General features: G+C 35.0%; 1 pseudogene; it reads left to right on the top strand.

The window, feature by feature from the left end:
• Positions 1-18,681: 18,681 nt before the first annotated feature.
• LOC108316941 lies at positions 18,682-44,358 on the top strand (annotated as a pseudogene).
• Positions 44,359-72,089: the final 27,731 nt, after the last annotated feature.

Genomic DNA, 72,089 nt, shown 5'->3' with positions numbered 1-72,089 from the left:
GATTGATGGTATGAATCAAAGTATTACTTATAAGAAAGGAAAGAATGGATAGGAAATATACATATTTAGAATAGGGATCTGCAAAATATAGCCCTGGGGATAAATGTCTAGCCTGCAGCTTATTTTTTTTTAATAAAGTTTTATTTGAACACAGCCATGTTCATTCATTTACATATTGTCTGTATCTGCTTTCCAAATGCAACTGTAGGGTTAAATAATTTTGACGGACACCTTATGGCCTGCAAAGCCAAAAATATTTACTACATGGCTTTTTTTTTCTTTTATTTGAGATGGAGTCTCGCTCTGTCACCCAGGCTGTAGTGCGGTGGTGCCATTTTGGTGTACTGCAACCTAAGCCCTCTGGGTTCAAGTGATTTTCCTGCCTCAGTCTCCTGAGTAGCTGGGATTACAGGTGCACACCATCATACTCGGCTAATTTTTGTGTTTTTAGTGGAGACACTTTCACCACATTGGTCAGGTTGGTCAGGTCTCAAATTCCGGACCTCATGATCTGCCTGTACGTGCCCTTTTTTAAAGTAAGTTTGCCAACCTTTTATTTAGAAGAAAGGATTATTTAAAGGGAGTAGACAATTTGTTGCATAGGGACAAATAAGAGAGATATGGGAAACAAAAGCAAAATAGGAATGATTTTAACTTGTTTCTATGCATGTAATGCTTGCAAAGGTCTTGGTAAAAGTCAAGTGTAATTAAAATTTATATGTATAGAGATACATATAAACTTGAACTAAATAGGTAGAGTAGGTAATACATATTCAAGTTATATCAGTAATAGTACAAACTGGCTTTCACTGACTTCCCTGAAAGCTCTGTAGAAGGGATAGAAATAATGGATTTAAAATCAGAATTAGAATATAGGCTGGGGCAAACACCATATTTTTAGCTGCTAGAGAAGTAGATGAGCTGTAAGTACATCAAAGACTCTTGGAGAAGGATTTCCCATTTTATCTGTGAACATTGAAATGAGCTGTAGGATCTATACAGCAAATAGTTTGGAAGTTTTGTCTTCCTCATGTGAAATAATGGTAGGGATAGGAAAGATAGACCAAGAAACAAAAAATTAAGATTTGATATGGTGAAAACACCTAGATTTTAAAAAAGAAACACTATAAAAATATACTAGTGCATTGGGCACTTACTGTAGGTTAGACACTCTGCTCTTCATTTTTTATCTCATTTAATTATCAATATGTAAAGCCAGTGTTATTCTTCATTTGTGGACAAGGATTTTATTACCTGTGCAAAGTCTTCCAATCAGTAAGTGATGGAGCCAGGATTTTAACCCAAGTTTTCAACACCAATGCTCTATTCAAACTCATTCATAATTCTAAATGGGTCCAATTTGGTTACTTTGAAGAATCACAGATGAGGTAGATTTCTGTTCTTTATCTCTTTTGGTCACTACCATAATATCAACCAGTTTTTATGTAAGAATCCAGCCTAGTAGAGAGAATATGTTTACATAAACAGTGAAGAGTCAAACAATGGTTATGATTCTTAATTTGTAAACTATATGGGTTAAAATGTTAACTACTGCTATTAATAATCCACCAGTAAAGTTCATATGTGTGTCTTAAATATACCATATAGAAATCTAGAAATTTAAAAATCAAGGTTACAGAATCTTTGGTGTTTCTGGAAAAACTGTATGCTTTATTTTGACATTAATATGTATTTAAAATATTTTCCAGAACAGAGCATTATCTTTGAAGTTATAGATATTTTGGAAAACTCTATCTATGAAATTAGGAAAAGAGTATTGGAATATTTAGGAGGAAGACAGTAGATTAATTTTAAAGGTCAACAAAATGATAATGAATTTAATATATATATAATTTAAATGAAATACATAATAATATATTCTAAAAAGGAAGGTACATATAGTGACATGTGAAATGAAGTATTTGGTGGTAGGTTACATATATTGGATTATTTAAAGTCTTAGGAGGGTTTTAATTTGTTAAACAGTTTAAAAGTTATTTGCAAACTTGTCAAGTGTATATGTTTCTTTTCATATCCAGAGATATTTTTCATTCAGCAATTGTAAAGGGCTACCTATCTCATATTACTAAAGTGAAAATGTTACACATTTTTTCATAAAAAAATTTGCAGATGTAGGAATCTATATTTCTTCCATTGTTTTTACTTGAGGATAGATCCATACTTAAATTCTTGTATTGAAGTCATTTTCCCCCCATCAAGCTATGTACTCAAAAATCTAATAGGTGTGACATCAACAATTACTTCTTGCTAACAACTCTTGTAATTTAACCCCTTCAGGTGAGCAGGCTGATTGATGAATTGCAGACAGCTATCAAAAGCAACAGAGGTCATCTCTCTAAACTTGGCCCCCAGTTACAGGCTGAGCAGGAGCAATTCTCCTCTTATGTCTACCAACACATTAAAAGCCTTCCAGCAAACACGCTTGTCCCAGGAGGCCTGCAGCTCAAGGTGGGTGTCATTCTGTGCCTCTCATTGGATTTAGCCAGAGCAGAAGCATTCTGCTCCATTTGAAGACCCTTATAACAATGCCACACAGCTTGAATTTCTTTTAATGTTGGCTTCCTCAAATTGGTAGTACTACAAGTCATAACATTATTATTCAGGAAATAGATTTTAAAAGAAAATACCTAGATACCTTTGAAATGTATATTTATAAGCTGTAATTAGTTTTTAAATCACAAAAATAATTTTAATGAAGCAATTTAATCATGTGAACATTTGCATGCTTTTCCAAGAAACAAATTTTTCACAGTGGTCATGGTATATTTCAGTTTCTAAAACCAACATTTGGAGAAATGGGCAAGCTTTAATAGTTGACAGACAGTGGCAATAGAAATTGAAGGTGAAAGGCCAGGTGACTGATTGATGTTCAAACTACATTTCCAAGGAAAAGGATCTGTATTGGATAAGTGTGACACATGTCTGAGTTCACTTGGTAAAATCAATACTTAAGAATATACTGGGAAAAAAGGTGAATTGGTTATTTGTCAGGACAAGATCGCTAAATGTTCTCCACTACTTTGCTATTGCATCTTTGAGAGAGATAAAGAATAACTCATACTTGGCTAAAGTGGTTTTAGTACGAAAAGCCTAGGGATTTTAAATACTTTTGTTTTTCATAGCAGACTATTCATGTTAAGTCTGTCAAGTTAACATTGTCCTATAATTTCATATCCTGCATTTCAAGAGATTGTAGTTAGTAAAATTTGAATTATTCAAAGTATGGCCTTTTTCCATTTAAGAAATCACTGTTACTGCAACTCGTCATTTCCTTTTGATTATTTTTATGGGTATGTGGTAATATTTGAAGTAAATTATATTTTGATCAACCCTCACCTCTGTGATTCCTCTTTCTTAATATAGTTTTACTCTGCAAGTAAGATTATTTTTTCTATCTATAATGTTTCTTTTGATGACATTCCCATGTGTGTATTTTGAGTGAGAACATTACAGTGTAAAAACAGACTTTTTGGGAAATGTAATTCCATGTTAAACATAATAATTTATTTCTCATAGCCTGCTAGTCAGCTAAAGGATTAGAAAGTAATGTTCAAGACATCAAGGTCAAGGATTTCTATAATGCAGTAGCATTGTTCTTTTCCAGGTTTTTGACTTGATTACAAATCCGTTCAGCAATTTTGCAAAGTACTTGCTATTGATTAGGAGAGAAACCAGGTGAGGGAGAGCGGTTGTTTTCTAGAAGGATGCAGCTGCTAAGAAAAAAATAAAAAGGGAAGGGGGAGTATAGTTGCCTTAATGGCATTCATCCCACTCATTTGAATCAGCAGCTATTCATATGAACTGTAGTGTAACCTGGAAAAAAAGTATTGTTTTTTTCTCACAAGTTCACTGCTTATTTCTGAAGAATTTCTATTGCTTATACATATTAGCACATGGGCTGGAGAGCAAATATTTAACCTTAGGATTGGAATTGTTACTGTCATGTATACTCCCTTTTTTTCATTTTATTTTTATCTTTAATTATTATTATTTTTTAAGTTCTGGGCTATATGTGCAGAATGTGCAGGTTTGCTACATAGGTAAACATGTGCCATGGTGGTTTGCTGCACTTATCTACCCATCACTTAGGTATGAAGACCAATATGCATTAGCTCTTTTCTCTAATGCTCTACCCCCATCCACCCTTCCCTGATGGGCCCCAGTGTGTGTTGTTCCCCTCCCTATGTCCATGTGTTCTCATTGTTCAGCTCTCACTTATAACTGAGAATATGCAGTGTTTGGTTCTCAGTTCCTCAGTTTGCTGAGGATAATGGCATCCAGCTTCATCCATATACCTTCAACGGACATGATTTCTTTCCTTTTAATGGCTGCCTAGTATTCCATGGTATATATGTACCACGTTTTCCTTATCCAGTCTATCACTGGTGTGCATTTGGGTTGATTCCTTGTCTTTGCTATTGTAAATAGTGTTGCAATAAACATACACATACTTGTATCTTTATAACAGAATTATTTATATTCCTTCAGGTATATACCCAGAATGGGATGCTGGATCAAATGGTATTTCCAGTTCTAAATCCTTGAGTAATCACCACACTGTCTTCCACAATGGTTGAACTAATTTACATTCCCACCAACAGTGTAAAAGTGTTCCTATTTCTTTGCAACCTTGCCAGCATCTGTTTTTTTCTTTATTTTAATAATTGCCATTCTGACTGGTGTGTCACTGTGGTTTTGATTTGCATTTCTCTAATGATCAGTGATGTTGAGTTTTTTTCATATGTCAGATGGATTGCAAAACTTTTCTCCTATTCTGTAGGTTGTCTGGTGTGCTGATGATTGTTTCTTTTTCTGTGCAGAAGCTCTTTAGTTTAATTGGATCTCATTTGTCAATTTTTGCTTTTGTTGCAACTGCTTTTGGTGACTTCATCATAAAATCTGTGCCCATGCCAGTATCCTGCTTGGTATTGCCTAGATTTTTTCTAGGGTTTTTATAGTTTTGAGTTTTATATTTAAATCTTTAATTCATCTGAGTTAATTTTTGTATAAGGTGTAAGGAAGGGATCCAGTTTTATTTCCTTATATGGTTAGCCAGTTCTCACAGTGTAGCAGCACAAGCTGCAGATGAAACCTCCTGGACACCAGATTTAAAGAAGGAAGTGGCTTTATTTGGCTGGGTGCATTGGCAGACTTGCATCTCAAGAACCGAGCTCATGGACCAAGAAAATCCTAGCCCTTTTAAAGGCTTACAGTTCTAGAAAGTATAAGTGAGAGGGTCGTGATCAATGAGTAGGTGTGGGGTACATGACCAGGTGGAGGTTTGAGCAAAATCGATAGAGAACAATAGAGAGCGTTTCTCCATATTATGCCTGGGATCTATAGCTAGGAGTGCAATTAAGGGTGGTACCTAGTCTGCCAGCCTTTACTTTCTTCTAAATACGGTTTACAACCTAGCCAAGAATGCAAGATAAGCTTGAAGCTTCACTAGAGAGCAATTACTTCAATTCCTTAGCCTCTGTACAACTCTTAAATGGCCTTTACGTTTAGTTAACTACTACTTGTGTTATGCTTATTATTTAAACTATACTCTGTTCTATTTTATTTCATTTTTGTTTTTCTTCCACAGCAGCACCATTTATTGAATAGGGAATCTTTTCCCCATTGCTTGATCAAGTTTGTCAAAGATCAGATAGTTGTAGGTTTATGGCCATATTTCTGGGTTCTCTATTCTGTTCCGGTGATCTCCATGTCTGTTCTTGTACCAGTACTATGCTGTTTTGGTTACTGTAGCCTTGTAGTATAGTTTGAAGTTGGGTAGTGTGATGCCTGCAGCTTTCTTCTTTTTGCTTAGGATTGTCTTGGCCATACAATTTTTTTTTGGTTGCATATGAATTTTAAAATAGTTTGTCTAATTCTGTGAAGAATGTCAATGGTAATTTAATGGGAATAGAATTGAATGTATAAACTGCTTTGGGGAATATGGCTGGTTCAACATATGTAAATCAGTAAGCATAATTCATCGCATAAACAGAACTAAAGACAGAAACCACATGATTATCTCAAAAGACGCAGAAAATACCTTCGATAAAGTTCAACATACTTTCATGTTAAGAACTCTTAATAAACTATGTATTGAATGGACATACCTCAAAATAATAAGAGCCAGTTATGACAAACCCATAGCCAATATCATACTGAATGAGCAAAAGCTGGAAGCATTTGCCTTGAAAACTGGTACAAGACAAGGATGCCTTCTCTCACCACTCTTATTCACTCCTTTTTAATGTGCTTTAAAATACTTCCATACTGGCAAACAAAAGAGAAAATTTACCTATGCAAAGAAACCATGTTGTTGTGTTTGTTTAGATTCACTATGCTGTCTAGCAAAGTAGCCACTAGTCACATATGGCTATTTACATTTAAATTTTAATTAATTAAAATAAATTATTTTTCTAGTGGTTTGCCAGGGACTTCCCTTATTTTAGTACTAAAAAGCCTGCATCCAGCAAACCAAGATGATTGGTCGCCCTGGTCTTTTCTCCAGAATTCTTTCTTCCACATCCCAGGCATTCTTTTTATGATTTTTCCCCCTATAAAGTACTCAGCTCCATTTGCTTCTGCTTCCTCTCTCCTCAGGTTTTTACTTTGTAACATCTGGCTTCTCTTAGAAATTAAGTTTCTCTTCCACATCTCAAGAAACCTGGATATCAGCCCCATCCTTAGGCTTAGAAAAATGATTTTCAATACTGGCTGCATGTTAGAATCTTCCGGAGTATTTGTTTGATTGTTTGTTTGTTTGTTTGTTTGTTTCTAAAGGTACCAGTGTTCCCACCCACAGATATTTTGACTTAATTGGTTTCCTGTGCTAAGACCAACTTCTACCAGCTTGCAGGCTCTAATTGTTAAGTTGTCAGGAATTTTGTAAGCCAGTAATTGTTTTATATAGCCATTATTTATAAATTATATAAACTTACAATGAAACAGGTCATACACTTCACTTCCTCATTTTTAAATTAGATTTTACTATGACCTATTCTCTTGAAGTTATTTATGCCTATTGTGTTAGTTTAGTATAAACACTATATAATGGTGTGTGCTACTGTGCATTTCTTCCTAAGTTTATTTTCAGTGATGGCTTATTGTATCTGAAAATTGGCCATAGTCAAGAGTATTCATACAATAGAAATTGGCAAATACTGTACATGAGGGCTTGATTTAATGTCTTATTGATTGTCTACATGAGGGAGTTGAAATCCCACATACTTTGGGCCAAATCTGCCTGTTTATTTTTTTTGTAAATAAATTTTTACTGGAATATAGCCCTACCTATTTGTTTTGTATTGTGTGTGGCTGCTTTCATATTACCATGGCAGAGTGGAGACCATACGATTTGAAAAGCCTAAAGTATTTACTGTTTGGCCCTTTAAAGAAAAGTTTGTTGATCTGTGGTCTAGATTTAAGTATGTGACAGAAAATACTCACAATGCACATGAAATTCAAAAGCGCAAAATTTGTGTTACATTGTGAGTAGCATAAAAATTGAAATATTCTTTCATTATCTAATTCTGCAAAAAACTTGCTCATGTCATTGATTAACAAAAGCAGTCCTACATATGTCTTCTTTGTTTCATTTTTGTCTTATTAACATGGATGAAAATATTAATCAACATTCAGGTCAGAACCACAGTCATTTCTCAGTTGGAATCATAGGATGGATGTGGATACAAGACTTGGCAAAAATCAGTAAAACCATTCTGTGAGAATGAGTTGGCTATGTGGAATTTACAATAAGGAGTATTAAATATTTTACTATGATTTGCAAATTATGTGCCATATTGTCCTCATATCAGCAGAATTTATAATAATCACCCCCTTCCTTAAGCAGATTGCTAAACATTTACCAGCACATCTTCAGATGTGGTACAAGCATCGACATTTTTTCAAAAGCTCTCAAATGATTTTATTGTATAGACTGGACTGACAAGCATAGCAAGGTTATCAAGGCAGCTTTTTAATCACAACCAATAGCACTCCACAAAGAAATTCTCATTCCAAGTTGCTAATTAGCTAAAACTCTTCTCTATACTTTTAAATCAGTAAAATAGAATAGACTAGCAGTAAAATCATTTATACCAAAATTATGGAAAGGGAGAATTTCTCCTTTGAGCCATAGCTACAAAATGATTAGCTCTATGTCTTATTTAGTAATTTTCCTTTTTAAGATGTATTTTTAAAAGGACAACTAGATAGTAAAGAAACAAAGACTTGTGGCCAGAATGACCAGACTTGAATAGATATAACAAACGAAGTCAGTGGAGTTTCCTGTGCTTAGTCCTATAGGTAGTTTAAATTCTTTCTGATGATTAGGTAACTGCCTATATCTCACTGTGTAGGTTGGTATATGGGGTCTGATTTAAAATGATTGCTACTTTCAAACATTTGAGACAATAGCATCTAAAGATAAAGCAGGCAGGAAATATATCCAAGTTAAAGATAATGCAAAGGAATGTATTTGTGAGGTATGGGAATACCTATGTCTGTGCTTGAATTTTAATTTCCTTAAATCTAATAATAATAATAATGTTTTTTTATTAGAAAATTGCACAAGTCAGTAATATGTTTTGTTTTTTTTAAAAAGGAAAGTTTTCTGGCTTATGACTAATTTTTTCACATCAGAAAATTGCTAAATAAAAGAAGTCATGATTACTGGTCTGCTCTCCCAACTCTTTAGTTGTAGCCACTATGAATTGCAGTAATATGTCCCAGGCATATAAAGAGGTCACTGGCATTTTCATAGATCCAGCTCAGAGTCCTACGAATATCACTATTTCTGTATCAGAGCCATGCGTTTTCCTTCTTCTGTCAGAATGGGATGGGCTTAGGGTAAGTGAAATTTTCGATTTCTCTCTCCCCTCTCATCACTTCTTCCTTTTCCATCAGCTCTCATGATATCATGTTTTCATGAAAACTGTCTTATACCTGCAACATAAACTGTCTTAAGCTATCTCAAATGAAAATAAGATTTGTTGAAAACATATAAAGAAATCTTAGACAAATGAATGTCAGGAAACATAGCAAAGTCTCATATGAAAGTCACTACTTTTCCATGTCTCTTTTTCTTAACGCCCCATGATCTCTTGTCTCTGTATCTCTGAGAGTTTTTCATTTCTTGAGTCAAGATTGCTTTTTTTTTAAACTTCTTCGTATATATGTGAAGGAAAATTGGGACTCCTATCCATAACCGTTAGGTTTAAATGATCATCATTACCTGACTAGAATTGTTTTGTCTCTTGGTTCAAATCATTTAAGTAGAGAATTTGTTTGGGTCAATCCAGTCTTAACTAGGTACTTAGCGCAAATTCAACTACCCATGGCCAGAGGGTAGGGAAATGTCAGGGACAGGTGCTACATAGGACTACCCTTTCTAGTAGTTAGGCCCAGCACCCCCACCGCCATTGTTGGATGTAGATATTTGGACTGATAGAAAAACAACTGAAATCTGTAGTTTTAACAACTAGCTCAATGTCTGAAATAGCCAGATAGTAGAGACAAAACTGAGTTAGCAAAGTATACCCTAAATATTCAGAGTTACAAATATCTTGGAATTGGTGATGGTGATCGTGGGAATTTTGTATTTCCTCTCAGGTGGGGATAATTTGCTAATTCCCACTGAAGACACGTGGAGCAAAGGCCACAGTGTACTATCTTGCATTATTTCCAGAATCAACTCATATCAGTTACCTAAACTCTAAATTCCCATAGGTGCATACGGAATGTCCTACCTTCCTTTGGACACCATCTCTAACTCAGTTATCTCTGATTCACTGTGGGCAAGGGCCACATCTTTTCCTATTATGAACAATTTTGTCTCACCTTGTGGCGTGTACTATCATAGAGTGCTAAGTGACTTATCAATAAACAAATATATTTTCCATTTATAACTGAACTTACTATAACTTATATAGCTCTAGTAAAGCATTTTTCCTCTTTTCTGTTCATTTAAATCTTAGAAAGTATTTGATTAAAAATGGGGATGATTATCTTCCTAAACTTCTTCATGATTTTTATCACTCTGTTACATATATGTGTAAGTTCAGAGCTCAACTTCAAGAATCAAAATAATGTATTGTAGCCAATATCATCTTCTAGAGCAGTGGTTCTCAACCAAGGGCTGGAGGCAGGGTGCAATTTAAAATCCTCTGGGCTGCTTTTTCGTATTGCATCTGGTGTTCTTAACCTCTCCACTGAGCTTTTCATCCTTATCACATCTTTCATCGATCAGTGAACAATAGCAGCTTTTGGTTGGGTTTTAACATTAGAAGATACCTATTAAAAGGACCACCATTTCTGTGTTCCATATTGACTCACTCATGTTTTTGCAATCATGTGACATAATACAGTGACAAGTGTAAATGGGCATACAAGATAAAGAACTGAGAACAGCCTATGTGTGGATGCACATTTCTGCCATGGGAAAGTTTCTTGTTTAAAAAAAATTGAAACAACACCTTTTGAGGAATTTTAGGAAATTCATTAGAGTTATATCACCTGTAATTGCATTGTTCCTAATGATCATTCTCACCTTTCACATCATTTTTATGTGCACTTGTATGTCCTGTATAGTCACAACCACAGTTTATTTGTATTTGTACTCTGGTACATTCTCTCACCATCAAGTCATAGCATCTTTTAGGTTGATGAAATTTCTTATTGTTTTTACCGTCAATATTTACACTCAATGTGCAACATCATCTACAAAGCCCTTCAGGCAACAAGTGTTTTGGAACAATTTTTTACTATTCTAAATTTTCTCTTACCACTTATTCCCTGTCAATACCACTACCCTCAGTCTCTGTGAGAACATCTGCTAGAGCCATGGCTCCGTGTCTTCTCCCTTCTAGTCCTGTCCTTTCCATACAACTCCGCCTCCTCTTTATCCCCATGGAAATGTCAGCAATGTTAGCATTTCTCTGGGAGAGCAGGAAAGAAAAGATTGATAGGAAAGGGTATTAGCAAACCTTTAGGGGGATGGTGAGTGGGAAAGCAAGTAGGAAGGTGGGTAATTGTGACAAAGAATTGATGAGGAAGAAGAATGTGTGATGTGTGAGTAGGTGGGAGAAGGCATGGAGGAGTGAGAGGAAGATGAGTACAGGCACATCCTTTTGCTGGAATCTGCATTTCACACACATTTGGTCAGTGATGCTCTGAGAGTTGTTTTCCATTTGCTGCCAGTAGAGGCAGATCCAGTTTCTCTAGGGCCTAGAGCTTGTCAAACTTGGGAGCCAGCTTGGGATGGGGGGCTATCTTTGAAATTAGGTCTGAAAGTGAATATTTGCTTAGAATGAGAAAGCAAATAGCAACAAATTAATGGAGCGTTGGCAATTCAGGCTCTTTCTTCTGAGGTCTTTTTTAGGCAGCTTATCAGCAATACTTACATACAACAATTTTCTGATTGATATCTAGCTTCCCTTTCCACCTGTGACAACTTCCAGAACTCTTAGGACCTATAATTATTTAATCTTCATTAACTTCACTTAAATGTACTCTGACCATGAGCAAGAGAAATACGGTAGAATTTAGAAACCTCAATAATCACAAGATCCATAGGGCTCTGATATGGACATTTCTTTTAGGCTTCCTATTTTTATATTTTCTAGTTATAGTATTCTCTTCTAATGTAAATAAGTTTAAGCTTTGTTAAAGGGATAATTCAGAGATTTCTTTTTTAAAGGATGTCTCATCCAGCATCTAGTTCATCATCCAGGTAGTATGCATCTAACAATTTTTATTCTGCCAATGACAGAAAGAAATATTTTAAATGAATAGTCCAGTAAATCCACATATTATCAAATACCCATTGTCCAGAGACATTGTGCTAGGTACTGTGGGAAGATGCAGAGAAGCATAGAATACCTTTTTGGCCCAAGGCCATGATTATTTTCATACAATTAGGACCAATATGACAACAATATGAACAGATTAGCAAAAATTTTTACTACAATTTCATTAAGTTTCCAGACCTCTTTATATTTTGAAAATGGGCTAATTTGGTTGATAACAGAAAAGATACAAGTTTTCTATGCATTGAATACTTAAATTTATCCTTTTAATGGCACAAAAGCACCATGAAAGCAGTTGAGATTTGCCTTCTATTTTGTGGTCATTTTAAAAAAGTTTAAAGTTTGTAATCATTCATTTGTATTAATAGAAAGATTATTTTAATATTTAGGAATCTATGGAACAATTAAATGATAACTGAGGTCAGTTGTACCTGAAAGTGTGGCAAGATTTTTTTTTGGTTGGTGTTTTCACTGTTCTGCCTGCATATTGCATTCTTATTTTCATTGTACATTCCTTGATCCTTACCTTTCTTATTTAACCACTTTTCCCAAACATGTATTTATAACCCCTAGCATGCTCTGTTATGTCACCTAAGTTATTTGAATAAACAGTGGGAAACATTTAGGATACGGCCTAAGTACAAGTAGTAAAACAAGCCAACTTTGTGTTCATTTGAAGTGGAATTGTGGCTAGAGTAGCAACATTGGAATATTTAAGGTTATTGTGATTTCAAGAACACTCACTAAAGGTTGGGCAAAATGTAATGAAGATAATCAATCTTCATTTGCATGTTTCACAATAGTAGACAAATACTGGATCACCCATTTTAAAGATGGAGAAACTGAGATCTTGGGAAGCCTTTACACATCTCATGTGACAGCTAAATAGCGGCAGGTGCTGAACTCTCACAACTTTTCTTTGCAGGACTCCTTTCCATCTTGCCACCACCTTTTCTTCCTCCTGTCCTCATTGTCCTCCTCTTCCTTCTTGTGGATCATGCCAGTGTATTCACACTAGCCTATTTTCTGACAGGCATCTGCAGTCAGGTGTAAATCTGTGTAGGAAGATACAATCTTCCTTTTCTAGATCTGCTGAAGAGAAAAACTGCGTCTGTATCAAAATCAGGGAAGAGCAATTGGTCTGGGCATTAGCTCCCATGCAGTGCCTGTTGTAATGAGACAGGCTTTCCCTGTGCAGGCCTGACATCCTAGAAGGTGCCCCGAGAATTGCCAGGTGGGCAGTCAGCGGGGAAAGTCCACAGGCCAGAGCTGTATTACTGTCCCAGCAGTTACTCCGTCTAAATGCAACCACTGAACCTTACTGTTGCAGGCACACACTCTCTCTCAGGGAGATTGTCCTTCTCCATAGCAGTTAATTTGTTTTTACCTCTCAATTAGCTTTTTCACAGAGTGTTTGATATGCTCAAGTTGCTGAGATTCCCTTCCTACATATGTTCCCGTCCCCTGGATTACCCACTGACATCTATGTTAGCCTGACTCACCATAAACATCATCGAGCATAAACTCTTCATTTGAACGTAAATGAATGCAGATTTTCTAGTAAGTGAAAATGAAATGATGAATTTACACCTAATTAAGATTTTACTTAGTTTTGATAGTGCTTTATGATGAAAAAAATCTATTACTTCTTAAAATATAAATGTTTTATTTTAGATAGTAAGCTTTAGTATAGCTTTTAGCTTTTCAGGATGCCCGTTCACTTTCGAGGAAAATTATGTTTACAGGAATATTTGATATAAAGAAATGAAACTGAATGGCAGTAAAAACAATACTCTATCCAAGGGTAAGAATATGATCTCTAAGCTGATAATTTGGGAGAAGTCTGATGATTTAGTTTGTATTTAATCCTACAATGTTAATTTATCCTAGTAAAATAAAATTTCAGGGGCACATGACTATGTTTTTCTCATCAAAAGACAGATTTTCTATAAAAATAAATACATTGGACCCAGGAATCTCCAAAAACCTTTATTTGCCATGCTCTTTTTACAAAATACATAGTACTCAGCTACTGACAAGGACTCACATGCCTGATATTTTAATCCCAATTAAATATAATTTTAGGCACTAAGTTAATTTAGACAAAGTGAAATCCTTGTTGCAATTCTCCTTGAAATATTCTCATTTATAAAGGGCTTGTTGAAATGACTTGGCTTCGGACATGACACGCAAGCAAATTTCCTTTGCCACTGTCTTCTAGAAAATCGTATACATTTTTATATATTGAATTTAGAATTGCAATTAAATACAAATTGAAATCTTTTTGCAGAAACATATGCCTTCTTTTGGAAATGTTGTCAATAGTCACAGAAAAATGGGGTAAGAGTATTTTTAAAAGTGCTATAAGAAAACAATGGAAAATGACTTAGATATTTACAAGAAAGGAATGTGGGCCCAATCCCAGGGTCACTGTGAAGCCGATGAGGGCCATTTTACAGGAGCCTCCTTTGACCCCTTCTCTGCTCCAGCCTTCAATTACTGCTGGCAGATAACCCAGACTCATTACCACACTTTGTTCAAAACTTGCTCTTAGGAAAAAGATATGCCATATTTTGTTTTGAGCTAAGATAGTAGTTTAATTTTTTTTTTTTTTTCTGAAATCAGTTCTTAGAATCCGCTATATAAAATAGGTAAAAGTAGGATCTACCCTGTTTGAAGCCAGAATGGTGGCTGCTTCCACAGAGTTACTCATCAGATCCAATTTCTCATGTGGAACCACTGTTGCCCAACACCCAAATCCCAGCCCCAACCCCAGGCCTCTGAGGGATTCCAGGGAGCTGAGATTGAAAATCACAGCCTTAGAGCATCAATAACCAGTAAGGCTGAATATAGTTTCCCCTCATGTAGCTGTAGTATTTTAATTGTGACAACGGAGTGAATCTAACTGAAATGTCAAATAGTGGCAAGTTGGTAGCTGAGAGATTTTGAGGTTAGAGTCTTTGGGCTCACTCCTAAAACCCTACCCCATAGGCAGCCACCTACTCTACATACTTTTAAATGGCAGGATCTGCTGTACCTTACATTGGAAATTTAAAATATCTCCAAAAAAATTATTTTCTTAGGTCTACCTTTTTTGGGCTTAAAAAAATATTTGATTTTTGGTCCAGTTACCATTTAGATTGATGAAGTTTAGGAATTATATAATCTAGGCTGGGTGCAGTGATTCATGCCTATAATCCCAGCACTTTGGGAGGCCAACGCAGGTGAATCATGAGGTCAGGAGTTCAAGACCAGCCTGGCTAAGATGGTGAAACCCTGTCTCCACTAAAAATACAAAAATTAGCCAGGAGTGGTAGTGGGCGCCTGTAATCCCAGCTACTCAGGAGGCTGAGGCAGGAGAATCACTTGAACCCAGGAGGCAGAGGTTGCAGTGAGTCGAGATTGTGCCACTGCACTCCAGCCTGGGTGATAGAGCGAAACTCCGTCTCCAAAAAAAACAGAATTATATAATCTATTTTTACTTAAGCACATTTTCATTTCCTGGGACAAAATTTAGTTTAGTGGCCCCTTACTTGTTAAATAATATTTAAAGACATCTGTGTTAGGTATTAAAACACTTTTTCTTATATAGTATATAGTATAAATATATGAAATTTTAATTCTTGTTGCCAGAATCCCAAATTTTAGTATTTGCTTTGTGATTGTTACTTTGAATATTAAAATTTGATAAGTTTACTGTTTGATTTATATTATATTATATATTTGAGAAAATATAAAAATATGGATATTCTAAAAACTATCTTGCAAGTCTATAAAAATGGAAAAAGTAGTACATGTATTTTATTTAGTGCACAAATAATGTTAATTGAATTAAAGGTGATTTTCTGTCTTTGAAAGTGACTTTGAATTGTGGTTGTATAAATATTTTTTTCCATGGCTAATTAGCTTCTTACATAAGAAAAATATTTTACTTTAATTTTGTGTTCTTTGATTTAGGTAAAAAGTCAACTGTACAATATTTTTCTATGCCTTTAAGATTTATATATTGGAAGTTTTTTAAATTTTATATATTAGAGCTTCTACTATTAGCTAGAATAGTAAAGTTTGATATCTGTAGTTAAAAATGTCATTGGACTTGATTTCTAAAGATTTCCCTGCCCCTTATGAATAGAGGTGCCTTGGTGAAGTCACTTAACCTTTCTGAGAGTCACCTGTAAAATCCAGTTGCTTTGAGTATTGAGCGAGTTCATGTAGATGACAGTGTGTCTTGCACTCTGACTTATGTGTGTGTGGTGGATGCTGTGCCATACTGCCCAGATTCCCTTTCAGGAAATCTGAGATACCCATCCCTCTCCGTGCCAGTGCCACAGCTACATCCTTCTTAGATAATTGCCCTCAGAGTAAAGGAGCTGCTTCTCCCAAGATTAGGCTCCCACCCTCAGGGCAGTCTGCATCCAACATTTGGTTGGTACACAGATGCAAAGGCATGTCCCTCTTCCCTTGATTCTGGATAACCTTAAGTGCCTTCCCTACTCTAGAGCTTCCACTAGAGGCCTTTGCTGCAAATGCATCACAGTTCAACTCACCCTGCCCATCTGCCCATTTCTTCCACTCATTCCCTCACCAGCATTGGAGAGAGTTCTCAGTAAACTTCCTGCAGGCAAACCTTGGTCTCAGAGCCAGTTTCAGGGAACCCCAGTCCAAGACAACACGTAAGTTAACCGTATATATTAATTATGTGTTTAATTATGTTCACCTGAAATATGCCAGATAGTTTTGTGTGGCTATTTTATATTCCTTTCCTTCACCAGACCTCCAGTAATAAATCCTGTCACAGTACGGCCAACCAACTTTGGCAACACACTGCAGTGTCATTTTTCTATTATTGCCTCTTGACAGCATTGCAGCATCCTGAGGCATTTTGAAGCTTAGGTGTTTGGCCTTCTGCTCATGCACATAAGAGCTTCCTGGGTGGTCTGCCAGTGGTTATGGAGAGTTTGGGAACCTGCTGCTCCCCAACAGCTAGTTCTTAACCAGACTTATAGCATTAAAGGCCAGATAATGGTACGGAGTTAGGCCTTGCACAAGTCCTTAGATAGATGTCATAAGTGATCCCAGGCAAGCTCATCAAAGAACCACATTGGCTCATAACTGCCCATTCAGGTCAGCTTTCTTTATACAGTTTAAGTTTCCCTATATAGTTTAAGTCACTGTCTCTAAAATTAAAATATTTTTAGTACTTTGTTGACATTTTTATGACTTCACAAATACTCCATGTGAACAGTTATATTTATATTTATTTATTTACATCCATAAATGCAAACATGTTTCTGAAATATTAGCCTACCTACAAAGTTTATTTCCCAGTCCTGCTAATAAACAAAATAGCAAATAGCGTAACTCTGAATGGACAACAGAAACTGCCCATCTCTCACCATGTCAATTGTTAATACTCTGGTTTGAGCCAATGTCACCCTGGCTTCGTATTGCCTTTGCCTCCTACAGTCTACTCTCAAGGCAGCAGCCACAATGATGCTTGTAAAAATGTGTTAATAAGTCAGATCCTTTTACTACACTATTCCAAACCTGGCAACAATTCATTCTCTACCCCTTATCTCTCTGATTTCTTATTTACTTTCTCTCCCCATCACTCTGCTCCAGTCACACCAGCTTCCTTACGGTTCCTGGAACATACTGGACACGTTCCTGTCTTACTTCATTGCTCTGGCAGCTCCCTCTGCATGCAGTACTCTTCTCCCAGTTGGCTGTTGGACTAACTCTTTTACCTCTAAATCTTTGCTCAAATGTTGTCTCTCTTTGAGGCTTATCCGGATCACCCATTTCGTGTGATGACTAGCAAATCCATCACACTCGTTGATCCCAGGCCTATATCTCCTGCCCTGCTGTACTTTTTCTCCTTTACACCACCTTCTCCCTTAGATGGGGTGCATTTACCATGAGCTAATGAAGCCTAAGCTTCATGGCCCCTTCCCTGCATAATTCCCATAAAATTTGCAAACATAATATATTTTAGCTTTAATAGGTTAACTCCGTTGTCTCTTTACACTTCAATATTTCTTTTCTTTCATACCTTCTTTTGTACCATGTGGTGTTGAATGACTGCAGACATTTTTGTTGAGGTATGACTGAAGAGAAATTAAGTTAGGGATACATTGAGTTTGGGTGTAGAGGAATACTCAATGTAGGGATACATTGAGTTTGGCTGTAGAGGAATCTAATTAGTGTTTTGCTGTCACTTCTCTGTAAATTCAGTTAGTGCTAGCCATTTTGGTATGGAAAGGGCTTCCAGGAAGACAGCTTCTGCCTGTTGACCCAATAGTGTACTGTCTTCTGATTGGTACACTAAAGTGGCTGGCACCAAATATATGTGAGTGGGTGGTGGAAGAGAAACATGGTGTGAAATTAACAGAGCCAATTGGTAGAAATTTTTTTCACATTTTATAGCTCAAATTTTAAAGAAATCTGATTGAGGTTTTCCAAAATTTGGCATGAATCCTAAACTTTTAATGGAAATGGCCAATAAAGTTGTAATGCCAAAAGAAACTTCTAATAAAGAATAAAATAATTGTTTTTGATTAACCATTCTAGAGATAAGGGCAGATTATCTTCCTGTTCTCTCTATAGAAAATGTTACAGAATTACTATATGAAGAGGCGATCAAAGGCAATGCAGTAAAAATAAATGTGCTTTGGATAGTTAATGAAAATATTTTGTGACTTTTTCAGAATTTTTAATGTTTTTGCTATGTATCAGCTTTTTAATGTGTGTAAGTTGTTTTCTTATGCTGAGTAGTTCATAACTAGTTTTGCATTAGTAGTTTTGCATTGTTTTTGTTAAAGAAGACCGACCAAATTGTATAAACTTCAGGTCTTACAAGATGCAGGCATACCCTGAATATGCTGTATGATGTATTTATTTGTTTGTGTTCTGCTTATTGTTTATCATCGGCCCCTCCCTTTAGTCCAACAGAGGGCAAACATATTGAGAGCGGGAATCTTAGTTGACTGATGCTTTTTAAGTACCTGAACAGTGCTTGGCACAGAGTAGGCACTCAGTAAATATTTGCTGAGTGAATGAATTGACATTACAATGAAACTTGGGTATTAATCTAATTTAGTTTAGCTTAAGAAAAGTCAATATTGACATGAAGGAAAGTAAAAAGACTGGTGCATAGAAAACACTGTCTTGAAACTGTATTTTGTGTGACTAAGGGCATAGAAGTAAATTCCTATTTCTAGATGTTTCTTCAGTAGTCATTAGCTGCTACATTTTTCAACAGGATCTGTATCATTGTTTTTTAGGTTCTATTGCCTTATTCCTTGGGACCCATGGCTAGCCTCAGCTGGCTTTCTGCATCATCCCACTCTAAGGGTGAGAATTTAATTTTAGAGCTGTAGGGAGGTGAGGCCATGCAGAGAACCACTGGGAAGCCAATACAGCAGCCGATTTTTCTTAAGCCAAGAATTGGGCAGTAGGAAAATAAAGGTAGACTATTTTTTATTTTCCTGTATCTAAGTCAATTATAGAAACTCTCTCTTTAGAGAGCTATCTTTGTTTAAACATTGTATATTAGAAATAAAAATATTTCTCATGCAAAGGAGTAATAAGTAAACAAACATATTTGTGTGTGTATATATATATATTGCATTTTAAAATAGGCATATTAATATAGAGCTTAAAAACTAGAGCTGAGCTTTAAGAAAAACAGAATCTCATAAGATTTCAGTTTGGAGAATTTTTAGGTTTCTGGACACAGTAAAACACATTATATGTATGACTAGTGGAGGGCAACCTCCCTTCACTTAAACATTTAAACATTTATATAACCACTAAAACATCTTTTTTTAAAAAAATGCCCTTGCAGGATTTGCAGAGGTCATAGCCAATTTTTATTTTTATTTTTGAGAACACTTTTCTGGACATAGAAGGGAAGCTTTATTATCAGTAGTGAAGAAAGTAGTGAGCTAATGAAGGTGTTAGGTGTTGACAAGACCTCTCTGCTTTCTCAGTTTAGCAGTTAGCACTTGGCACTGCTATTTTCCAGAATATAATTTGCTGCACTCTGACTCCATGTCTAGCAAGTCTCGACAAAGGAACATCAATAAGTTCTCCAAACTGAGCTTTTGTCAGCACTAACCTTGCAGAATACATGCCACTGAGAATTGTGACCTTCATTGTTAAATTTCTCTGTTGCTTAAGAGTTTTATTCCAAAGTTGAGTCCTGAAGAGATTATTAGGACAGTAAGAGTCTTTTCCCACATGATTTTCTTAAGTTTGCAGGCAGAAGTTGGGTCTACAAGGTTCCTTGCAAAAGTAGAGAAATTTTTTTAAACTCAGAATTGTGTCTTTACTCAGGGTTATTGCTTAAAAATAACCCCCACTGAGAAAAGATACTGTAGCATGTGGAATATCAATGTACCAAGGCTGAGAGTTGTAGTGTTTCTACTGGACTATCAGTAGCTCAATGAACATCACTGACTGGAATGAAACCTACAATTCTTGACATTATTACTCTTTTTATTTTTCTCTTTTTATGTCTAAAGGCTGCAGAAGTGTTATTGAAGCACATTATTTCCAAAACCAGGTTGAAACTAATTAAATAAATGTCAAACTTTCTCAAAAAATATTTTTAAAAAGATGATTTAAAAAAATTTTAAATAAGTGTTCTCCCAAATTATTTTCTCTGGAAACAGCACTAGAAATAAATAAATGGGTCTGCTGATGTGGTGGGCATATCAGAGAGGGAAGAAAAGAGCTTTTGAGAAAAAAAAAATAAAAAGCAGGGGTTTAAATTATTCATCAGGCCCTCTCTCAGCTGCTTCCTTTCTTGCCTCGTGAATGGCACACCCCACATGGATCCTCAGCGTGGTTGAAGGGGTGGTGTTTACTCTGGTGAAGCCATCCTGTCGGGACTGGTTTATTCAGATCCTTTTGACCAGAACGTTTGCTAGCATTTTTTTTTCCCCAGTGAGTGTTACATAATGCAATGTTATGAATTTTATCTCTGTTCTCAACAACTTGTTGCATATATGCACTCAAAATTGATGACTTTCATCGTACTGTTATGCAATAAATCTGTCAGGTTAAATTTCCTTTTAGTGAGCCAAAAGATGAGCTGAACACCGATATATTTAAGTATAAATCAAAGTATAAGATTCCTCACATTATTTGTGGTTTTATGAAGAACAAGATGAGCTAGTTAATTGGTTGCTACTTGCCTTTTTTTTTTTTTTTTTTTTGGCACTTGCTTCATTTAAGAATCTGCTGTGGTCAGTGATTCCTTCTTTAATGTCCACATTTTCTTCTATTATAAGATTGTAGGGTATGCCAGTGAAATTAGACACTGAAACCAAAAGGAGAAGCAGGAGACTTCTTCTTTTTAGCGCTGTTTGTTTCCATTACCAATTACTTACTTGCATGTGTTTATACAGTCAGTCCTTTGTTTACACACTTCCCATGTGCACAATTTTCAGTTGACATGGTACCGTGAAGACAGAGGACTGCCTAGATTTATCTATGTGTGTATGAATATATGCATGTATTTATTTTCATTTTTGAATGTGTTTATTTTTCAGGTATTTGAAAATGGTAAAAACACTGGCGAGATCTCTGTTTGTATCAGTAAAAAAGATTTGGGATCTGATAGCCCAATTCAAACTGATGATATGATGGAAAGAGTGAGTTTACTGACAATTTACTTATGACTTTAAGTGTCTTGCAAGCTACTTGTATCTAATTTAGACAATTATATCTTAACGTTTTTTTTCAGAAGATCAATGGTTTGTTGATCTGTAAAGGCTGATATTGCAAAGATTGACTTCTGAATTTCTTAGGCTTTCAGCCTTAGTGTAGTGTTAACTCCTAGCCTCCATACCTAACAGTTTCTTAACCTTCATCATGCTTATATTTGGAATCTGTCTGTACTGAGCCCTGGTTTTGATACATCAGGATTTCCCTCTTGTTTACAATTTTTAAAAAAGTAAAAGGTATGCCCTGGGTCTAGGGTATCCCTAAACCCTAGATTCTGAGTAATTAGCATGCAGCCTTGGTCTTCTCCCATGCTCATTGTGAGCAAGTCCAACTAGTTTTGCTCACATCTTAGGCATTCTTACCTTTTTCTGTTTTCCAGACAATTGGGATGTTTCTCAGGCAGAACCAACATGTTCAGGGTCTTTATTTTGGGTCTTTATCTTTCATAAAAGGACACTGAACAGCCTGTTGTTTACAAATTGGGGTTATGCACCCGAGTGCACACCAGTGTTTTGGGCTCTGTTGCCTTGCCTTTGTTCAGCAACTTGTTCCCTTTTTCTCCCTTCAGTTCAGCACCCTCAGATTTACCTCTCCTGGTGGTATTCATTACCTGGCTTTTACAGCCAATCAAAAAAGTTGCATATGAATTGGGATGCTCTCATTGGATCATTAGCTGGACCTGGAAGAGAGGAAGAAATGCTATTTTGATTAGAGGGAGAAGGATCCAAAGCCTTGCCTGGTTTCTTTTTACTGATTATACAAATTACTATGACATAAAGGCCTTCATAGGGTTTTTCACCTGTCACCCCCTCTTTTTACATTAGAATATTTTACTATTGAGTTCATGTTAAAATTGAAGATGGCATTTATGATATCTTATACAGGAAGATATTAAGCTGGGCATGGTGGCTCATGCCTGTAATCTGAGCACTTTGGAAGGCTGAGGCAAATGGAACTCTCGAGCTCAGGAGTTTTGAGACCAGCTTGGGAAACATGGCAAAACCCTATCTCTACAAAAAATAAAAAAAATTAGCCCGGCATCGTGGTGCATGCCTGTAGTCTCAGCTACTCAGGGGCTGAGGTGGGAGGATTGCTTGACCCTGGGATGCCGAGGTTGCAGTTAGCCGAGATCCCACCACTGCACTCCAGCCTGGCGACAGAGTGAGACCCGATCTCAAAAAAAAAAAGGGGGAAGATACTATTCTATAGAAACTTTTTTGTATTGACTTATAACACACAGAAATTGAGCTATGGTGTGCTTCTGTATGTGATAAATCTGGGGCAAAAACATTAATTAGGGGCATTATAAAGCTCTTTGGGAGAGCCCTTGTGACACAACCCATGGACAACTGCTCCCTTGTGTGGACACTTGTCTCAATCACTAGCCTAAGATGTTTCACACTCTTTTCAGGTTCTTGAACAAATTCTTATCTTATAAAGGCCTGGTGATGATAGCTTTGAAAATAAATGGGTGAAGATTATCACAATGTTTGGCTGCCACCACAAAGCTCTAACCAATGACCTAAAGATGCAGGGCACAGAGGCCCTTACCTCCTGTAGACTGTTGAATGCTCATCTTTGAACACCTAAAATGCAGTCTGTCACCAACTTGAGAAAATAGAGATTGCAATGCAACTCCTGTGAAAGTGAATTTGGTTAAGTGGTTAGGTGCTCCCATCGCATGTCTACCTCACATCCCTGTTCTTTGTGCACCGATTTCTTTCCTGGATCAGGCCTTAAATCTTTTGTATCATTCCTCTTTATAAAAAGGTGATGCCTGTAAAGCAAAATCTCAGTGATTTAAAAAGTGATCAGCATAACATGTTTTCTGAAATAATAGAAAAGCAACAAAAATAAGCTCAAGGGCTGAGACTACACTAAAATAAATGTAGGGCTTTAAAAATACAGTTTATAGATTTCAAACTATGTTTGCAGTTTCAATGGAAAATAACCAAGGAAATATAGATTTTTACTGTTCTAACACCTTTGCCTCTTAAACACCTAAAGAGGAGAGTAATTATCATTTTTAATTCAAAGAAATTCGTTATGCTGGATGAGGACTATTTACATTAATGAAAGAAAGTGTCATTATTTCTAGCCTTTCCAATGATCAAGACTAAAAATCTTCAGCTAATGAAAACATCGAAGTTGGAGATACTGTTATGTATCTCTAACTAGGACAAAGCCGAATTCTTAGGTGCTGTACATGTAGTTGCAGGTCAAAGGAAATACTTGCTCAGTCAAGAGTTTACAACCAATCAGTGAGACACCTGAGATGCATGGCAGACCTGCAACTTTCCCTTCTTTCCTCTGAGCCTCACCATTTAGCACTTCTCAATATACCGCCAATGGGAATTAATAGAGAAGCAAAAAGAAAAGAAAAACAGAGGACCCTGAACTGCAGTTAGGCCAGAAAAGACCATAGTTATATCCACAACCCTTCAGGGATTACAGAGTAACAAGAAATCGTGAGACACAAGAACTGACAAGGAAGAGATGAAAAGGAAGCCCATGACAGAAGGCTAGGGGAAGAGTGATGGATAGGGTGGCGTGCAGAGCAGGAAAGAGCAGAGGCTGAAACACTTAAGCAAAGCTGACAGAAGATAATGAAAAATGCCTTTAAAAATACCATATACAGCACACTTCTGTTAGATTTACTTTATATTTGAAACATCCCCTAAATTAGAAATGTCTTGATAATTTAGAGGTTCTAAACGCAAGATGGAAGCAAACAATGACAATGCTATTATTTTAAATATTAAATGACAGCTTTCCATACCTCGCACTTCAATGATGTCTTACAACTTAAAAACATCCATTGTTGAAGCTGTTCACAAGCTATTTCAGGGTTCATAATTCAAATGCATCTAGAAAAGAGACCTTTGTAAATGAACCAACTTACATGAAAAGTCATTTTAATTTTTGCAATTCTCCTATTATTAGTTACCTGAGATTTGTTGGTGACAGGGAGATTGGTGATTGTAAAACTTGAACGTGGTCTGGAAGGCCCCTAACAAAATATGTAGCTTAGATAAGAAAAGCGTAACCCTTATCAAAGAGGACCGTTACCATGTGTAGAAGCTAAATGCTCTTTCTGTAAAACTGCCACATCTGCTTTCAGTCCTGGTGCCAAAGGGTCAGAGCTCAATCACAAGCCTGTGGCACCCCCTGCTGGTTAAAAGCTCATGCTCATTTTGTTACTTTACACTGAGCTAAACATTGCCGTCATTTCACACTTCTTTTAACATTCTATATGAATTTAATTATCATTTATTTGAACTTCATTTGTTACAGAGTAGAGACAGTTTATTACAGATGTTCCCATTTTAGGTTATTTATTCTTCTTTATCCCCTCTGCCCCGACCCGCCCCCAACCAGTTCCGTCTCAAGATTCATCAAAGGCTTCAAGGTTCTTCCATCAACCCACCAGGCCTCAATTTTTCTTCAATGCGGCTTTTTGATGAGAATGGTCAAGATATTAAGAATCCACTTTTGCTGAAGAATGAGCAAAAAATTTGGGTCTCTTATGGTAGAGCATACAGGTAGGAGCAAAGGGTTGGTTTCTGTCCTCAGTCTTTCCAGGGGTGAGCTAATTTGAAAGGAGATTTGAGAAGCCAAGTAGCACCCTTTATAAAACATTTCTAAAAATTTTGAATTCCAATAAAACTTTAGAGGTGTTTTTGCAGGGCAGTATTGTTTGTGGAATATGACATCTCTTCCCTGTTTCTCTCTCTCTGTCTCTCTTTCTCTCTCTCTCTGACTTTCTGTCTTAATGCCTTGTCATAGTTCTTGAAGTCTGCCTGTCAGCACAGCAAGAGGGATTTGTTCATGTCTGAGTAGTCACCTTAATGATAGCAGATGGAAACGCCACGGGGGGCCCAAGCCCATCACACTGTCATTGTCGCACACTGCCCTGACCTGCTTCCACTCCACTATTTTTTGTCCCTTTTTAAAGGAGAAATGGATGGTAATTGAAAAGGATCTTAAGCAAGATTTATGAAGCTGTAGACAACATGATTCCCCTCTATCTCTCTGTGTTTTCACAAATAAAGTCTTAACCTTTTAAGCACCAATGACAGGACAGCTAAAGATAAATTGGTAAAGCTTGTAAGCCCTATCCTATCAAAGTTATATTCCTCAAAAGCACCTTACATTATCCCACAATAATTACTGGTTATTACTGAGCATTGTGTAAATTTTTGTAGATTGGTAAATTCCTGCATAAAATTATCTGCGTTTCTGAAGAAAGAAAAAGGCTACAGTATACAGGCACTGATGAGCTGGGCTGTTGTGTTCAATATCTTGGAAATGTATGCATATTTTGACAGGACACATCCAGATGAACTCTGAAACTGCTTGTCAGGAAACTTAAACATACTGTTCTGCCTATTTTTAATTTTTTAAAGCTTATTAGCTGTAGAACAGAATAAGGGAAAGTAATTTTTCATATAAAGTATAAATAATCATATACTAACTATAATGAAAATAACATAAATAAACCTAAATCTTAGCAAAGCAAGGGCTGATTGGATTTGCTACATGTTCAAATAGTTAAAATTTCAAATACTGAAACAAATGTACTCAGAAATCCATGAAGGATTTGGAAGAAGCGGCTAGAATAAGTTGTGTGTCTCATGTTACAAAATTTATTTCTTCTGTCCCAGTAAAATTACAATGCTTGATGATTTCTTATGCTGTGTAATTTATAGAATTAAGAAATCTATAAGGAATGGAATGGTAAGTTTTTGTCCATAGATAAATTTCAAAATATAATTTCATAACATCATAAGTAGAATTGTTTTTACAATGATAAAAACTGATGAATTTTAAAAAGGCAAGAATTCTAGAACAATCTAGTAAGCTCTTCTAATTACAAGGATAGGCTTTCATAAAATGTGTCATTATTATTTCTTTTTAATATTATTGTCAAAATGAAAGTAATGACATTAATTTTAATACTTTTAATGACATTTGCTATCATATAGCATTTTAATAATTTTAAACGTGTTCTTGGCTAATTGGATCATATTTGTGGAATAACTGGTAAAATGCCAAAAATCTGAGATATTCTAAAAGGCACCTGAGAACTGTAGTTGGAGAAATTTACCAGTACATATATTTATTTGTATTTCATTGTGATTTTAACACTGTAATGTATTTTTCTAGTTTCCAATCCAACGTAAAGTACCAGGAAACCATTACAGCATTTTGCTACCATGGGAATGTTTAAAATGTATATGTGTAAAAAGTTATTGCCATCTAGTTTGAAATATATTGAGAAAATATGCAATATATACCAAGTAAACGGTATTCATTTTCAGTAGGTGATTCTACTGTGTCTAACTTATGTTGATATGATGGGTCAAGCTACTCATTTGTAAAAGACGAGTTTTGCCAATGTCTGCCTCTATTTTGAATACTCTATTTTTCCTTCAAATTTTTATTTTGAAAAATTTCAAATCTAAGAAAACTTTTTGCCACATTTGTTTTCCTCTTTTATATCTCCCATCTCCCTCTCTCTCTCTCTCTTTCTCTCTCTCTCTCTCTCGAACGGCTTGAAAGCAATTCCAGACATTAAAATTTCACTCCTAAATGCTTCAGGTTACATAACTGAAGAAGAGTTATGTGTCACCACATCATAATATCTAACACAGTCAACAGTAGTGTAATATCTTCTGATATACACTCTATATTCAAGCTAACCAAAATATGATTTAGAGCTCTTTGTAATCCAGTATCCAAATATGCTTCTTTGTATTATATTTTCTGTAGTTCTTTTTAACCTAGAATATTCTCTTAATCTTTTGTTTTGTTTTTCATGACATTAACTTATTTTTCAAGAGTCCAGGCAATTTTCTTGTAGAATGTCCCACATTCTGGGTTTATCTGAGTTTTTTCTCATGATTAGATTCAGTTTAAATATTTTTGGCAACAAGACTACACAGGCGATGCAGTTGATTTTTAATTCTAGAGATAAATAGCAAGTCTTTAGTAATTTAGATGAAAATGGCTCATAGTTGACAATAGTGGCCATTGTTTTGATTTAAAATCTGTTTTTGATTTTAATTTCCAAATTCACCTAAAACAGTGTGTTTAACAATAAGTAATATGAAAATCAAATCAGCATCGCATTTAGTGAGCTCACGAGAAATGGTTGTTTGTAGCCAAATATTGAGAATTCATTTAATTATCAGCTCCTAAGATTACTATAGATGTATGGGATTACTGTTAATCATGGAAAATGAACATTATATGAATGATGATTGTTTTTCTCAACTAAATACTTCGCTTTAATTATTGCAGTTATTTTTTTAATTACATATATTGAAATTATTTTGGCATATTATAGATCAGCTAAATAAACTGAAGTATATATTTCAGGTGTTAATATAGAATACCAGTTATATAATAGGAAATTCACTTATTTCTGAATTTTATTAGACACTAATAATATGTGTTTTATTGTTTATTTGTGCTCAAATTTCAGTGTATATATAATTTTGAAGATAGTTTTGATTTTTTTCCATGTTTTAGATCTCCACTAAACCTTGCTTTGGGTTTGACTTTTGATCGAGTGAGTGCATTTGCCAGAGGTGACATCGTGGTTGCATATAAGACTTTTTTGGATCCTAATGCTGTTCTGCTACCTGGATGTGGCAAGTAAATTAACAAGTAATTTTATTAAAGATGTGGTTAAAGTAATCCAAATCACTTAATTCAGGATTTTTCAGAGTGAGTGATTTGAAACACTAAAAGATGCTCTTTCAATTGTCTTAAATAAGCCAATTTTTATTGACTTATTTCATAGCATAACGAGCTAGTGCCTAAAAGACTTATTAACTTCCCTTAGTTTTAGAAAATCTTATGGGTCCATGAGCAGAATATAGTTTCTGCTTTGCAGAAACAACAATTTTGTTTGGAATGGAAAAGCTGTTTTTAGTGGTTATTTCTAAATTAATCATTTTAAATGGAATTGTTAAAATATAAAATATGTCCTCTGTGTGAATGTTCATATTCAAACATCTTATCTGATGAGGATACATTTAGAACAAAAACAACCTTCTGGGGACTTGTTGGGGCAGTGAAGAGGAGGAGTTAGGAGATCTAAGGAGGCATTTTGCTTCATCTCTGATCTTGATTGTCCAGGAGCAGATTGGTGTCAGTTTCTTATCTGCAAATAATATAAACTGGCTTTTACTGACTGTTGACCACAGGCCAGGCACAGTTACAAATTAATTGGGTAAGAATCAATTAATCCTCACAACAATTATCTTAATCCTATTATTCCATATTACTCTATTCTAACTCCATTCTTCAGAGACAGAAACCAAGGCACAAAGAGAGAAGTAATTTGTCCAAAGTCACACAGCTGGTACCTGGTAGTGCCAGGATTCTAACCCAGATCATTTGTCTTAAGTACCTGAGTGCTTAGCCACTATTCAGTGCCATCTGATAAAACTTTCTGTGATGACAGACACACGGTTTGTGACTATTGAGCATTTGAAATGTGACTAGTATGAATGCAAAACTGAATTTTAAATTCTGTTCAAGTAAATTGATTTAAATTTAAATAGAAATGGGTAGGTAGTGACTACCATATTGGACATTGCAGAAGATCCTATTTTGGATTAGGTAACCTATAAGGTCTCATCTAGCTTTAACAATCTTATAATTTAACAAATTATAGCTCTCCTTAATAAGCAGTTGAAAATGCTGAAGTAGAAGTTGTATACAGAGAACCAAAAGCAGTCTGAAGAGTTCACTCAGTTCAGCCAGTGACAACCTATTGCTAAATATGTCTAGAGGGACATACTCATTGGTAATTGTTTAAATAACAGCTTTATTCCCCAATGACTGCTGGTACTTTCCAGGCAAGATTTGAACCTGTTTCTTTATAGATAGAAAGTAAGTCATCAGCATTCTTTTTACAGATATTTTCTATTTATAAGAGGATTAATTTGTATGCAATAATCTTTCCCAAGCTGTTAAACTTGCCTCAACTCTTTCCCTTGCATTTTTAGCCAGGAGTTTACATTTTTAATTCATAAAGTCCTTCTTAATTTCACTTCAAGTGCAATAAATACTGTTTTATTAAATTTATTCAAATTAGACCTAGGTCCCTGAGCATAACAATGTGAAACTGCCTTTACTGAATGCAAACTAATATTGTTAGATAATTTACTTAAGTTTAAACTCCATTTGGATTTTCTTTCTATACTCTAAAAGTGGATTATTTTATATCTTAATAATCATATTCTTATTTGTATTTCTCAGAGTGTTGACAGAAATTGCTATTACCAGTTCAAGGACTGGTTTCTGTTGAATAGCATGCTACATAGTATGTCCTAACATATCTGTGTTGAGCCAGGTAGTGTTTTTTAAGATAAGAATTGGGTCACTTTTAAGATAAATGGTTTGGCTGAACTAAGAAGGAAACTCAGAGTCTGTAGTTTGTGGTTTTTGCTTATACTCACTAAACTGTAATGGCTCCTAAGCCTCTCTTGAAATTACAAGACTAGCATGTTTAACCATTATAAGTATAAAAACATTCTTTATTATTCATAATCTAGTATATTTGAAACATAAATTTAACAAGAATATGGTCTCCACTACAAGTAATTTTGTAAGGGTAAAAGTCATTTTTGTTTCTTTGTTCTATTAATAATTAATTAGGCATGGAATCCTCCTATCTCATAAATAATTGTCAGGTAAACTTATAAAGTTTTACCTTTACCAATTATAGATAGCAAGACAAATCTGTATTAAAAAGGTTACAAACTATACTTTTTTTTAATAACAGAGTATAAGATGTATAAATTATTAGTAATAAAGTATGCTCAAAGAGTAAAGAGTATTATGATTAAAGAGTAAAGAGTATTGTAATTAAATGCATAGTGTTCTAATAAAAATAATTACATATTTTACTTTTCTTAGTTGGGAAGTTTGTGAGGGATTTCCAATTAATTTCAACTGTACCAGTCAACGGATACCTGACCAGTTTGAAAAGGTGGACTTGGAGAACCATTTCCTACAAAATAAGGTTAGATTTTAGTAATTTTACCTTAAAAGGTGCGTTTCATGCATTGGACATTCAGCCGATGTAGGATGGATATTTGTGACAGTTTTTTTTTTCCCTGCGATGGAGTCTCACTCTGTCATTCAGGCTGGAGTGCAGTTAGGCGATCTTGGCTCACTGCAACCTCCACCTCCTGGGTTCAAGGGACTCTTCCGCCTCAGCTTCCTGAATAGCTGGAACTACAGACATGCACCACCATGCCCGGCTAATTTTTGTACTTCTAGTAGAGATGGGGTTTTACCATGTTGGCCAGGCTGGTTTCAAACTCCTGACTTCAAGTGATCTGCAGACCTTGACCTCTCAAAGTGCTGTGATTACAGGCGTGAGCCATGGCTCCTGGCCTGTGACAGATTTTTAAACTATAAATTATTTTTACAAATGTTGGGGCAGGTGTTATTCTTTACTTCCTGTTAATTAACCAGGCACTTCAAAACTGAAACAATATATACCATTCCTACTTGAAAAACTTCTACCTGATTCATGTTATTTAAGCCCTATTGTTTGACATATTTTATTTGTACTATTAATAGCTATAATAATAAGTTGGAGTTATTTAAGGAAGTCTTCAAGATGGTTGCTATCTCTATAGTTTAGGATCTGATCTATTTGCTTTATAGGTCAATGAATCTAAGGAACACAAGTTCTTTAGGAAACCTAACTCATGGCAACCCAATCCAGAAGGTCCATATCAATTTACGCTTAGAAATTTATCTTTCCAGTAAAGAAGATTTTTTTTTCTCCATCTGAATTATGAGAGGTGTTTTGAATCTGTCTCTAAAGAAGGAATAATTCTTTTGTTTTTCTTAGCCGGCAAACTCTGTGTACAGTTGTTGCTCATTTTAGCTGTATAAGCTTTAGTTTTTGAACACATGAAATCAAAATCAAAAGTCATTCATAGAGATAGAGCAGTCCAAAGAAAGTAGGACTTCCTATCAACTAGGCCCTTTATTTTCAAGAGTCAATACAAGAGACACATTGCCCCAACCTGCTCTTTTTAAATGTCTTTATGCTACCCATTCAGTTTCTCAATTATGTCAAAATTTAAAGTGAAAATATTGGTTATTTTAAGGAGCATATCGATCTAAATAGTATAATTTTCAAAATAGAATCAAATATTTCTAATTTTACCTGGTTTTGAGCAAATTTAGAAATTAAAGTAAGTAGAATTGTGTGCTTATTAATGTCTTTTGTGTTTTTACCTTAATCTGACATTAGGATTTATATACTGTAGTTCTGATCCTGTTGGCATTCCTTGTTAGGTTTTTTTGCTGCAGCATTATTTTCTTGCTCAAAAAGCATGTATGCTCCGCTGTTGCCTTTTGAAGTTCCAAATTTTCATCTGGACTTCATTGATCTCCATGATTCTCCTCTAATCTACCTTCACTCCCAACTTACCTTTCCAATTTTCTCTTCTTCTTGCCCCTCCATATACTCTAAATACAGTCAGAGCTAATAAATTGTGTACCATAACATGCTTTCCACTTTTGTATACTTGTGTCATGCCTTGTGTTGTTCTTTGCCTGGGGTATTCCCCTAACCATTACCATTACTTGCTTCTTAAGGCTTTACTCAACAACCTCTTCCATAAAGCCTTCTCATATACTCTGGAAAGAATTAATCTTTATTTTGTATTCCCAGGACTCCTTATTTTCATTTGAAAGTGGTCTTGATTTTGTATTTTGGTATAGGTATTTGCTTTTATGTTTCCTCTCCACTAAACTGAGGATTCTTTGGGCGCAGACATTGTCTTACTCGCCTTTGTATTCCTAAGCACCAAGACAAAGTCTTCAATGTAGGGCAAATGCACAATACATTTTTGGCGAATGGATTTTTTTGTTTGCTTGTTTAGCCATAACCTATCTTGCAAGGCTGAATATTCTCTAATATGGTCTTCGGGTGATAGCCAAGCCACATTGTTATTTGTTGTTTTCTGAAAGCACTCCCTGATTTCTGTTGTTATGCCCATGTGAACCTCTTTGACTAGAATTCCACCCTTCTTTTCGTGTCACCACACCTAGCCTTCTCTGTCACCCTTGTGCCATATCCTGGCACAGAGTTTGGCATATTCAATAAATGCTATTAAAATCCTGCCCATCATTCTACCCCTATCTGATTTGTGACTGCTTCATGAAATGTTTCTTTACCCCAACCCCATTTCCCAACCAGATATGACAATTCCCCTTTGCACCATTTACAATGATGTTAAACTAGATGCTGTTGCTCTTACAACTTCTTTTTGCATGGCACAAAATCAATTAGGCTCCAAGTTTGGGCATATTTCAGGTTACATCAGGGTAGATAGGAGAGAATGGGAGGTTCTTTTGGGGATGTTAGGATCAGATCATGAAGGGTCTTAATTCAATATTAGGGAATTCTGGTTGTTCTGTAGAAAACAAGGAGCCATTGGAAATATTTGAGCAGAGGTAAGATGTGATCTGATCTTCATATTGGGAAGATAACTCAGGAAGTCCTTGTATTATCCTCCCTGCTAGATTAAAAATTTCTCAAAGGCAAAGGGTATCCTGATCATCTCTGTTTCTGCTGCAGTATCTAGATGTTCAGTTAGCTGACCTGAATTGAATTTGCTAGTCAATTGACTAATTCAACAGAGACCAACTCAAACCTAAAAAACAACTGGATATCAAAGAGATATCAGAGGAAAGGAACCCAAAGGAGGCTTTTCTCTTTGTTTTTATGTCAAAGTGGGATAACTATAATAAGATAACTATATTTTCTAAAATGTTGAAGAATGAGAGAATCATTAAATGGTTCTAATGATTTAGTAAAAATGAGAAAACAGCCATCTTAAGTGAATGTTTATATGCTATGGCATATTTAGCTTTAAAAATTTTAGTTCAACAAAAATAGTAGAAAGCAAAATTGTAAGGAAGCAAAAATTTGATAAATTGGCTAGTAAAAAGAAGCTTTCAAAGACAAACAGCTCTTCCATAGCTGTGAAGCCTCTAAAATCCTTTCAGAAAAATGTCTCCAATTATTTGCAGAGTGGTGATCAGTCCATTGGGAATAGTAATTTAATAACCTGAAAAGGAGCACTTTTAAAGATGGATTCAGGCAGAGGTGACGGATATCTGTTGGGCATTTTATTGTAGAATCTTGCTGCTCATTGAGGTAAAGAACACACTAAGAGGATTACAACAGGGGTTGAAGGAAGGGAGGCAAAAGCCGATATTCTTGATGCATATGTTTTAAAATTGGCTTGAGATAGAGATATCAGTGCTCAGCCCCTGACTGTTCTTTTAAATCTCTTATTGACAAGTAGAACCTTTCCTACAGAGAAAAATTTGGAACATATAATCCCCATTTGTAATGTAGGAGTCAGCTATAACCCTGACATTACAACCTGTTGCCCTTTTATCCATTTCAATAACTGTTTTGGAATCTACTACACACTGACAATTTGGCAAATACATTTTTCAACATCTCTCTATTGTTGCTCTAATTGGCAACATTTTTAGATTGACTCTGTTTAAGGGCAATCAAATTAGATATCTCCATGAAATGGATGAGATTTAAACTTCATGGTAGTTAATATCAAAGAAAATATTTCATGAGAAGAATAGCTTCAGGAATGCCTGGTTATGGGAAAATAGAGCAGAACAATGGACTCTGGTGTTTGGCAGGTCATATGTTCTGCCAAAATAAAAAGGAAACATTTTAATTTTAGGCTTTCAATACATGGCTTTACAGACATCAGCAGGACATTAGTGACAACTTTCTGTATGGAAACAGCAAGAGAAACATCAAGTTATAATTTTGGAATTATGGTATACTTGTTAAAGCTTAGCTTGTAAATTCAGTAGTTATGGATGATAGTAGAATGCATTCATAATTACTGAATTACTGTATTATTCTGGCATTATTCTTTTTGTCACAAAGGAGGCTGGGAAAAGACAAAAACTCTTTGCTGTTCTATTTATTTGGAGAGCAAGTCATCGAAAAATGATATTTTCTATAAATTATTCGTATACTAAAGCAAATACAAAATTCTAGTTTAGATTCTGTACAGATTGCCATTAGCATAGGACACAGGACTTGAATTAAAATCCCAAGTCCTTTTCTTATTTTCAGTCCAATTAGATCTTAGTTATTTTGCCTTGTTTGACTGCATGATTTTGCCTTGCTGATATTTTCTACTTATAACTCTTTCCATTCATTGGCCTTAGAAGTGGGTGGACTGATCAGCTATAGAGTTAGAGCATAGAAACAATAAGAGAGAACAGAAATTACATGAGGAAAGAGATTTTATAACATTTTTAAAATTAGCTGTGATTTTAATATGTGTAAAATTATTCAAATTGACCCTAAATGCATTATCAAAAGTGAACATCATGTAAAATTTTTTTGCAATAAGAATAAACAATTTGTTCAAAATGAGGGTTGTGCTCTATGAACTTCTTTCATGAAACATTTTATTGTCTTGTGTTTTGTTTCTTAGTAGATGTGCAAGAGATGATCATAAGTGGTTCTTTTCTTATTTTGAATTTGCACAAAAATGTTGAAGGCTACTCTACCTTCATTAGCCATTTGGAAAAAAAAAATAAACAAGTTTTAACTGGCCCAGCATGTATATGCATTATTTTATCATTGACTGCTTCTATATCAGCACAGTTTATTCAGACAAGCAAAATCATAACGGTCACTTAAGGGAGCTATGTGTATAAGTACTTAGAAGGATGAAAGAGTATTTCTTTTCTGATTCTCAATAAGACTTAAAAATGTTTTTAGTGACACATATGATAGTATACATTTACATACCAGTCTCAATCTAAATGCTGTTATACACATATGAACATGCATGTGTGTACATGGGTGCACACACACATACATATGGCATATTATGTGGCAGATTGTCAGAGCACTTTTTTTTTCTTAAATCCCAACTTTCATAATTCTTAACTTCCAACTTTCATTTGGTCTAAAGCTAAGCTATCAAATTAATTTAAAAAGTGAAGCCACAGAAGAAAAATTTAATGGCCATTGTCAGTTTTAAGCATATCAGAACTCCAGACTTGGCAGAAATTTTTATTTTTTTAAATAACACAAAATAAAGCTGAGTTAGTGGGCCTTGCTGTGTCTGCTCTATGTAGAATCACTTGGGAACTGTCCAGCAAAATATCTCTTGAAGAACAGCATGGTGTTAATACTAGGTGCCAGCCCAAGGCAGAGACAAAGGATCCCTTCACTCTTCACCAATAAGCCAACTGTTAAAAGATTAAACCATGTTGTGGCGATAACAAGAATGTAGGCGCTGGCAGCAGGTGCTGTACAAAGAAGCAGTTGGCAGTATGGTTCTTCTGTCTGACTAATTTCAGTCAAAGCAATCTTCTGCCCAATTGCAGAGGGGAGTTTTAAGTGTGTTGGCAACTTGGAGTTAGGAGGTTGAGTAAGAGTGCTACTTTAAATGCTGAGTCCTGTGGCGAATGGATTAGTAGAATGTAGTTTACCGTTGATCAGAAACTGTGGGGATTCCCCTCCACAATCCGGCCAGCCACTGTAAGCGCTATAAGTCAAATCTGCTTATGTGGTAGTGTTGCTGTCTTTTTTTAAATTTCATTTTCACATATAGGAGTAATATGATGTTTTCTTCTCTTCAGAAGTGACTTTCCTTATAGAATAATTACCATGTAAATTAGTTTTATCCTTTTGATGTTGCCTGATCACACTTGTAAAAATTTTCCTTTTAAATCATCATTTAATTTGTGCATTAAAAAATAATTTTCTACTCAGCAATATCTAGCGTTAGCACAGATATAGCATGGAAGTTTTAGTGTTAGAAAATAAATTGATAGTATTGAAGCAACATCATTTATTGGGTTTTAAATATAAATTGGCATCTTGTAAGCATACACAAATAAATATTGGTACTAAAAATCCTAGAATGATTACTCAGTGAAAGTGATAGTATAATTTAGGAGATAAGATTTATTCAGTATGAAGTAATAGAATTCCTACAGGTGATATGAGTGCCTAATAATTGGACAACCAGGTTCTAAGTGAGAAATGCTAGAAGGTGCACAACACCTTTGACATATGTAATCTGATAAGGAACACAAGAGATGTGGGTGCAGTGTCTCCCCCTTCAGTACCCTCCTGTCCATCCCCATAACTATCTCTAAAGTCTCAGCTCATATTCCTTTATTCTTAAGAGATTGTATGAACTCCCAGATATTTTCCCTACCTTTGATGTCTTCATTCTACAATCCGTTATCCTCTACCCTTACCAGATCAACCTAACTAAAATCTGCTGTTAGCTAGATAGTTTAAAAGCTATCACTGGCTCCCTACTGTTCAACTGACTCCATAGCTTTACACTTGACACTTTTTACAGTTTGGACAAATTTACTTTTTGAGTCTACCGGCAAATCCTAAGACACATTGATTAAACTTCCTTGCCTTTACTTGGAATACCTTTTTAATCTTTATTATTCCTCTCAAACTGTCCCCATCCTTCAAGGCCAGGTTTACGTGTTACCTCTTTCAAGATGCTCTACCTTTAGGTTACTCCAGCAGAAATGAGCATATCATTTTTTTGCATGCCTGTAATAACACTATTTAATCATTCATATGGAGCTTAACATAAAAAGTGGGTGGGGAGAGAGAGAAAAATTGCCTCTACTCTGTTGTGTGTTTCTTTGGGGCAGGAAAAATATTTTATAATGTTTCACACCACATAGCTTAGGGTCTGGCATGTTAGAGTCGGTGGTCAATAAGTATTGATTGAATTGAATTAAAGGGGATTGAATGCTACTTTTTGAAAAGAGATATCAATCAGAATAAATAACATTCTAGGATAACTTTTTAGGGTAAGTGTGTTGAGGACTTTAACTCTTAGACTATAAGTTAAAAATGCATACTTTTTCTCATGATATAGGTAGATCCCAATATTGTCCTTCATGCCTCAGTTTCCATTGGAAAGTGGAGTTTCTCAAGCAGTGAAGCAAGCAGCAGGAGTCAGACAGAATCATCAATCCTGTGGCCTCAAGCCAGTGTGTGGCTGATCACCAAGGTACCTAAGAGTGTCTGTTTTTGCTGAGTGAACTCCTCTTACTGGCTGGCTCACCGCACTCACAGGTACCCGGTGCTCTCATGCACAGGAACACACAAGTGAAAGCGTGATAGATTGTTGGCTATTATAAATGCTGTCTCTGCTCTTGGTATTGTCTAGCCCACAGGACTTCTATAGATTCTCAAGTGAGAATTCAGTTCACTATCAGACATGCTGCTGATTAGTTTATACCTCACAGTCTATTTAAACCAAGCATAGAATTTGTTTACAGTCCACAGACTCATCATTTTCATGAGATTTGTCTGAATGTGCTTCTACTAGTGGGTCTTCATTTTGAGATATACCCCTGAGCCTCCCTGAGTCTGGTAGATTAGCAGCATATACTGGCTTTGCATATCATCTTAGCAAGGACATATTTTTAAAATAATCCCCCGAGTATAAACATGAACACTGCCTAACACATTTTGTTCATGTGTATTGGTAATATTTAATATTTTCCCTTTATTATTGTATTATTGGATATGACTTATAGAAGAACATAAAATTTTCCTCTCCTTTCATCTTACTACTATAGTACATTTTGTAAATATGTATTTTTGTTGAAAAGAGATGGTGTAGTTCACACCTATCCTTCTTGTATCTCCCTGTGGCCCCTCATCACAGATTATTTTGCTACTTTTTAGCACTCTTGTGAATGTGAAGTCACCCAGTGAAGTTTGCTGGGAGGAGGGAAGATTGGCATGATTTTCTCAAATGAAATTTTGGATTACCCTTAATTGTTGTTCTTTAATTCTATGAAAGTTAAAAATAAACATATAGAATAATTAAGACACAAAGGTACTAAGACATATTATTTATTTCATATATCAAAGCAGAATTAGTTTACATGAGCTGTTCCTGAAATCTGGATTTTTCAGCCTGGAGACTGTGTTAATTTACCCTTTTTACATGGTATTTTGTTTCTGATTTAATAATAATAACATCTCCACTTAGTTGAATATCTATTATGTGTCAGGCATTACATTAGGTACCTTATTCACATTCATTATTTTATTTAATGTTATAGGAACTATGCAGGTTTTTATTATACCACTGAAGAAACTGAGGTTAGAAATAGCAGAGGAAAGATTCTTGGTCTTTTTGACTTCAAAACTTTCATTGTAATATAAAACTCTCCTACTTATTAGCCTTACCTGTGAGCATGATGGAAGTGTTGTAGTCTCAGCACCCCACTGAATAGCTGTATGACAGCAGACAGTCACACATGGTATCTAGTTGTTAGTCTTCTATCAAAAAGAGTTGGATCAGTTGCTGTGGAAGGTCCTTTCTCAGATCCCATATTCTTTGATTCCAGTGTATCTGTTTCTAGAATTTCATGATAGTAGAAAAAATGTACTTGTCTAAAATCTCCTCAAAAATAATTGAAATGCCTACCAAAAGAGTATACTTTTGGAGTTTTTAAATAATTGAAACATCTCGTGTGACATTGGGAAAGTTACTTAGCTGCATTGACCTACTGCTTTCTCTTCCGTAAATGACATTAGTCATACCAGCCTTGCACAGTTGCTGTGAAGATGAAATGAGAAAGCATGTGTGATGTTCAAGCATGGTATTTGGTATATGAAAAGTGCTTAATAAATGATGGCTGCCTTTCCTCACCCTAACTAGTTCTTTTTTCTGTATAGACAAACATGGTCAAAAAAGGATTTTATTCTGTGCTTATTAAAACCAAAATTTTTCTAAAAAAGTCATCAGTCATCAATCATCATTGCGTTTCTTTTCCACACTGCAAACACATGAAAAATAAAGTTAAATGCTAAAAAGAAAACAATTTTGAAAATCCATTAAGATTGAACCCTCACTTCCTCTTTTAAAAATCCTTTCATCTATTAGGAGAGAATTTTACATGCCATAAATCTCCAGTAGATGTTGACAAATTTCTCTGTAGTTATCACTTATAAAAAATGTTGTATTGTTTCAGTAAGTAAGAAAATGATTAAATGGCCCTTCCAGCAATATTTCCCTTTAATTTCCTTGGCAGAAAATCCTAACATTTAAAACAAAAGCAGTTCACAAACCACCTTAAAATGTTTAACCCATGATATTTAGACCCAGAGTAAAACTTTAAATTGATGCAAAGGTTAAGGATTTGTTTCAGTCTTTTCAGTTCACTGCACTGTTTTTTTTTTTTTTCTGTGCATATATATTTCCAGTAAGCTATGTAGTTATAACTATAGCAAGTGACACGTGATGGACCCCAAATTGCTGCACTGTGAAATATGCACAGAAAAAAAAAGACAAATGAAGATATCAAGGTCTGTTTTATTTTGCGCTGAACTGTAAAATGCCACCCTTGTTGGACAGAAGATTACTGATTCTGAGCAGGGCTCACTGACTGCTAAGTTGTGGGTAGTGTTTCACTTTCGGCAACTGTTAATATCCAGGGTTATCCAGGCATAATGACCTCACTATTTGTGACACATTGTTGAATTTTCTGGTTCTTTTAACTTATTTAGACCTTTCTCCCCCCTCTCTATTCATTGGAAGACTGGAATGATCCTGAGCCGAGCGATAACTCAGGGCTGCCTGGCTATTGGTCATCCTATCAGAGTCAAGGCCGCTGAGGGAACATCACTGGCAGGATATAAATTAATCCTACAGAAAAGGTAATGCTTGTGAGTTATTTAGCTCAAGATAATAAATGCTAATTTCAAGAATTCTGAACAGTTCCATTGTGAATTTGTGTTCGTAGTAATAGTATTCATTTCTGAATCTAAAGGAATCTTGAAAATATATGCCACTTAGTTTGGTAGTGTTTTAAAAATATTTGAAAAGGTGCAGTGTTGGCCTTCAACATATACCTCTGTTGCAAACAACTTCTGCTTTACTCTATAATTATTGGAACTAATTTCTTTATATTTATTTTGATCACTAATTAAAAATCTCAAATATTTGTATATATTCTTAACTTTTTTTCCATCTTCTGAATATAAAATATTGAACTGTGAAAGAAAAATCACAGAGACCAAAAAATGCTGGCTTGTAAGGGACCATAAGTGTCCTTCGTGTGTGTGTGTGTGTGTGTGTATAAAATTATATATATATGTATATATATATATATATATATATATATATATATATATATAATTTTTCTGATTTAGGAAGATACAGCTAAAAGTAAACAGATTGAGGAAGAAAGTTGATTTACCTCCAAGAGTCTCAAAATATTGTTTCCTAGTCACTTTGTTTTTCCTTGATCTTTTATGTTTAGTTTTCAGTTAGTGCTGAGAAAAACAATTCCTATCATACTTCAGGACTTAAAAAAGCCATTACCAGGTACTTCTGGCTAGATAGGCACATAGGATGTATTTAGGCTTAAATAATGACAGCAGTTGATCCAGTCATAAAAGCAGAAGGGAAATTTTCTCTAACATGCAAAGCAGATATAAGGATGTCATGTAATGATTAAGAATGTGATCTATAGAGCCAAATTTCCCAGTGTAGATCCACACTGCGCTGCTTACTCTAACAACAAAATGTCTAAGCCAGATGCTATTCTAATATCCTTAAATTGCATTGTCCAATTTTATTCTTGCAACATTCTGATAGGGTAGGTACTATCATTATCTTTACAGGTAAAGAAATTGAGATATAGAGAAGTTAATCACTTGCTCAAGGCCATACCTACTAAGTGATTTGGCAGGAATACAAAAACAAAGAGTCAGCCTCTATAACCTGAAAGTAGACACTTTGCCACAGCACTACACTGCCTGTCAGTTGAAGTCCAGTCAGACAATTGCCAGTGAGTGCCAAGTGGTAGCAAATACCTTAGTGGATGAGCAGGGTACATCACTTGAAAAACTCAGGCAGATGGGAAAGGAAGATGGTAGCTTGGCATCATGCAAACTCTTCAGTGCTAAAAGAGTCCTACATACATAGTTCCTAAGCAGTGGCAGACAACGCTAAAGCAAGTCTCAGTTTGATATAGAGCTGTTTGCAGACTGGGTAATAAGATTTCTGGAGCAGAATGAGGTTTGTTAACTAGAGACACATGTACTAGAAACTAGAGCATGAACTTGCAATGCCAATGCCAATGTGAAATCATAGAACATGGAGCCAGATATACTTCAGCTCATTTAGTCCACAGTTATACTAAAGAGAAAAATCAACCAATTGTAACTGACCCCAAAATGACACAGATGATACAATTACTAGATGGAACATTAAAACAGTTGTTTTAACTGTATTCTCTATATTCAAGAACCTAGAGGAAAGATGGAACATGTTAATGAAATACATAGAATATCTAAAAAAACTTAGATTTCTAGAGATGAAAACTATATCATAAAAAATATGCTGAACATGGCTAATGCCAGATTAGACAATGTGGAAGAAAATAGCAGTGAACTTGAGAAGATAACAAAACTACTCACAAGGAAAACCAGAGAGAAAAAAAATACTTAAGAAAAAGAACAGTGCATCAGTGAGATGTGAGGAAATTTCATATGGTCTAATTTCTGAGTATTTATAGTCTCTGACAGGTTAAAGCAAGGAACAGAAAAATATTGAAGGAAATCATGTCTGAACTATTTCTATATACAAAATTGAGAACTATAACCCACTGATTTAAGGAACTCAACAAATTCCGGACACAAGAAGCACAGAGAGACAAAACCAAGGCACATTATAATAGAATTGTTTAAAATTAGTGATTAAAGAGAAAATCTTAAAAGCAGAGAGAAAAGGCATGTTATGTACAAGAGGAACTAAAATAAGGCTGACAGCAGATTTCTTGTTGGCAACAATGCAAGTAAGAAGACAGTGGAAGAACATCTTTAAAATACTAAAAAAGTAGGTGAGGAGGAAACTATTAATATAGAAAACTTTTCCCAATAAAAATGTCTTTCACAAATTAAGACAATATAAAGAACTTAAGACATTTCACAAACTGAAGAACTTGTCACCAGCAGATCTTCATGACAAGCAATGTTAGAGGAAGTCCTTCAGGCAGAAGAAAAATGATACCAGATGGAAATATAGAGCACTGGCAATGGTGACTATATAGGTAATATAACAATGCTACTAGGCCGAGCATGGTGGCTCATGCCTTTAATTCCAGCACTTTGGGATACTGAGCTGGGCAGATAGCTTGAGCCCAGGAATTCGAGACCAGCTTGGGCAACATGGCAGAATCCCGTCTCTACATGAAATACAAAAATTAGATTCAGTGAAGGTCCACACCTGTAGTCCCAGCTACTTGGGAGGCTGAAGCAGAAGGTTGAGGCTATAGTGAGCCACGATTGCACCACTACACTACAGCCGGAGTAACAGAGTGAGATTATTCTCAAAAAACAAAAAAACAAAGAAAACCCCAAAAAACTCAAAACCCCACAGTACTAATTATTTCTGTCTCTTTAAAAGATATAATTGATTAAAGCAATACTACTACTAATAATACATTGTGGAAATAATATGTAGAAATATTATGTGTGATGGAAATAACACAAATGCTACTAGGAGAAATAGGGAAGAAAGATTTTTATACTATTTGTGAAATGATATGATATCAACTTAGAGTAGATTATGAGTTAAAAATATATAATCACCAAAGCAATCATTAAAATAGTAAAGTTATGGCTAAGAAACCAAAAAAGTAAATAAAAAATGAAATATTAAAAATAATTAATCCAAAACAAGACAAAGAGGAACAAGGAACAGAAATAGAAAACAAATAACAAGATGGTAGACTTAAAGCCACTTGTATCAATAATTGCATTAAATATAAATAATCTAAATGTAAAAATCACACTCCATTTAAAAATCAGACATTGTTAGATTAGATGAAAAACCAAATTTGTCTATATGCTACCTATAAGAAACTAACTTTAGCCTTTTGGCTCTCTGAGCAGCACCGTGGTGGTTGGCAAGAACAAGCACCTTACAAAAGGCAGCAAAAAGGGTGCCAAGAAGAAAGCAGTTGATCCATTTTCCAAGAAAGATTGGTATGATGTGAAAGCACCTGCTATGTTCAATATAAGAAATGTGGAAAGACGCTAGTCACCAGGACCCAAGAAACCAAAATTGCATCTGTTGGCCTCAAGGGTTGAGTGTTTGAAGTTAGTCTTGCTGATTTGCAGAATGATGAAGTTGCATTTATAGGAAATTCGAGCTGATTACTGAAGATGTTCAGGGCAAAAACTGCCTGACCAACTTCCATGACATAGATCTTACCTGTGACAAACTGTGTTCCATGGTCAAAAAATGGCAGACAATTATTGAAGTTTGTGTTGATGTAAAGACTACCGATGGTTACTTGCTTCATCTGTTCTGTGTTGGTTTTACTAAAAAAGGCAACAATCAGATATGGAAGACCTCTTATGCTCAGCACCAACAGGTATGCCAAATCTGGAAGAAGATGATGGAAATCATGACCCAAGAGGTGCAGACAAATGACTTGAAAAAAGTGGTCAATAAATTGATTCCAGACAGCATTGGAAAAGACATAGAAAAGGCTTGCCAATCTATTTATCCTCTCCATGATGTCTTTGTTAGAAAAGTAAAAATGCTAAAGAAGCTCAAGTTTGAATTGGGAAAACTCATGGAGCATGGTGAAGCGGTGGTTCTGGACAGGTGCTAAAGTTGAACGAGCTGATGGGTATGAACCCCCAGTTCAAGAATCTGTTTCAAGTTCAGACTTATAATAGTGGCAAATAAAAAGTCTTATTTGTAAAAAGGAAAAAAAAAGAAACTAACTTTAAATATAAAGACACAAATATGTTAAAAGCAAATTCATGAAAAACCATATACAATGATAAAACTAATCCAAAGAGAGTAAGAATGGGTATATTAATGTCAGATAAAGTAGACTTCAGTAAAAAGAATATTACTAGGGATAAATAGGGCCATTTGATGATTAAGGGGCTAATTTATCAAGAGAACATAACAATTCTAATTTTTAAAAAAATGACACAACTTCAAAATACCTGAAGTGAAAGCTGATGGAATTGCCAGGAGAAAGAGAAACATCTACAACTCTAGTGAGCAATAATAATAGCCTGTTTCATAATTAACAGAACAAGTTAAAAAAATTGTAAGGATATAGATTACTGGAATAACATTATTGACCAACTTTACCTAGTTGATATTTATAGAAAAATGCATTTAATAACAGCAGACACATTGTGTTGTTTTCGAGACGGAGTCTCACTTTGTAGCCCAGGCTAGAGTGCAGTGGCACAATCTCAGCTCACTGTAACCTCTGCCTCCCAGGTTCAAGTGATTCTCCTGCCTCAGCCTCTCGAGTAGCTGGGACTACAGGCACATGCCACCATGACCAGCCAATTTTTGTGTTTTTAGCAGAGATGGGGTTTCACCATATTGGCCAGGCTGGTCTTGAACTCCTGACCTTGTGATCTGCCCACCTTAGCCTCCCAAAGAGCTGGAATTACAGGCGTGAGCCACTGCGCCCAGCCAGCAGATGCATTTTTTAAAATTACATGGCATGTTAACCAAAATAGTCTGTATTATGGCTATGAAACAAGTTTAAATAAGTTTAAGAAAATTCAAGTAATATAGAGTATGTTCTCTGATGATAATGGAGTTAGACTAAAGTCAACAGTGGGAAGTTTTCTCTAAAACTCCTAAATATTTGCATATATTTTTAATGAACCCATGAATCAAAGAAGACATCAAAATGGAAATTAGCAAGTATTTTGAACTGAATGAAAATGAAAATAACAACATATTGAAATTTATGAAACACTGCTAAGGTTTTCAGAGGGAAAGTTATATAAATGCCTGTATAAGAAAAGAAGAAAGCTATCAAATCAACGACTTCAGCTTCCACTCTCCAGAACTGTAAAAGCCAGTCAAACCCAAAGTAAGCAGTAGAAATGGGATAATAGAAGTTAGAGTGGAAATCAATAAAATAGAAAAAAAAATAGAGAAAACCAATGAAATTAAAAGCTGATTTTTTTTTTAAAGATCAGAAAAACTTATAAGTCTCTAGCCAGATTGTTCAGATAAAGAGAGAGAACAAAAATTACCTGCATCAGGAATCAGAGAGGTGATATGCAGTTATTAAAGGGATGATAAGGGAATATTTTGAACAACTATGTGCCAGTGAATTTGTCATTTAAATGATAAAGACCAGTTCCTTTAAAAGACACAAACCACCCATGCCTATTACAGAAAAAATGGGAAACCTGAATAGTCCTACATCTCTTAAAGACATGGAAAACCTTCCTACAAAGAAAACTCCAGACCCAGATTATGTCACTAACTGCACTGGGAAATTCTGCAGACATTTTAGAAAAAATAAATACCAATTCTGCTCAGTCTTATCTAGAAAAGAAATAAGAAGGAATACTTTCCATCTGTTTCTAGGGGGTCAGCATTATCCTGATCACAAAAAAACTACAGAAAGGTATTACAGGAAAAGAAAATCATAGACCAATATTTCTCATGACTATAAGTGCAAAAAATTATTAACAAAAATTTAGCAAATGGAATACAATAATTTATATAAATATATATCATGACCAAGTGGGGTTTACTCCAAGAGTGCAAGAATAGCTTAACAATAATTAACTAAAAATGATCATAGACCTAAATGTAAAATCTAAAACTGTAGGTATTTTAGATGAAAACGTAGGCAAAACTATTTGTGACCTTGTATTAGGCAAAATTTTCTCAGATATGACACCAAACTCATGATCTACAAAAATATTGACAAGTTGGACTTTATCAAAATTAAAAATTTCTATTCTGTGAAAAACAGTGAATGAAGAGAGAATAAAAAGACAAGCCACACACAAGTTGCAAATATTTGCAAACCATATATTTTTGAAACATACACATACACACAATTCAAGAAAACATGGGTAGATAAATGATTTGAACAGTTGCTTTAACAAGGCAGATATACAACTGGCATATGAAAAGAGCCTCAACACTATTATTCATTAGGAGAATGCCAAATAAACCTACAATGAAGCATCATGACATACTTGTTAGAATGTCTAATCCTTAAAAGATAGACCATACCCAGTTTTGATGAGGATGTGGGATAACTACAACTCTCATAAGTAGTTGGTGTAAATATAAAATGGTTTAGTTACTTTGGAAAACAGTTTATACTTTGCTAAAATATTAAGCATTTGTCTGTCTACCTTATGACCCAGCCATTCTATCCCTAGAAATTTATGCCAAAGAAAATGAAAGCATACATTTATACAAAGAATGTATACTTTGTTCACGTATAAATGTTCATAGTGGCCAGGCATAGTGGCTCACATCTGTAATCCCAGAACTTTGGGATGCTGAGTGGGGAGGGATTGCTTGAGGCCAGGAGTTTGAGACCAGCATGGGAAACATAGTGTGACCATGTATCCACAAAAATTAAAAAAATTTTAATTAAAAAATTAAAAATTAGCTCAGCATGGTGGTGTGTCCCTGTAGTCCAGCTACTCAGGAAGTTGTGGCAGGAGGATTGTTTGAGCCTGGAAGATTGAGGCTGCAATGAGCCATGATTGCACCACTGCACTTCTCCTTGAATGACACAGCAAGATCCTGTGTCAATCAATCAGTGTTATTACCAGCTTTATTTCTAAAAGCCTATAGAAAAAACTAGAAATAACTCAAATGTCCATCCATAGGTGAACAGATAAACAATCTATACAATAGAATACCCAGCAATAAAAAGGAATAAACTCTTGATACATGCATGAATGCCCAGCAATAAAATACTCAGCAATAAAAAGGGATAAACTCTTTCCTTTATGCTGAAGGAAAGTAGAAAATAAAACAAAAAAAGTACATATTGTTTGATTTAATTTATATATAATTTAGAAAACACTAACTAATCTAGAGTAATGCAAAGCAGATTAGTGGTTGCCTGAAGATAGGAAGATGGGGAAGGGGCAGGAGGGAGAGATTACAAAAGGGAATAAGGAAACTTTGAGAGTGATTTATTTTGCATGATATATGTGGATGTATTCATTATCCTGATTGCTGTGTTGCTTGCCCAGATGTATACATATTTCAAAACTTACCAAATTTTATACTTTGAATGTGTGCCTACTAATTGTACAATATTGTATGTCAGTTATTTTTCAATAAAGCTGTTTTTTTTAACTTAAAAACAAATTAAGAAAAAATAAAAATGATAAGTAAGGAACGACTAAGTGATTACTTTAGAAGGAGTCAGTGAGAGAAGGCCTTTCTCCACGGGACAGTTGATCAATGGCCTAGGTTAAAATGGCAGGTGATTGGAAAGTTATGGATAGCTTGATGGGAGTAGTCTTCATGCCCAGGACTCTCCTTAGGCACAGCAAATACTGAAAGTACTGTAACGTCTCATCAGCTGATCTGGCCTTAGTGCATTGAGGCTAAGCCCATTACCTCAGTAGGTTAAGACCAGATCAGTGATGAAATGTTGAGGTCTGCTTCTACTCTGTTCAAGACTGTCATGGAATTGAGTGGGCTGAGGCTGAAGACTCCATGTTCTTATTGCTTGTAGAGGAGAGAGCTTGGGCAAGGAAAGAGATGTTCATGAAACAAGCAAACAAACAAAAATTTAAAAAGATTTTGTTTAATGTAGAAAAGAAGGAAGGAAGAGAGGGAGGGAAGTACTTAAGTTGAAGGCAAGTTGCATTAATACAAAGGCATATCTTCCTAATTGTGTAAGGATCATCTCTCCTGTTCACCTTTTAACTTGTCTTTATCTGAAAAGCAAAATCCAAGGTGGAGGCAAAATAGGAAATTTAGAAAACTAGAAGTTCTCACTCACTATGAAGTTATATTTCATTTTTTAGAAAGCAGTAAGGACCCAAATTTTTAGGGCTTACCTCACCTCTGGGTAATTTCAAACACATTTATCTTTTCCAGGATATCTAAAATATCTTTGTGACTTGTTTTTTTAAGGCAACCATATTTCATTATAAATAACAATAAATATCTTCATGTGACAGCAATTTCTAGAGATAATTTTTTTCTCTTTTTCTAAGTAGTATGACATGATTTTAACAAAAGCTATGAATCAAGACATAGCCTTTATATGCTAGAAATAATAGAACTAGTACTTAAAGTAGCAACTTGACAACTCACAAAGAATATTATAAACATATCATGCCTCATTAGTTCAATTATGCTTCATTTGGTGTTAATCATCTTATTCAATATAGCAAGTGCTTGTGCATATTTTCTCTTTTAATATATTTTTTTCTGTCTGTACATCTATCTGTCAATGGATGAAAGTTAAACCAACGATGTCATTACCAAGTGACCTAGCCATTTTAAAAACCATTTAAAAATGCTTCTTTCCAAAAGACATTTTGGACACCTTACAGATAAACTAGTTGAATCAAAGTTATTTTTTTAGAGCACCATTCAATATTGATATTGCTTCATTTTTAAGAAATGCAGATATGCAGGATATCTGGACTTTAGTGTTCAACTAAAAAACTAAGGTAATATCAAACACATGAACACACAGGCATACACAGAGGAAGATTAGATTATAATGGTTAAGAACTGTTAACCTGTAGATTTTGTTTGGCTTGCATATTATTACAATTTTTGAATTGGTCATGAGCCTATAGAAATAGGAAGATTTCATACAAAAAGTAACATACTTCAGGCTTTCCTTGAAAAAATATCTGAAAAATGGGCAGCATTGGACCTGAATTCTGTCATGACACCAGTATTGCAGGAGCTGAGTGGTGATGTCCCCTTTAAATGGAACATATGTCTCCTAGTTTGCCATATTCTCCACCATTCCCTTTAGCAGCCCTCACACTGGCTTTCACTGCTTCATGTATTTCTAATACCTGTCTGGTCCATAAAGACTTTTGAATTTGCAGCCCCTACATATAAAATCAATGGAGTAATGGACCCATCAAAGGAGACCTCTTTTCTATCTTTAGTCTGTACACTTCTTAAATCAAAATAAATATGGAGCTGAATATTCTATCTTAAAGATGATCCATAAAAGAAGTTTCAGACTTTCATGGAACCCAGTCTAATTTCAAGTAATCTTTACCATCTTTTGGGTTAATCTTTCAGTTATGTTTTTTTACATCCATTTTTTAATTGCAATTTAGGTCTTGCTAAAAGTGGAGTGACAATTACCCAACATTACCAGACTAGGTTAAAAACACACGCTGTTTTACGGACACCTTTAAATAGAACCAACAAATGCAGCTAAGGAATAGCAGCAGACAGAAGTTGTGTTCACACATACGGATAATACCATTAGAAATGTCAACATCAAATAGAAAGTTGTCCATGTGTAGTTTCACAGTATGTGGGTTACTGAATGGAACTTGTCTCTGTTCTTACTATGTTATGAATTATGGACTGGAAATCCCTTTCCCCATCCTCTACATGCATTGTACTTTTGTTCCAGGTAGTGTTGGTAGACATCAGAGCCATTTGAGGCTGTCTGGGAAAATAAATTTGTGATCCTGAAGCATGATAACAGTCCTCCATATAGTTACCAGGAAATGATGAATATATGAGTGTATAAACACATACACATACATATCTATGTTTTACAGATGTCCTGTAGGATCTATAACTGTCCAATTCATATCTATATCACCTATAGAGACATTTACACACATGCTAGTGGTAATAGAGGTGGTGATAGTGATGGCTGTGATAAGAATATCATCATTATTTAAAAAAAATTCCAAGACCACTAGAGACTAAGTGATCTGCTAAAGTTCATCTATCTAGTTAACGTTAGATGCAGGACTAGAACTCAAGTCTCTCAACCTTAGTTTGGTGTATGTCATGATATTATGACTGATTCTTGGATGGAATATAGCTCCTTCATTTTCCCTTCCTTCCATTATTGATGTTGTTGTTATTTTTTAATTTTGTTTTTGTTTTTTAAAAATACTTTTAGCTTGATGCTTTTTTGATCAAGAAGAGGAAAGACTATGACATCATTATCAAAATCAGTCTCACTGAGCATTATTGCATGTTGGATCCAAATTTGATTTTTCTACATATACAGTGTCTTGAAAAATAGGCAGATACACTTTGTGTATAGAAATTTTATTTCTTTAAGAAGTTATTATAAATTAGAATGATACCTTTTTATCCAGCCTAATGTGGCACTACATGAGATTTGTTTTTTTATAACTTTGGTAAAATTTAGGGACAACATTTATAGATTTTAGTAGACCACCAACAGGAGTGCTACTAGTAAGTTCCTAGAGGTTATAAATTATATAAGACTACATGTTTTTAGTAGCATTTTCTAGGAAAATATATGCTTGAACAGAATTGAAGCTTGATAAAATTTGACAAATGCTAGTAAATTTGTATTTCTTTCAAAATTATTTTTTATTTTCTTAACAAAGGAATAATTTCTCTTCTTTAGCCATCTACCAAGAAGATCTTTTAAATTCCCTAAGCAGCCATATATTAAATTTAAAACATTTTCAAATTGCTTTATGATTAACTTTTAGGATAGTAACATTCTGACACTTTATTCACATTTTTATTTATTCAAAGATAACTTTAATATCCTGTTACATGTCAGGCCTTGTGATCAACTCTGAGGACATGCATGGTCTCTGCCCTCACACAGTTGGCAGCTGTTGGACATCTTTTCTGTTGTATTAATTTTGAGAAAAGATGCCATAAGTTTAGAAAGTCAAAACTGAAATCAACGTAATTCATCATTAAGGCAACACTAATTCAATTAAAAGACAAAATCCTGAATTTTGCAGATTTGTATGGTTAGCATCAGTCTGTTAATTGCCAATTGCAGATGTCTTATACTTTGAAAAATTATAATTTGACATTTTATTTATCTCGAAGAAATATACTCACGATAATTTATGAAACAGGAGAGATTGCTTGTAAGCAATGAAGCTGCATTGAGTTACAGCTCTTACACATTAAAATGATCTAAATTTTATCACAACCCCACATATTTCCCTCAAAGCATTACAGCAATCACTCTTTATTATTTTGAAGGAGTATACTTCTAAGCTTGGGATTGACAGCTTTAAAGACTAGCAATATTGTTTTTGTTATTTCTTCATTCAGGTTTTGGAATATGAACTTTCTCAGTACCTCAGGAGAATTTGTTATAGTATAAAACTATTTGGTGATTGTTTTAATACAGTTGTATAAAACATTTTGATTATATCAATATGTATTAAGTCACTGAGATTGTGTCCAATTATGATAGCGAGACTAAAATGCTGATTCCATTTCAGTCTTCCACTTACACAAAATAACTTGTGTTATACTTTTCTGATCTAATTGAGATGTTGAGCTTAAGTCAGACATTTTGGGTTCTGGTTCCTATTTAGATATTTACTAGTGCTGTGATTTTACCCAGCTCACTTCATCTCTCTGCTTCTCATTTTATTCATCTATAAGACGGAAACTGAACTGGGATAGCCCCTCACTTCCATTCAAATTCTCACAGTCTGTGTATTTTTTCTTAGATAATCATTATTATCATAATAATCATTTTAGTTCTGGACCCCAAGTATCAAAATTTAAAAATCTTCTCTTTTCCTTTATTAATTATAAAAAGAGAAAGATCCTTAGAAAGACAATTTCGCCCAGTACCTTTATCACCCCACCTAATGCCAACATTGTTTTGAGCTACATTTACATTGCCAAAGCCTTAGAATGGGATCCTTAGCTTAGGGATCAGTTATACCTTGAAAGATATTTTATTTAATATTAAACACTTTTACATAACTATTAGAACTTTTATTTTTCATATCTCTGCCCCACTCTGCTGCATCCTAATTAAATTTTCCTTTAATATTGTCATGTTCTTCTTCTTTTCCCTAATTTGACATCTGAGACTTATCTTTGACTACTCTCTAACCTCCACCTCATTTATTCAATCATCAAATTGTTTCTCCTTTGTAATATATTTGTACAGAAAAAGCAAACTGTTTTCTCTACTTTATACACTTCACTTCTGATATTAGATGTGTTATGTTTTTTCACACCAAGCAATTCTTCTGTTCTCAGTGGACACCTACTAGGTGTCCTACAGTTCAATTCAGTTCTGCCTCTATCTACCAGGAGTTAGCATTAGATCTCACAAGTTAAGGGCTCAGTCCCACAGGACTGCCTCCCCTTAAAACACCAATAACAAGTCCCAGGTTGTCACCTGTACTTCTGACCAACCAGCTGTATGTCAGGGTTCTCATGACCCTCTCATTGGGTTTGATAATCTGCTAGAATGGCTCACAGAACTCAGAGAAACATTTACTATGTTTACCAGTTTATTATGAAGGATATAATAAAGAATACAGATGAATAGTCGGGCAAAGAGGTACATAAGGCAAGGTCTGGAAGTGTCCTGAGGACAGGAGCTCCTGTTCCTGTGGAGTTGGGATGTACCACCCTCCTGGCACATAGATGTGTTCACAAACCTAGAAGCTCTCCAAATCCTGTGTTTTGGTGATTTTTATGGAGGCATGATTGATTATGAACTCATTCTCCAGTTCCTCTTTCCTCCCAAGAGAAGGGGCAGGAACACTAAAAGTTCCAGGATTTAATCATGACTTGGTTTTTCTGGTGACCAGCCCTCATCCAGGAGCCTTCCAAGAATCCCCTCATTAGAACAAAAGATTCTCCTATCACTCAAAGAATGTCAAGGTAGTTAGAAGCTCTGTGTCCAGAACCCAGAGACAACGTATTTCTTACTATTTCTAAGTTTAAACATTTGATTTTCCATTTCCTCACTGCCCTCATTATTCTAGTACATGTTTTTTAAAATTTGGCTTGTAAACCACATGCATCTAAATTCCCCAGAATTTTATAATTGAAATAACTTGAAACAACTGTTAATGTAGATTTTTTTTTGGCGGGGGGTCCAGACCTTCAAAACAAAACCTCTGAGGTTATGATTCTAAAGATCTACATTGTTATTAAGCACTCATTTCAACATGCCTATGAATTCTTCATATTCTTTTATATAGTCTAGATGTAGGCTAAATACTAATGTGTACTGAACTAGTTTTGGACTGCTGCCTTTCCATACTCTTCCCAGATCACATAGCACCTTGCTTTAGAATAGAATAGAACATTACCTGACACCTCTTATTCTCAAACTTTGATATTTCTGTCAAAACTCAAAGGCAGTAGGAAAAGTCTTGTTTAACATCCTGTTACACTTAATTGAATTCATTTTTGTTCTACCTTTGTAAGATTTCTAAATATTAATGAATACATGATTAGTTAATTTAAGCATAATTAGTTTCATCACGTTTTAGTTTTTTCTTACTCAGACTTAGCTGAGAAAATATAATATTACCTGATAAAATTCTCTAGTTGTTTCAGAATTAGGTGCCTGAGGTTCCTAATTTTCCATGGTATCTTTTTTCATACTATCCTTTTAATCTTCGTACTTAATTAAGTCTCTTTCTTTGTTTCATAGAAGATCTTTTTTGTGGGCATAAATTTCCATAATGTTCTTATTGATTGTATTTGTTCTCTAAAAGTTTTGATCACTGTTGCTACTGGTAGCACACACACATGTACACACTTACCCCACGAAGGGTACCAGATCATTGGAGGAGAGAAATTGGTTGTCTTAGGGAAAGCTTCAGCTGCTGAAATATAAATGATGATGGCAGCACCTTTGGTAGAGTGTGGGCAGTCCTCCTGCCAGGCTATCTGAAAAATGATCATTTTATTTAAAACCTACAAGTGCTTATGTGGAGAAAAGGTGTCAATCTTTAAATCACATTTTTTGTTACAGACATAGTGGAGATGAATCTCAGAAGTGGGTGTTTGGAACTGAAGGTTGCATTTATTCAAAGGTAAGGACTTTATAAGCCATAGCTTTTATGCCTAAATTTTCTGTTCCCAGATTCTTATAAAATGTACTATCTATTTTTCAGAGCAAGAAATGCTTTTTTTCTGCACATATGACTTCACTCTGTACCTAGAAGTTTAGAGTTTTACTCAACTCAATACTTTCCTTTGAAGTGTTTTTCTTTTAATTTTAAAACACATTTTCTAAAGTCAAAAATAATTTTTCCTAATTCATTGCTGTAAAATGACCCAGCATTTTAGGGCATCAGTTTCCTTCTACATTGAAATGAAGAATTTGGTACTTCAGAAAACTGGCAGTATCTACTACCATTTAACATGTCTGTACGGCCCAGCAATTCCCCTACTAGTCATTTGCCAACAAATGGTCATATGCTTACATATATTAAGGAAACAATATTTAATGAAACATTAATAGCAACACTAATTCTAGTAGCTTCATGTCAGCAGTAGAAAGGATAAATAAACTGTACTATACACTGTGTATTCATTGGAATACTATATGGCAGGGTTGGCAGATGTTTTTCTAAAGAGCCAGACACTGAATATTTTGGGTTTTATGGGCCACATAATCTCCATCTCAACTTCTCCGCCTTGCCTTTTAGTGCAAAGCAGCCATAGATAACATGTTAATGGATGGATCTGTCTGTATTTCAGTAAAACTTTATTTACAGAAACAGGTCAAGGTCTGTTTCTCATTTCTAAGACTTATCTGAATAATGTTTACTGTCTACATTTCTACTAACATTCTGATCTCAACCACTTGAGTAATCTGTAAGAAGCTTTAGAGTTTTCCAAGATGACAGACTAGAGGCTTCCCCAGTATTCCTTACCCACTTGGAAGAAGCAAAGTGGGTGAGGAATACTGTAGAGGTTCACACTGTGAAGTTTTATCCAAGGACAAAGAAGCTCAACAGACAAGCAAAAGAAAACTTACATACAGGGAAAGAGAAGGTGGGGTCTAGTTGAAAATGGTGAGTGAATCCCCAATGTGGGAGAGGGACAGTGAGTATCTCTATGATATACCCACCCCCTGGGGAGCCATGTAATTCAGGCAAATCAGGCCACAGAAGAACACCTTGACCCTCCCAAACCCTGAATCTCACTTGGGGAGTACTTGGGACACCGTGTGAGAAGAATGACACTGGAAAGTATATCACCCACTTTCTTAGACATGGACACCAGTAAGAGGATCTGAAAACCTCTTATTATTACTCTAACTCTGAGTAAGAAAAAACTAAAATGTAATGAAGATAATTATGCCTAAATTAACTAATCATGTATTCATTAATATTTAGAAATCCTACCAAGGTAAAATAAATACAGAAATTTGAACATAAATCTAGAATTAATGAGAAGTTTATCAACGACATATATATCTCCAAACAAACAGCACTTGGGCATGGTGACTCATACCTGTAATTCTAGCACTTTGGAAGGCCAAGGAAGGATTGCTTGAGCCCAGGAGTTCGAGGTCAGCGTGGGCAACATGGCATATCATCTCTACAACATTTAAAAATTAGCCAGACCTGGTGGTGCATGCCTGTGATCCCAGCTACTCAGGAGGTTGAGGTGGAAGGATTGCTTGAGCCCAGGAAGTCAAGGCTGCAGTGAGCTGTGTTCATGCTACTGCACTCCAGCCTGGGTGACATTTTAGTTTTTTCCAGCCTGAGTGAGACATTGCCTCAAAAACTAAAAATTAAATAAACGAACAGAACATCTGGAAATAAAATTTTCATTGAAATAATTACAAAATGCATTTGAGAGCTTCAACAATAGACTAGACCAAGCAGAAGAAAGAATCTCAGAACTTGAACACAGGCCTTTTGAATTAATCCAGTCAGACAAAACTACAGAAAAAAAAAAAGAATAAAAAAGAATAAACAGGCCAGGCATGGTGGCTCACACCTGTATTCTCAGCACTTCGGGAGGCTGAGGCAGGCAGATAACCTGAGGTCAGGAGTTTGAGACTAGCCTGGCTAACATGGCAAAACCCTATCTCTCCTAAAGATACAAAAATGAGCTGGGTGCATCAGCATACACTGATAGTCCCAGCTACTCGGGAGGCTGAGGCAAGAGAATTGCTTGAACCTGGTAGGTAGAGGTTGCAGTGAGTGGAGATCGTGCCACTGCTCTCCAGCCTGGGTGATAGAGAGACTCCGTCTAAAAAAAAAAAAAAAAAAAAAAAAAAAAAAAAAAAAAAAAAAAAAGGAAAAAAAAAAGAGAGAGAGTGAAGGAAGCCTTTGAAAAGTATGAGACTCCATAAAGCGACTGAATATATGAATCATTGGTATTCCTCCAGTAGAAGAAAGAGCAAAAAGCTTAGGCCCAATATTCATCAGAAAAATACATTGCAAAATGAATTTCCACATCATATAGTCACCAGTCTATCTAAAATCAACATGAAGGAAAAATTCTAAAATTAGCAGGAGAAAAGCATCTAGTCACATGTAAAAGAAATTCTATTAGACTATTAGCCAACTTACCAGCAGAAATCTTACAAGCCAGAGGAGAATTTGACGCTAGTTTCAAAATGTTAAGAGAAACAAAACTTTCAGCTAGGAATTTTACCTCCAGAAAGAATAAACTTCATAAATGAAGGAAAATAGTCTTTCCCAGAGAAGCAAATGCTGAGAGAATTTATCCCAACTAGACTGAAGCTGCAAAAATGCTCTTTTAAAGGCATCCTAAACATGGAAACCAGAGGTTAATATTCACCACCATAAAAACACACAAAAGCATAAATCTTACAGGTCTTTGAAACAATTTCACAAAGGAGGAAGAAAAAGGGATAAAATGGCAACATGACAGAACTCCACCAAATCAGAAAGACAAAGAATTTTTAAAACAACCAGATAAGAGCAATATGATAGAAATAAAACGTTATATATTAATTTTAATCTTCACTGTAAATGTATTAAATGTCCCACTTAAATGATATTGATTGGCAGGATGGATTAAAAAACATGCCATATGCCAACTCTATGCTGCTTACAAGAAACTCATCTGTGAAAACACATATAGGCTGAAAGTAAAGGAGTGGAAAAAGATACTACATTTAAGGAATGTGAATATGGTTCAACATTTGCAAATCAATAAAAATAATTTATCACATTAACAGAATAAGGACAAAAACTATATGATCATCTCAATAGATGTGGAAAAAGATGAATAAAATTGAGCTTTCCTTCACGATAAAAACCCTAAAAAACCTAGGCATAGAAGGAATATACCTCAACATAATAAAGGCCATTGAAAGCATTCCTTGTAAGAACTGGACCAAGACAATGATGCCCATTTTCGCCACTCCTATAAAACATAGTATTGGAATTCCTAGCCAGAGGATTCAGGCAAGAGAAAGAAACAGAAGATATCCAAGTTAGAAAAGATGAAGTCAAGTTATCTCTGTTCATTGATGATAAGATCTTATATCTAGAAAACCCTAGACTCCCCTCCCCCAAATAAACCCTATTAGATTTGATAAATAAACTAAGTAAAATTTCAGGATACAAAATCAAAATCCAAAAATCCATAGCATTTCTATACAATAATGATCAAGTTGAAAACCAAATTAACAACTCAGTCTCATTTACAATAGCTATAAAAATTAAAATACCCAGGAATAAATTTAATCAAGGAAGTGAAATATCTCTACAAGGAAACCTAGAAAACACTTGTCAAAAAAGTTGCAGATGACACTAATAGATAAACATTCCATGCTCATAGATTATAAGAATTAATATTGTTAAGATCATACGGCCCAAAGCAATCTACAGATTAAACGTGATCTCTATTAAAATATTGACCTAAGTTTTTACAGAATTAGAATAAACAATCCTAAAATTCTTATGGCCAGAAAATATCCTCAATAGCCAAAGTAAACCTAAGCAAAACAACAAAGCTGGAGGCATCATACTGCTTGACTGCAAAAATATATTACAAGGCTATAGTAACTAAAGCAGCATGATATTGGTATAAAATTAGACACATAAATCAATGTAACATAATAGAGAACTCAGAAATAAAGTCACATATCTACAGCCAGCTGATCTGTGACAAAATCAGCAGGAACATGAACTGGAGAAAGGACACTATAGTGTTGGGAAAATTGGATTACAATATGCAGAAGAATGTAACTGGACCCCTATCTCTTACCATAAAGAAAAATCAACTCAAGATGAATCAAAGAGTTAAATGTAAGACCTGAAACTATGAAAATGCCAGAAGAAAACCTAGGGAAAACTCTTCTGGACATTGGTGTAGGCAAAAAATTCATGACTAAGACCTCGAAAGTATAAGCAACAAAACCAAAAGTAAACAAACCAGAAAACTTTTGTACAGCAAAAACCAACCAATCACTAAACAAACAAACAAAACAAGTGCATGAACAGGCACTCTACAGAAGGAAGAAAATTATTTGCAAGCCGTGCATCCGACAGAGACTAATATCTAGAATTTACAAGGAACTCAGCAACAACATAAACCAAAACAGATAACTCTATTAAAAAGTGGGCAAAGAACATGATAGACATTTTTCAAAAGAAGACATACAAATGGCCAAGAAGGGCATAAAAAATGCTTAACCTCATCATCTAATCATCAGACAACTGCAAAATTAAAATCATGAGATACATCTTACACTAGTTATAATAGCTGTTATGAAAAAGACAAAAAATAACAGATACTGGCTAGGATACAGAGAAAAGGGACCACTTATACGCTCTTGATGGAAATGTAAATTATAATAGTGCAACCTCTATGTAAAACAGTATGGAGATTTCTCAAAGAACTAAAGTTAGAACTACTATTTCATCCAGCAATCCCACTACTGGATATCTATCCAAATGAAAAGAAACAATTATATCAAAAAGATACATGCACTCATATGTTTATCACAGCACTATTCACAATAGCAAAGATATGGCATCAACCTAAGGTTCTATCAGTGAGAAAATAGATAAAGAAAATGTACTATATATACACAGTGGAATATGATTTAGCTATTACAAAGACTGAAATCATATATTTTGCTGCAACATGAATGCCACTGAAGGCCATTAAGTGAAACAACTCAGAAAAAGAAAGACAAAAGGCACATGTTCTTACTTATTGGTGGAAGCTAAATAATGTGTATACATGGACATAGAGTGTAAAATGATAGATATTGGAGACTCAGAAGGGTGGGAGGGTGGATAATGAGAAATTACTTAATGGGTGCAATGTATATAATTCAAGTGATGGATGCTCTAAAAGCCAGACTTCATCACTATGCAATATAGCCATGTAACAAAATTGCACTTGTACTCTTTAAATGTATATAAATGGAAAAAAAAAAGATTTAGTCTCTTTCTACAGCTCTTCACTTCAGAGTCATCACCAGAATCACCCATTATGATCCATTCATGGTAGCATAGGCTTTGTCTACCCTTCTCACAGCCTCTGTCCATTACCCAGTTCCAAAGCTGCTTCCACATTTTTAAGTATTTGTTACAACACCCTACTTCTGGTTACCAATTTGTGTCTTAGTTTCATTTGTGCTGCTGTAACAAAAGACCACAGACTAGGTAATTTATAAACAATAGAAAGTTATTTCTCACACTTCTGAAGGCTGAGGAGTCCAAGACCAAAATGCCAATGAGTTTGGTGTCTGGTGAGAGGTGCTCTCTGCCTTGTTGCTACATCCTCTGGAGGGGAAAAATGCCATATCCTCACACAGAAGAAGGGACAGAAAGGATTGAACAAACTCCCTTCAGACCCTTCTATAAAGGCCCTAATTCCATCCCTGAGAGCTCTGCCCTATGACTTAATCAACTCATAAAGACCCTACCTCTTAATACTATCACATTGGCAATTAAGTGTCAACATATGAATTTTGGGGGACACATTCAGACCACAGCAAATGACTTGTGTGGAGTGTCACTAGCTAAGCACTTCCCTATGGACAACTTCCCCTAATTCCAAAGTCAGTTTACGGTGAATACTACTGGTGCCACCCCTCAGTGACTTCTTTGACATCCAGTGAGATGTGGCTGTGCCCTCTCTGATGTGAACTGTATCTCACCCATGAGTCAGGCATCTTTCTTGAGTGTTCTTTCTGAGGCCTAGGAGCAGTGGCTGTCCCCTATACCTGCCATTCTTATATTCTTTAGTGTCCTCTTTAACTATTACTAGCCCCTCCAATCCTCTGTTACTTCAATCCTACGTTACTAATTATTTATGTTAAACTTTTCCCCTTTGATTACTATGTAGTTTGCATCTCCTTACTGGACCCTGACTGATAAGCATGGTAATTTTATTTCTCTACTGTTCTTGCATCATTTTAGAAACTGAGTTTGATACAATTTAAATGTAAAAATTTGTCATAATAACATTTCCTTCCCTGAATAGTTACTCGTTGGTACACCAGCTAAAATTGCAGCCCAATTATTAACCTACCTCAAACTATTCACCTTTAGTTCTGTTAATAGAAGGGAATTTGACAGAGCAATGAAACATCAATGCTTTTTAAGAATTACCTTTACTAAGTGTGCTCAAGATTTCACCCAATTTTCCTTTTATTCATCACTCATTCCATTTATAGTCTTTACCATATTCCTGAGACAGAGTGAGGCTCCAGATAGATGAAGAAGGAGTCTTGTACTTTTTGGTAAAAATAAAAAGTAGAATTTTTAGACTATACCAAATGTCTCTCCAGGTGTTTGGCTTGTGCCTGCACATGATAGTTATGAAGCATATCTGAACACAGTTGACTCCTATTACCCAAAAACATGATTCCATCCTACATAAATCTCACTATTTCCATCAACAGACATAGAAGAAGAGACCAAGTTTTAAGAGTACTTTTTTCTTTTCTTTTTCCAAATTTAGGTGCCTATACATCCATTACTGTCCAGCTACTCTTTTTATCTTTCTTTTTCTCTCATTTTACAATTTTTAAACTGTTCCCAACAATACTATTGCTGATTATCAAATTATACATACTTTTATGCTTCAAACAATTATTTTCAAGAAGGTTTTGTTTCTAAAATTTAATTTCCAAACAAAATCACTGATATTTTTTACAATAGCTACTCTAAATTCCCAAAGCATAACTATTTATTAATGAGGCATTTCATTCTTTTAGAGGTTTAGAAATTTTGATTAGCTCTAAATTTAGTCATATCCCAAACTATTTCCATCTAGTTAAGGATAAAATGGAGTATAATTTGATAATTATTTGCAGCTGGATCATAAATGGAGATCATGTTATTTATTTTTTAAAAAGGCAGAATTACTGCTTTAGGATATTAATAACGAATCTTGGCTCCAACACTTATTAGCTGTGTGGCCTTAGACAAGTCATTTAGCCTTTCTAAGCTTCACATTCTTTCTCTGCAAAATGGAGCTATGAATACTAGCGTTTTAAGTATTTGGCACAGATCCTGGCCTTTAACAGCAAATTGATAATTTGTAGCTAATAATGATGATAATAATGGACAAACTTAAATACATTTATTACATTTTGTTGTATTGTTTTTACTTGGGTAGGTCTTTTGTTTTGTTTGTTTTTAAAGTTAACTATTCCTCTATTCCTTTACAAAAAATAGTAAAATTATATCACCTCCTTTATGTGATTCACAGTTTCAGTTAAATTAAAGATTTAAACTTAAATGCAGAACCATAAAATAGAAGAAAACATGGATTAAAGCATCTAACCCAGTGTAATAGTGAGTAGACTTCTTCATAAGTACATCTTCATAAGTATGCAAAGAAAGGCAGAATCCATAAAGGGAGACACTAATGATTTGAGTGTATAAAAATTTAAAAACTCCTAAATCTAAAATAATTAAGCAAAAATAAATAGGAGAATATGAAAAATGGGGAAAATCTTTGCAACGTAAACATTAGAGGGTGAGGTAATAATATATAAAACCTGATATAGGCATAGAAAACAATAAACACTTCAATAGAAAAATGGACAAAGGACATTAAAAGGAAATACATGACAAGAGAAAAATTAGAAGAGCCAACCAAATAAAAATTTCAGCCTCACTAGAGATAAAATAACTGTAAAACAATAAGATGGTATTTTCTTCCCTTGAACAATAGGAAGATGTAAAACTTCAATGTTGATAAAGATACAAGAAAACTAACATACTAATTTTATGTGTCAGTTATCTATTGCTTTATTTTTCAATTAAGTGACAAATTATTCCAAAGCATAGTAACTTAAAACAGCAAATATTTATTATGTTACAGTTGTGATGGGTCAGGAACCTGGAGTGACTGACCTTGATAGTTATAACTTAAAGTTGCTTACGAGACTAACTCAGGTTGTAAACATCTGAGGCTTGACTAAGGCTGGAAGATCTGCTTCTAAGCATACTTACTTTGCTGTAGCCCAGAGGCATTAGTTGCTTTGGTATGTGGGCCTGCACAACATGAGCTAGACAACCAAGAGAGTGAGAGAGAACAAAAGAACAAAATGGAAGCTCAGGTGTCTCTTATAACCTCATTTTGGAAGTGGCATCTACCGCTTCTGCCAAATTCTTTGGATCACATAGTGGAAGAGGAAGTGCCCAAAAGGTAAGGCCATGATGTGGATGAATATTCTGCTAGCCATGACAGAAGCAAAGACTACAAGTATAATCAACGAAAATCCAGTAGTGGGCTTTGCTTCCTGGAGTTGACAGTATGGGAGGGCACTACATGAAAGTATGAATACAAGGAAGCAGGAAACTTTTGGGACCATCAAAGTGGGTGGCACATTTCTGCAGGTCTGTTTGACAGTCATCAAAATCCTTACAAAAATGCATGTTCCTTGTGACTCAGAAATTTCACTTATAGCAACTACCCCAAGAAATTAATCAATAGTATGCACCAAAATATATCTTTAAGGATGTCCATTATGGTACTATTTAGATTGGTGAATATTGAAAACAGGTTAAGAAATCAACAATGAGATTGTATGAATATATTGTGGCATGTCTTTATTATGAATACCAAATACTGGCATCACAAATCATGGAGAATAATTTATGATGATGAAGAAAAATCATAATGTTGTTAATTGAAAAAATCAGGTAAGAAAACAATATTTTACTACATTGTACCAAAGAAATATGTATAGAGACAAAACTGGAAGTTTATATGTGAAATGGGTGGTGGAAAGGTGGATAATTATTTTCCTTGTTTTTAACTATATTTTCTAAGTTTTCTATAACAAGCATGTATAATAAGAAAAAAAAAAGACCCTCTTCAAAAGCATGCCTGATTATTGTATTGACCAAGAGTAGGTAGAGTATCTGGAGTTTAAAGTTCCATGTGAAATTCTGCTGACTTACCTGCCATACTTCCTTTGAAAACATAAGCACTTTTGTGGAGCCCCAATGTTAGATGAAACATAGCCTTTCTAACAGACATGAAGGAAGCACCTTGAGAGTAATGGAGATGATCCCCCAGCCCTATTGTGGTGGGAAAAAAATCTCATAAATGGAGAGGGTTCTGTTTAACAACCATGGAGCTACAGTTGTATCCTGAGAGTGAATCTGGTACATGTGAAATTCCAAGCATGTTCTTACTCAATCTTCAGTGGGAAAACTTCTCTGTTATGAAAGTTGAACTTACCCAAGGTCACAAAGCCAGTAAATAGCATAACTGGAATTTAAAGCCAAGATTGGACTGTAGGTTGTTAATCAGTATGTACTATTTGAAGTTTTTGAAATGGGAATTATGTGATTAAAGATGCGCTTTGTTAAAATTTATCTTCTGGTGGTAAAAAATGGGTTAGAATGTGAAGAATGCATTATCAGCCAAAGAGCTCATGGACTTGGAAAATAATCAGGGCTTAAGACATTAGAGGTCAGTTTAGGGTGATGCACTGGTGAAGCTGAAGGGAGGAAAAGTTGAAAGATTAGGCTATTGACTTCCTCGAAGAAAATATTTGAGTTTCAGATTTTGGAGGAAGTAGTTGTTTGTACTGGTGGTCTGATGACTGAACCCTGTGGTTGCCTCATTGGAAGTCAGAATCACCTGGTCTTAGAGTAGATAACACTGACGAACTGTGGTATTAAAGTATTACACTAGATATTACCTGGAAAAGGAATGACTCCAAAGGGGAAGTTTCAGGATAATTTGCAGATGTCCTAAAATGCATGATGGGAAGATGAATAATAGCTCTGGTCACTTTGTGTTGTTTATATATGTCTGCGCCTTGGACAAACTTACAACTCCAGGAAGCAAAGCCTGTTAGTGCATTTTTGTTGTACTTTTGGTCTTTGCTCCTTTAATGTCTAGCAGAATGTTCAGCCACATCATGGCCCTACCTTTGGGGCACTTCCTCTTCCATTTCATTGGATATATTATATATTGAAATTTCCCATATTCCAGGTACATCTTCTTTCTAGTATTAGGGCAAATACCTCAGAAATAAGCTTATATAAAATATCTTTACTTCTATTAGAAGATGTGAAGCATGAAACTACCATAACAATATATGGGATTTACATTTGTCGGAATTTAAGTCATGCTGCTGTTACAGTCTTGTAATGTGTCTACTGTTTGTTTTGCTCTTTATGAGTCAATTCTTTTAATATTCTGATATTGTGGAACATATTTGATATTATGTTTTCTCTCATATTTTAAACGTAGTGGTCTTTTGTTGCTGAATTTGGGTTTCGATGATTTTAGTGGAACTGATATGGAATAATCTACTTCTTCATTACCCATCACATTCTTTTCAGTTGAATTGTCTTGAATGACAGTAAGAACTGATGTAAGAAAACAAAAAGTAACATAATGCCATAAAGATGACACAAAATTGAAGGCAAAATGAAAATCCCAATTTTTTTTAGATTAAACTTTGTTTTGTTAATATTTTGGATTAACTTAGTGATTCAAAAATCTCTTTCCAAAATTATCTGAATAGTATATGCGATAATATCACTATATCTAATTCCTATTTAAGTATTAATTTTTATAAAAGTAATATGCTATAAAAATTAATATTAGAACAAACACATTAATGAGAAGTAAATTCTCTTCTCAAACTCTATTCCCATTTCTCAGAGTTTTTCACTAGCAGCATGCTTTTTGTATATTCTCAAAAATTATTATGCATATATTTGCATGTGTAGAACAGTTCTCATTTAAATAATAAAAGGGATGCATGTTAGTTTTGAAAAAATCTCCAGTAATTCAAAACTGAATAAAATAAGCATTGGTAAGGAAATTTTTGTGTGTATGTATGTTTTCATTTCTCATAGGTATATAACTAGAAGTGGAATTTCTGGGTCATATGAAAACTCCACATTTAACATTTTGAGGAATAGCAAGGCTTTCAACCCTTCACATTCTTGCCAACTCTTGTTATTCTCTTTAATTTTGATTTTGTTACTCTTTGTCTTCCTGGTGATTCTTACACTTAAGTAGTATGCATTTAAGGTTGGGAAGTGCCTCAAATTTTAAACATGCATATTTACATTACATCTTCTAACAAAGTTAAACGTTATTCAGTATCTATTTTTCCAGAACAATATAAGGACCTTAGCACCTTTATCTACTATACCCTCCCTCATATTTTTTGTTTTTTAGAATTTTGGCTCCACACTTTAAAAAGTGCAGTAAGGAGTTTATATTATAATTGAAGCAGCATATTTAGGCTTGAGAGACTATTAATCAAGTGGGATGACAGTGAAGCATGTTGCTTAACTTTCCTGTGCCTGCTTCCTCACCTTTAAAATGGGCACAATAATAGTACCCACTTCAAAGTGCTGTTGCAAGGATTAAAATGCAAATTTATTGTTATATGGGAAATTACTTCCACATAAGGGTGGCCTCCAAGTGTATTACTTGATAAGCTAGGCCACAGCCCATGGTACAGAAAAGTGCACAGAAGAAATTAAAATATTCACATCATGACTTATTAAATCAATTTAAAACACAAAACAAAATGTAAAGAAAGAGAGATGGGCCACATTAATGTAATTGAAATATTACACAAGTGGGTTGAAGGGTCATATTAGCCCGAATCTCATCTGCAGTATTTACATATCCCTGCTTTATGCGACATTACTCTTTCCTGCTGCTGATGTAGTTACAAGAACCAGAATGAAAACTTGACCAGAGGGGCCCAACAAATAAAAGATGCCTGGGACAGTGACATACACTTGTTCCATGAGAGCTGTGTGTGAGTCACTTGACCCATAGCTGTACTCCTTAGTTAGCCTGATGAGCAGTGATGGATTTTATCTGGCAGAAGACCCCAAGTGACAGTCAGCAATGGGTGGCTAATTAAAGACCTCATGATTATCGTGCACCTCATTGTGTTCCATTTGTATTTAGTATTTCATAAGTATTTTTGCTTTGTTTATTAGTTAATCATGAATACTAAATGTCTATTTTATCTTCCTTTCTTTTTTTTCCTTTTTTGAGATGGAGTCTTTCTCTGTAGCCAAGGTTGGAGTGCAGTGGTATGATCTCAGCTCACTGTAACCTCCGCCTCCCAGGTCCCAGTTCAAGGAATTCTCCTGCCTCAGCCTCTTGAATAGTCGGGATTACAGGCATGCACCACCATGCCCAGCTAATTTTTGTATTTTTAGTAGAGGCAGGGTTTCACCATGTTGTCTAGGCTGGTCTTGAACTCCTGACCTCGTGATCTGCCCACCTCGGCCTCCCAAAGTCCTGGGGTTACAGGCGTGAGCTACCACACAGGGCCTTTATGTTGTCTTTCAAGGCCTTTTAGTGTTCATAGACATATGCTCTACTTAGTGTCTAACACTTCTCAGGTTACTATCTTACTTATGCTTAATAAAGCTGTTTCATCCATTCTATTTATTTTCTTGTCTTCTAGAGCAGATTTGAGTACTTCCAAACAGTACCGCAACTACACAATTACATATATGTGTTGTATTTACAGTAATACCTTGTATATAGAGATAATAAATTTACCTATTATTATTAATGTATAAGATGGTTTTACTGTTTTAATCTTATCTAAGGCCGAAAAATTAGCTACCTAACTAAACTTGATCAGATTAACAACTAATTGGAAATTTTAATTTTTAAGTAATTTGGCTTGATTTTGTTATGAAATTGATAATAAAGTACAAAGCTTATTAGCCAGACCTTTTAACTATTTATCTTCCCCTCTTTCCAGTTGGGTGGACTTTTGGCGATTACTTATAAGGCTGATACTAATTGTTATTTTTTTCCTTTCTTACAGGCTTATCCTCAGTTTGTTCTGACCTACCTAGAGGAGCTAAATGCCGAAGTAGATGTGACCCAGACAGAGTATCACATTCACCATGGTGCCTGGACCACAGCTCATCAGGAACGTGGCAGAAACTTAGCAGAAGAGGTCAGTGTAGGGAGCCAGAGGCAAGGCAGAAATAGCTCTCTAAAATATATTTTGAAAAGAGAAAAAATGTTCAAGTAGTTTTCGGGAGGCAAGCACAAATTCACAACTTAATGTTACTGATAGTTTAAAATAATACACATAATGTAATATATATATACGCATTGATATTTACATAAACATATATCTTTATATAAACATTTTACTAAATAGGCGGTGATACTCATTTTCTTAGGATTGCCTTCTTTTGTTTTGGCTATGTTCAAAGGACTTATGTGTTGTAGGAAGACTGAAGGAACCATGGAAACTGCAGTATTATATTTTTGGCATGTATGGTTTAGATATTTCCACTCAGTGAAAATTAGCTACATTATTCCTATAATTAATTTATTAGGTTCTGCAAGAAAGTGCCAGCAACCCTGGTCTGAAGCAACTGCCAGAACCCTCAGACACCCATTTAATGCCAGAAGGTTCTCTTGATGAGACAGGGCAGCTGACAGTAGCACTGGTGAGGAAACTGGAAGAGAAACATCCTAAGGCTTCTGCTCAGAGGTAGGGTACTGACAGAACTGAGCTTTATTGCTCAATGACATTCGATGTTTTCCTTCAGTTTCATGTAAGATTGATTTCTTGAAGATTATTGAAATATCTCAAAAGCCCTTTGGCTTTCAAACATAGTAGTTTTTGGGTCACATTAGATGAAGAAATGAGACATTTATGTATATTTTGTTGAAGATTGATGTACTGTATGTTATTGTTTATAAATATACTCAGGATGGGTTGCTGTCCTGGGATTTCACTAAATACTCTGAAATAACCTAATTAAGCAAAGGCAGTACAGACCATATATCCAATTGTTAAAAATAGCAAGGTATGTTGAAGAAAACTGTCCCATGGGCAATCCTTTTTATTTTCCATGAGAACATTATTATTTGGACTCAAGGTTAAGCGCACAATAGATGGTCTTAACCAGTGACAACAAATCAACTCCATTTCCATTCCTAGAATAAAAATAACATCATTAATATTGCTAACCAACTGAAAAATTATCCTTGGTTATAAAATGGAAACAGTTTCTCTGATCCTCTTTATTTAATTGGAAACTAAAATTCATTATTATTATTATGTTGGGGTTGATGTTATAAATCATAAACTGACTTTATAAATTATTATTTTAATCTAAAACTGTTTGAAATTACTGTTGACTGAAGTACTCTTAAAAGAGTAATATAATTCGTATCATGTTCGCTAAAGTTTAAGGGAATTCCTAAATTTAGTAAATTAAATTAATTAATTAATTAATTAATTATAAAAATGGGGTCTAGCTATATAACCTGGGCTGGTCTTGAACTCTTGACCTTAAGCAATCCTCCCACTTCTCTCTCCCAAAGTATTGGGATTGTCAGCATGAGCCACCACACCCAGCCTTCCTAAATTTAAATACATTAACTGTAGATAGCAATGTCACTTGCATGAAAAGAGACAAGAAACTTTTACTTTAATTAAAAGCTATTTTATATTTTTAAATTACATATTTTCACTTGGGATTTTGACAGGAGGGGAACATTTTTTTCTGATAGCAAAATTGACTCTCCAATTTATTATTTGCTTAATTTGTTATTTAAGACTCAAGTCTTTTGTACTTGTTGTTTTGAAGATAGAACACAAAGTAACAAATTTAATACCTTGCTGTATTATAAGATACGAAAACTTAGGCTCCAGGTATTCTTTTCCCTGCTAGTTATTTTTTAATCACACACAAGAATCTCAACTCTCTGCTGCTCCATCTACAACAGGACCACAGGCTAAGGAGCCATATAGCCAAGCCACTCTCTGCTATTCTCATATCACTAGACTGTAAGAGCCTTGGGGAAAGTCCTTGTCTGATATTTTCATCTAAAATAGGAATTCAAGAAACACTGGGGCACTTGGGAATGTGTAATATTGCTCTATGAGGCTGTTTCTGCCCTCCCTAGACTTATTTGGCAGCGATTTCTACTCAGCCATTTTTTAGGGAACACTGGGGCTTTTCATTATCCTGGGATCTCATTATCCTGGGCTCTACTCAAGAAAGAGGCATAGTTTACTTCTGCTCTCAGATTCCTCAAACATATATGGGGTCTGTGTGTTTGCCCCACGCTGAACTTGTCCTTCATGATAACTACCTGCTTTGCCTATTTCACCCTTCCCCTGCTTGAAAATATTTTCTCTAAGGGTATAGGGCACTGGGTAGCTTAGGGATTTGGCTTTGGAATTCTCTGTTGTTGCCTCTCCCCTGAGGCAATGCAATCTGATGACCACACTTTGGAAGAAAGGGATATCGTATTAGAAAAAGTGAGGCCCAAAAAGACAGGGCAGTTAATGTCAGCTACCATACCACAAGACCTATCTGAGGTTGTCAGAATTAAGTGAGATGCCATTATGTTCCAGGAAAGTAGTAAGCATTCAAGTGTTAGTTGTGAAAATGTTCTGAAAACAAGTAGAGATAGAAAATAATTTTTAAGAGGGATTTATTTAGATTTATGCTTTTTTAGTCAATAGGAATTGACTAGTAAATATGTTTGGGATATGGTTTCATAAGAAATCTCCTAGAGGCCTTTTCTTAGTGGGCATTCCTCAGGGCTTCTGTGTTAGGCTCCAGCAACTCTTCCTGCCTTCTTCTTCTTCTTTTTTTTTTTTTCTTAAAGCAGGGATTTATCTACATTCTTTCCCCTCCTCCTCCACAATTTACCACAGTAGATGTAATTTTGATTTCTTTCCCTCTTAAAACTTTCTCTCTCTCTCTCTCTCTCTTTATCAAATAATCACTGAAAAGTAGGCATAGAAGTGTGCTTCTCCCCTGGCTTCGATAAAATAAGTTGTGTGTACATTGAATTCTAAGTTTGGTCCAAAGTAAAGTAAATGCCATATTCTGGCATTAAGTGTCTGGAATGTGTTTGTTTACATTAGTTTATCCAAAGGAGTCCTTTACCCTTATTTAAATGGGATAGGGGGTGGAGAAGGACTGGGACAGCCAACAAAGCATGCTGACCCAGCTTGTCACCCAGTGACCTGTGAGAAGGAAATAATGAACTGTGAGTAGCTGTCATCTTAACTGTTTCTGACAGTTTGCCTTTGGGCACATCTGTGTTAGTTGCATTGGAAAGGCCTTTGTTCTTTTCCCACTAGTGACTTTGTGGAGTGCTGAGGGGTTTGCTAGCTACTGTACTCCTAACCAGCCCTTCCTTCCCAGGGAAGCCAGCAGCTGCCAGGGATCACACTGACATTTCTCTTCATGACTCAACTTGGCATGGACTTCATTCTTTTAAAAGAAAACATGAATTTAAAAGCCATTTGATTTTTTTTTCAATTAAAATATACTTTAATATCTTATGAGCTTTGGAACTAATAAAAAAGCAACTTATAAAAATACATTTAGTATTATCCAAATTTTAGGTAGACGAATAGCTAACCAAGGGGGCTCGTGATTTGAAGAAAATATTACAAAATATTGACAGTTTTTATTGCATGTTTAAATGTTTATTTTCCAAATTTTAATAATTAAATATTTGCATTAGGACAAAATCAATACAAGTTACGCAAAGCATTTTAAATGTAGACACTTGATACTTTGCTATTAAGAATATTTGGACTAAAACTGATAATGTCATATCATAGTTTGTTTCACATTTTCCACTGATACTTTTAAAATAAACTTTTATCTAATAATATAAACTTTAAAATATTGCCGTATTAAAATTTTAAGTCTATCTTGTACATAAAATTATTGTAATCACTAGGAGATATGATTTGATAAGAAACGTGTTTCTGTCCTCTGGTTTTCTAAAGTATAACTACCATTTCAATGGTAACAAAGGCAGAACATTTTGAATAATGCATATCATGCCCTAAGATAATTGTTTACATTAAAATCAAAGCTTCATTTATAAAATATAATTCCTAAGTCAGTTTTAAAGCCTTATTTACATTTTTACAATTGCTGTAAAGTCAGTCCTTCTGCTGTAATTATGTCCTTTCTAGCTACAATTGGCATGAAATAAAATTGAGCGTTTGGTTCTCAATTTATGATGTTTACCATTTTAGGAGAATATAAATTCAAACTCTACTTCATTGGCCAATTTTTATAAGGTTCCTATTTCCCCTTATAAAATAGAAGAAATGAAGCTTGAAAGAAGTGACATGCTTTTTTTCTTTATTCTTTTCTCTTAGTAACAGATTTGAGATGCACTAGCTAAAGGAACTATTATAGTCTCCTGCTTTTCAAAGAAAGGC

This window comes from Cebus imitator, unplaced genomic scaffold (genome assembly GCF_001604975.1).
Source record: "Cebus imitator isolate Cc_AM_T3 unplaced genomic scaffold, Cebus_imitator-1.0 Scaffold195, whole genome shotgun sequence".
Lineage (NCBI taxonomy): Eukaryota > Metazoa > Chordata > Mammalia > Primates > Cebidae > Cebus > Cebus imitator.
The sequence above is the reverse complement of the archived record's forward strand: the minus strand, read 5'-3'. Positions and strand labels throughout refer to the sequence as shown.